Below are 71,206 nucleotides of genomic sequence, written 5' to 3'. Positions count from 1 at the left end.
CCTCAGCCTTCCAAAGTGCTGGGATTACAGGCATGAGCCACTGCACCTGGCCTTTTTATACTTTTATAGTTTACTCCATAGGCAGCAAAGAGTCATGTAAGAGTAGTGAGCTGGGGAGGGGTGTGATCAAATATGGATTTTAGAAAAATTACTTTGGGCATAATATAGATAATAGGGGAGGGAGATGGGGAATGCAAGATAGGATATAGGGGAACAACTTGGGGGCTTTGTCATAGAACTAGTGAAAGATTATGACAACTTCAGCCTCGTCCTTCAATTGCGATAACTTGGCTTCCAGTAATAAGAAGGTCATTCCAAACAGTTTCTTTCCCTTGGCTCATGGCCAAGTTAAGGTTTCTTGGGGGTTCCAGTTCATTCAACAAGTATTTATTGCACTAGGCAGGAATGGAGCTAGACACTGAGAATAGAACTGTGAACAAAACAACACTGCCTGTCTTCATAGAACTTCCATTCTAATAGTCATCTCTATGGCTACAGGTGGCTCCCAGGGAGAAAGGAAAGCAACGAAGTTGCCTTTCAGGATGGCACAACTGGGAGATAGTCTTAGCAGTCAGTCCACACATCCCCCCACCTACAGCGCCCATGGCTAATAAGCCATGTGTTTCTTCCATTTTATCCCATTTAATCCCGATCCCCAGCAGAGATTAATGAGGTAGGTGTTGGTGCCCATTATGCAATGATAATGAGTGGGCAAGGACTCCCTGGGATACCACTGACAATACTTCCCTTAGAGGGCACTGAGGCAGCTGTCGGAAGATGCTTTTGAGGATCAGGTGGGGAGTGTGCAGGCAGGCCCAGTCTCAGGCAGAAGGGGCACTTCCTCAGTGCCTGCGTTGGTCCTTTGGACTGCTGGGGAGGGCTGCACCACTCACCAAAGCAACACTGAGAGCCACAGAATGCCAATCAGACTCAGACATCAGGATCTCAGACAATAACTGCGACGCCGAAAATACACAGAATAACCAGGCCGCCTTTGTAATTAACTTCCGCTCCCTTCCAGCAGTCATTTGAAGTTAATGGTTTCTTTTTTTTTTTTTTTTTTTTTTTTTTTTTTTTTGAGACGGAGTCTTGCTCTGCCACCCAGGCTGGAGTGCAGTGGCCGCTCTCAGCTCACTGCAAGCTCCGCCTCCCGGGTTCACACCATTCTCCTGTCTCAGCCTCCCGAGTAGCTGGGACTACAGGCGCCCGCCTCGTCGCCCGGCTAGTTTTTGTATTTTTTTTTTAGTAGAGACGGGGTTTCACCGTATTAGCCAGGATGGTCTCGATCTCCTGACCTCGTGATCCGCCCGTCTCGGCCTCCCAAAGTGCTGGGATTACAGGCTTGAGCCACCGCGCCCGGCCAGTTAATGGTTTCTTAATTCGGTGCTTATTTGGTGACTTTAATTTCCAATTAATTTTGCCAATTTTCCTCCGAGGTGCTCATGGTGTGATAGAAAATTCCTGTATGGTGAAGTCCCCACCACAGGGACCTGGAGTGGGTGGGGAAGGAAGGAACTGGGGTCAGGGTGCCACCAGAAAACCAGACTCCTGCCTGAGTGTCAGGAATCAGCATCTCTTGGGTTCAGGAGGTCCTTGGGGAGTTGAGACGTCCATGAGAGACTCTTCCCCTAAGAGGGGGCTGGCAAGAGCTGATAAGGTGGTGCAGGGGTTGAAGGTACCCTGAGTTTTTCTAGCTCTTGAGAGTTTTGAGTCACAGTGGATGGGGCAGGAGAGGAAGCCCAGCTCTAATGGAAGAATCAGGGAAGGGGTCAGGACCAAGGACAGTGCCCTCCCTTTCATCAAGCAGAGGCATTTAAGAGGTCTTGGTCCAGATCCCCTTTGCTGGGCCAATGCCCGCATTGCCCAGCTGCTGCAGGTGTCAGCTGCTATCAGCTCACAGCCTACCCCTTCTCTAGAGTTGCCTTTGGCAAATGTGATTCACCTCTTCTGGGAAGTTACATTACCCATGGCTTGGGACATTCTGTGCACAAGCACCGAATTGTATAGATAGAAGGCTGCATCCCTTCTCCTCAATCACCCTCCCTTTTGCCTCAAGGTGAGTCTGCCACTGTGGTGTAGCTGGTATTCCAGAGTGGTGCAGCCAGATCCAGCTGAGGCCAAATTTTTCTTAAGTCCTTCCTTCCCTTTCTCCTGCCAGGACTCCCTCAGTAAATCCCATGCACCTGAATCTCTGTCTTGGGCTCAGCTTCTGGGGAACCCAAATGACGACAATAGTTTATATATTAAACTCTTGTCCTCCTCTTACAGTGTACCAGATGCTGTTCTGAGTCCTTTACTCAAAGAAATCCATGTCATCCTCATAGCAACCCTACAAGGTAAGTATTGTTAGTGTCCCTGTTTTGAAATAAGAAAATAGACAATAGGAGATTAAAGGACTTTCCCAGGGGCAGCATAGACTGTAAGTGCAGAACAGGAACTTGAACCCGAGGACTCAAGTTCCAGACTCTGTGCCCTTAACCATTATGCTGCCCAAGATGGAACCACTGACCTCCAGCAACTTCCCTAAAGGCATGGCTGATGTAATTCAAGAGGCTGAGCCACTAAAGTGTGAGGGAGAGCTTTTCTCCAGGTCCTTTTTCAGAAGGATTGAGGAACAGGGGGGTCTGGAACCCTGGAGCTCTGGCCCCATGATGACAGAGCACTCTCTTTTTGAGACACAGTCTCACTCTGTCACCCAGGCTGGAATGAAGTGGTGCGATCTCAGCTCACTGCAACCTCCACCTCCAGGGTTCAAGAGATTCTCCTGCCTCAGCCTTCTGAGTAGTTGGGATTATAGGCACCTGCCACCATGGCCAGCTAATTTTTGTGGGTTTTTTTAGTAGAGATGGGGTTTTGCCATGTTGGCCAGGCTGGTCTCAAACTCCTGACTTCAGGTGATCCACCTGCCTCAGCCTCCCACAGTGCTGGGATTACAGGCGTGAGCCACTGCACCCGGCCTAGAACACTCTTTTAGGCAAACTTTCCCCTCTGGGCATGGGCCTGAAGATCAATAGCATCGTGCAACAGGACAAGTGCCGGGGAGTGAAAGTCAGACATCCAAATTCTAGTGTTCACTGTGTCTCTGACTCTTTGTGACTTGGGATGAGTCATTTTCCACCAGTGGGCCCTTGCTTCTCCAGCTCTACTATGTGAATGAGTCAGTGACAAAGTCTTGAAGAGCCCCAACTATAATGTTTTGGCTTTATGAAGTGGAGACACTTTATGAAGTGGTCCTTCCCAGGGGATCCCCCATTAGAGGATGAGAACAGATGTCCATGGAAGGCAAAGGAGCTACTTTCCATGACCTGTGGGCATCAATGGCTCTGTCCCCAAGGGATTGAGGAGGGGATCCACAGGGCCACAGAAGAATGTAGGTCACAGTGACTGCTCAATGACCATATATGGAACATTTATTCATCAACAAGCACTTATAGGGTGCCTACCTCATGCCAGGGACTCTGCACGTGTAATTCATGTCTCCCCAAGCTAGGGCACAATGAGGCACTATCACAGCAATTGTCATCAATTCATTGACCCTTTCCCTACTTACCATTGAAGGACCAATCCCATGTAAAGACACCCCACTTCCATACATTCCATTTTTGGACTTTCCATGGGTATCTCCATTGTCCTCAGGGATACATGTTTTCTGTCATTAAATAGGGGGTGTGCTGTGTCCTTGCTCTCCCTTTCTGAGACCCTCACAGTAATGCTCACTGTCTGCGGAGTCATAGGAGGGGACCCTGCTGCTGAAGCCTTTTATGAGAAAGCCACATTCCCTCTGCTTCCAAAGCTGCCAGTCCACAAGTGCCATGAAGTGTGATGGTTTCTTTGACCTTCATTGCTCCTCAAAGGAAGAGGAGAACCCCTCAGTCCCCGGAAGCAGGGCTAGGCCAAGGGGAAGGCAGTGAGGGAGGGTGAACAGGAGTGGTGTAAATATTGCTTCTTTTCTTCTCCCCTATCCTGACTTCCTCTTTCTTCAAACTTTAGGGAGACCATGTCCAGGGGCAGCTTCCTCCCACAAACCAGGGAGGCAGGGAAGTGCAGGGCAGCATTCCATCTGCCTTCATCCCCTCTGTGAGTCTCACCCACCTCACCTGCCCCCAAATCCCAATCCTCAGAAGTGTCCACAGCACAGCTGCTATCAGATCAAAACCTCTGCTGGACAGCTCTGCTGAGGCCCTTGTTGGGGAACTGGAGGTGTTGTGGCTGTGGCTGTCACAGGTCCCAATCCACAGCTGGTAGGAGCTGTAAAGTCCAGCCAGCCAGGACTGGTTTTTTATTTTTCTAATGAAAAATAAAAACAGACACCTTTGCAGGGAAGGAGACCAATTTTACTCTTAGAGCCAGGGCATTGTGTCACAAAGTGGCCTTGTGCAACCCCAGGGCCTGCCTGTGTGACTGGAAGAGTCAGCCCTGATGGAAGCTTCCTTGCTGTGCTTTCAGCTTACCTCCACTCTTCATCTTACCCAAGCACAGCTATGACTATGCCCCTCTCCTGGTCAAAAGCCTTTAGAGGCCTTCAAACATCTGCTGGGTGAAATCTGAATGGGCCTCTTGGCATCAAAGGGCTGCCATACTCTGGCTGTAAGCCATCTTCACTCCTATCACAGATTACAGCCACACCTAGAAACCCACTCTTTCCCATACTTGCCCCTTGCTGCCGGTTCTCAGGACCTTTGCACAACATTTGTTCTGTGTGGAGCACTCCACACTTCCCCATCTCCACCTGTAGAAACTCACTCTTTCCCTGGGGGACCTGGGATTCAAGGAGGACCATGGCCATGGGGGATCTGACACCACATCTGCCAATGCTCTCCTCTACTTTTCTCTCTCCTCTCTCCCTGTGCCCTCATTCCCTCTGCAACTCCTTTGGCTTCATCTTCCTGGATCCCATGAACACAATCGAATTATAGTTGTCAGGCTGGAAGGGACATGAGAGCTCCATGTTCTCTCACCCCCACCTAGATCAGTGATTCTCTCTCAAACTTTGGGAGAAATCGAATCAGCTGGATAGTTTGTTAAAACATAAATTGCTGGACCCCACACTCAGAATTTCTGATTCAAGAAGCCTAGAGTGGAGTCTAAGAATGTGTATTTCTAACAAGCTATCAGGTAATGTCAATGCTGCTGGTCCAAGGACCACATTCTAGGAACTGCTGACCTGGATTTGGGCTCAGAAATTAACCTTGTATCTCTGTTTCCGCTGAAACAAAGGGTCCAACGCCGGCACACTTACTCTCTTGGTTTGGTACCCACTGATGGTTGTTGTGGCTCTTTTTTTTTTTTGACAGAGTCTTGCTTTGTCGCCCAGCCTGGAGTGCAGTGGTGCAATCTTGGCTCATTGCAACGCCTGCCTCCTGGGCTCAAGCTATCCTCTCATCTCAGTCCACCATGTGGCTGGAACCACAGACTGTGTGCCACCATGCCCACCTAATTTTTATATTTTTAGTAGAGACAGGGTTCTCCATGTTGGCCAGTCTGGTCTCAAACTCCTGACCTCAAGTGATCTGCCTGCCTTGGCCTCCCAAAGTGCTTGGATTACAGGCATGAACCACCGCACCTGGGTGGATGTGGTTCTTGATAGGAAGGTAGGGCTTCCAGGCACCTGCCACCCAGAGCCCTGGGGAAGGTCTTGGGTTTCATTATTACAATAAATTCACTGACAAGAACACAAAATTCCCTGCAGGGAAAATAATCATATTGATTAATAAAGAAACATACTGTAACAACATCAGTATTGGTAATAATAGTAATAACATGATTATAATATAATGTCATCTGCCCTAGTGTGCTAAAGCCAGATTGGTCTGAGCCATATAAAAGAATTACTGACATACACAAATGTTCAGAAAGTCTAGCTTAGACGTATTTGGGGCTATTTAGGTGATGGCAATGATGATGATGACTGTAATAACAAACCACATTTGTACACAGCTTTAGCGTTTCTAAAGCACTTTTTACCAGTTTTATTTTAGCAGCAACTCTGGAAAGTAAGCAAGGTGGGAAAGCTTCTTCGGTTAATAGATAAGCCTCCCATTTGCTCCTCCTTTCAGGCCTCATTCAACAAACATGTGTTGTGTGCAGGTTAGGTACAGGACAGGGGCTGGGATAGGGTTGTAGATAAAATGCAAATTAAATATAAATTCAAGGCTGGGTGCAGTCACTCACACCTATAATCCCAGCATTTTGGGAGGCCGAGGTTGGAGGAGGGTTTGAGTTCAAGATCAGCCTGGGCAACATAGCAAGACCCCCATCTCTATGAAGATAAATTTTATTTTCATTTATTTTTATTTTTTTCTGGCACTTAGTTCTGCTTCACACAAAGAAATTTAAAAAAATAAATAAACTTAATGCTGATTAAAATATAAACTAAAATGAAATCTGAATTTCAGAGAAACAACAAGTCGGTTTGTGGTATAACTATGTCACAAATATTGCGTGGGATGTACTTAAACTAAAATTATTTGTTGTTCACATGAAACTCACACTTAAGTGGATGTGCTATGTTTTTATTTGCCAAGTGTGTGGTACCCTACTGGGGAAGGTGGGAGGGATAAAAAGAACATGAAATGTTTCTTGCCCTCAGAACAATCTCACAGACTGGTTGGACATCACAGAGTTCAGATGATTCCAATCCACATAGTCAGTGGTCTGGTGGCAGCGTTTCTCAATGTGATGTGCATAGGGGGCACCTGGGGATCTTGTGGAACCGCACACTCTGATTCTGCAGGTCTGGGGTGGGGCCTGAGAGTCTGCATTTCCTAGAAGCACCCAGGTGGGGTTGACGATGCTAGTCCCTGACCACACTCTGAATAGGGAGGGTGTAGGGAGGAGCAAAGAGGCTGAGGGGTCTTAGATGAAGTACTCAGCCCACCTTTGGGGGTCAGGGAAAAGCTTCTTGGAGAAGGTGGTAGGTAACTGGTGGGTCTTGGCTGGTAAGCACTTGGGGAGGGAGATGGAGAAGGTGTCCCAAGAGGAGGGAGCATGATTTTTGGAGTCTCAGAAGTGTGAGAAACTACTGCAAATCTGGGAAGGGTGGGGGTGAGTGTGGATGGAGGCTAGATTTGGGGTTGCAAGCAGTGCTGGAGTCTGGGCATCAGAAATTCATCAGACAGATGGGGTCCTTGTCATCACAAACCACATCAAGCCCATCAAATGGCAGAGCCAGGGTCATGGACAGACCAGCACCATCCAGTGTGGCCAGGGATGAATTGGAACCAATCACTGGAGTGGGGGATCCCAGGGAGGAAGCCATGTACTCTGCCTGGGAGTTGGAGAAGGTGTCCTCCTGCACAACAGGGTATTTGGAGACAGGGTCTTGGAGGTGAAAGGGACTTTTTTTTCCTCAAGGGCAGAGAGGGAGAGAGGTGAATGTCTCACAAGAGGGGCCAAAATGGAGATGCAAAAAGCTTGCTGTGTTTGGGAAGAGTGGCTTCCTTGAGGACAGCAACCATGTCTGAGTCCTTCTCTGGATTCCCGGTACTCAGCATGGGGCCTCGTCAGTGTGGGGCAGAAGGCCAGACCAGCTGGCAAGGTAGCCCAGAGCCTCTACTCCAAGCCCTCGTTCATTTTGCTTTATCTCTCCACACCACGATCAGAACATCAGTGGCAGAGGAACTTGTCATACTGGCAGACTTGGATTCACGGCTGGGTTCTGGAATCTGTAGTAGTTAAGTGATCTTGGAGTACTTCAGAGTTAGCAGAGTTGGGGTAGTTGCTCTCACAAGGCTTGTTCTCATCTTCTTAGGGTTTATCACAGCACCCAGGACAGATTGCTAGTGTTCTTCTGTGTCCATTCTCTCCCTCTTCCTTGGCTAAATAGATCGCCTGGATTATAGCTGGGTACATGGCATCTCAGAACAAAATCTGCATTTCCTAGCTTCCCTTGGTGTGGTCATAGTACCAGGTTCTGGCCAGTGGGGTATGGTAGATGTCACTTGAGAATCAGTCTGGGTGTAGCACAGGAGGCAAATACTATTCTAGGTATTCCAAACAGAAAGGGATTTAATAGAGGGATCTGGTTGTTTACAAATTCCTGGGCAGGGCTGGAAGCATGAAGATTGTGGGATGTTGTTAGGGTTTCCAGTCATATCACAAGAGCTACAAACAAGAGGTCAGGAAGCTCCGGGAAATTGCTGCCAATGTCATAGCCATCCCCAGCTGCAATGAGGCCAGACAGTGGACTGGAGGATCCCAGGGATCAGAGGCTGCAGGCCAGGTGCTTCTGCCGCCTAAGGCAGAACAGCTTCAGCCTTCTTTCTCCCTTGCAAATAGCATGTGAGTAAAGCTCATTGACTGGAACTAGTGACATCCAGAATCCTGGTGGCAAGAGTCTGACAAACACAGTACTGAGGGTTCCAGGCTCTGTAATACAGTGAAAGCATAGCAGGCGGGGAGGGCGAGCAGGCTGAATGCTGCCTGGTGATATTCACTATTGCTCCTTCCTGCCAGCTGGGGTAGGATGCGGTGGCAAGGACAACTTCCTAGGATGGCAGAGGATCATGGTAGCAGTCACAGAAATGCCACCCAGGCTGGACCTTTGCACAGACAAAAAATAAACTTCTACCTAGTTGAAGTCACCAAGCAGCTGAGCCCGTGTCCTGACACACCGCTATTAAGAGTAAAATGAGGTCTGAGAAATGTCACTACTCCAGCATGCGTCATGTTGATATTACTGTAGTTTCAATTGAACCTGCCTGTCAGGAGTGCAGCAATAAAAACTCTTTGACAGACAAAGCAATATTCAGGGCTGTGTGTAGCTGTTGCCAAATGAGAGCCATTGAGTCTATGCTGAGGGAAGCTGGAGAGAGCTCAGAGGATATAGATGTGTTGGAAGCCTTCCTGGAGGAGACATCGCTGGAGATGGAGAAGAGAAAAGCTCTCCAGTGGAGGCCATTTTTCTCTTCCCTCTCCAGAGTCGTATCAGCCAGGGAGCTGCCCCACCCTGCCTCCAACCTTGGCCTCTGCTGGTCAAGGCTGTGAAAGGCCAGGAGGAAGGAGGCAGGGTGCCTGCAGTTAACCTGGGGAGCAAACTCATAAGCTAGGGCACAATAGAGACCAGAAGGATGGCCTGGGAGAGGAGGAAAGGAGGGGCTCAGCATTGCTCCAGAGGGAGAGGCCTGTGACTCTGAGACAGTTCTCAGCTGTATCTACAAGACTCTGAGGACAAAGATGGGGACAGACACATTCAAGGAATGGCCTCAAGGTCATGAAGTGGTGCCTGATTCTGCCTTGCTCCCTCTCTTCTCTGCCTTGTAGCTCCTCCCCGGGAAGAAACACTATTCGCCCTTCACACAGGGGGCCTCAAGTAGGCCTGTGACCTGGGGAACAAGGGCCGTCCTATGAACCCATGACAGGCACAGGGCTTGGGACGCACCCAACCAGCTATTCTCTCTTCACCCATTTCTGTGAGAAGTATGTGATTAGGATATGGGGATAGACCCAAACTGGCCAGGGTCAGGGCCGAGTTTCAGTTTATGACCAAGGTTTAGACTGTTCCAGATGAGAGCATGGTCCAGGGACGGATCAGAGATTAGACAGCCACAAGGACCAATGTGTGCCCAGCTTCATCTGTGCCAGAACCCTCGCTCAATCTAGTACTGGAGTCTGGGTTTTTTTTTTTTTTTTGTTTGTTTGTTTTTGAGACAGGGTTTCAATTTGTCACCCAGCCTGGAGTGCAGTAGCATGATCATGACTCACTGCAGCCTCCACTTCCCAAGGTCCAAGCAATCCTCCTTCCTCAGCCTCCTGAGTAGCTGGGATCACAGGCATGTGCCACCACACTCAGCTAATTTTAAAAAATTGTTTGTAGTGATGGATCTCACTGTGTGGCCCAGGCTGAAGGATTCACTTTTCATGGGGAAAGAGTGTTTAACTAACACAGTGGATGAGTTCAATTTCATTAGTTCCCCTAGTAATAAACTAAAATGAAAGGCTATAATAAGTGTGATTTATTCCCTTATATCATAGTTAACCTCCATTTCACTTCTGGGGGCCCTCTTTACTCTTCCCCAAAACTTATGGTTTAGACCTTCTGATGCTTTGGTAGAAGAGGATATACAGACACAGAGGAGGAAAACGAGCTGCCTGAATTCTCATGCAACTTCACAAAGGGCTAGAGCCAGGCGAGAAGCCAGTTGAGCAGGTGCCCAGCATAGAGCAGCCTGGTGGACTCACAGCTTCCTGCAGTGTTTTGGAGACAAGCCCCAGGTCACCCTGAAACCCATAGGCAGGCAGTGGGCAGGCGGGCTGACAGCCGGCTGGAGGAGTTGGCAGCAGGGATGTCCCGGATCAGAGCCTTGGGTCACAGCCAAGGATGTTTGGTTGGGACAGAGGATGGGGGTGGTGATTTATTCAGCCTGCTCTACAGACAGCCCCAGGGCAGGTGCCAGCAATTTTCCAGTCCTGAGTGATGGAGCTGGGAACTGCTGAGTGGCCTGGAAGGGCAGGGACCACCCCCCCAGGTCCTCGTGGGCATGCTCTGCTGCTGAAGGAAATATGAAGTGACGGTAAGTGACAAAATTGAAAATGTAATTAAGACAGATGGAACTAACTGGCGGGGATGATAAAAGCTATTCCCCAGGCTCTGAGATTTAAAGTGAGGTCACAGGATGACCCTGTCCTGGCCACACATCTGGCAAAGAGGAGGCGAGGGAATGAGCTTGAGGACAGGAGCCAAGCTCTGTGGAGGACAGTGAGCAAACTGGGATTTTGCCGCACGGAAAGAGTTAGGTCAGATACAGGATGAACTTCCTGAAGAGGAGGGTGGTTAAACACTGGCATAAGTGAGACAACTTCTCCTTTTCCCAAGGACATATGTATCCCTCCTGCGCAGACTTGGACACAGGAACCTGGGCAACCTGACCTTGCCAAGATCTGAGGGAATGTGAAATAGCTCCATTACCAAATGAGAAGTCTGTGCAGGTGGAGGTGGGTGGCATTTGGGAAGAGAACAAAGGGAAGTGGGCTGAATGTGTAGCAAGCCCCAGACAGCTTCCTGCTGGTCAGAGCTGGGAGAGTAGGAGTCAGCCAGGTGCCATGCAGGTTCCATGCAGAGGCAGCAGGACTGAAGGAGAAGAGAGGGTCCCTCGGAGATCTCCTCATGAAGAGTTGGATCAGGAGTGAGAGGGCATGGTGGTCACTCCCTGCACCCACAGAAGCAGCAGCCAGGCAGCCTGACCCCGGGTTCTGCAAGGCTCTGATGGAGGGAAACCAAAGGACCACAGAAGAGCCTGTGTAGACCCTCACAGCGGGTACGATGGCTGGGATCTGTGGCAAGATTCATGCAAGAATTAGGGAGCTCAGCACTGACATCCGGGGCAGCCTTGCTTTGCCAACTACAACGGAGAGAGCAGGTTTAGCTCCACCATGATGGATTGAACTGGCCAGCTTTGTCAGCCCCCATTCTTTTCATAACCTGTGCCAGTTTCCCATGAGAGGCAATGGGCAGGCCAAGAAAGTGGCTTCTTTTTTTTTTTTTTTTTTTTTTTTTTGAGACGGAGTCTCGCTCTGTCGCCCAGGCTGGAGTGCAGTGGCCGGATCTCAGCTCACTGCAAGCTCCGCCTCCCGGGTTTACGCCATTCTCCTACCTCAGCCTCCCGAGTAGCTGGGACTACAGGCGCCCGCCACCTCGCCCGGCTAGTTTTTTGTATTTTTTAGTAGAGACAAGGTTTCACTGTGTTCGCCAGGATGGTCTCGATCTCCTGACCTCGTGATCCGCCCGTCTCGGCCTCCCAAAGTGCTGGGATTACAGGCTTGAGCCACCGCGCCCGGCCCGAAAGTGGCTTCTTTATGTTCAGTGAACTCCTAGATTGGCAGGAAGGAAGAGACTCAGGCTCCCATTCAAGGTGGTCATTCACGTCACATTTGTTAAGCACCTGCTCCATGCTAGGCAATGGCAGGGCAGAGGCTCACTGTGATGCTTAAAGCAATATTTTAAGTTTACAGTTTTGGTGTGAATTAAAATATATGAAGCAGTCAGATATTAAGGAAATACTTAGGTATTCATTCAAGGTGACATGTGGTTCACATGGTAAGGGCATAGGAGTTGGGAGAAGGAAGAATTTGGTGCAGGATTCTTAGAGGAGGCAGGCCTTTGCAGGATGAAGAAGAGTAGCTTAAAAGATTAAAGAGGAGCATATATCTTGGGTGGGTTTAATACATAAGTAAATATGTAGAGGTGAGAAAGAGTATTCAATAAGAATTTTCTGAACCTTAGGGTAGAACTAAGGTCGGGGTCGAAAATAGATCCTTGGGTGATCCCAGCAGATCCAAGGCCACTCTGGGACCAAACGTTTCTCTGTGAGAAGAGCTTGTGCCCAGGGATGGCTTACTGTCCCCAAGTGGACAGAACCATCAGCAAGAGGTCAGTCCCAGGTCTGAATGGCCAAGGGCTCAGGCTTCCCCCGACTCTTGGGTCTGTGGAACAGCTGTCCCAAGCCCCAGCTCCCCAGGCCACAGAAAATGAAACCAGATTGGAATAAAGGATGCCCCTCTGCTATGCTGATGGTGAGGGATCAATGTCATACTGCACCCTTCCCCCACCACGGCCAAGAAGTGGCAAGATGAGTGCAATGGGAAAGGAGACCTGTGCCCCATGTACTGTCCTTCCAGCAGGAGCTGGGCCATGGGCTCCTACGGTTCCGAGGCTGATCATGCAGTCCTTCCTTGCCAGGGAAAATGTAATAGAGACAGGTTGGTCTTGCCGCCTCCATCTTTCATTACAGGACATGTCCTTGTTATGGATCCTGAGCACAGAACAGGCCAGCATTATCTGAGAGATTGGAGAGATGCTCCATCACTTCAAGCACGCTATCCATCCGTCCGTCATGGGCCCAGCATTTATGCCTGCAGCCAGGACACTGGAAAAGCACATCAGAATTTATGGGGGGCATTAAGTCATAATTTATGCCATTTTATTTCCCTTTTCAAGACAGTCTTTCTGAAACATCTCTGTCTTCCTGGCTCACCATTCCTAATAACCCAAGTGTGTGTTTCTGCCTGCCCACCTGCAGCCTGCTTTTGGAGGTGCTTTCTCTGTTATCTCCCCCAATCCCATGGGTCAGCCTCTTGCCCTGAGGAAGCCCTTGCCCCTAACCTGGGAAAAAGGATCTCCAGAAGTAGAAACTATGTGATGCAGAGGAGACAGGCCCCTATCCTGATTTGCTGCTGGATCCCCTGAGGATATGGGAGTTCGAGAGGCGCCCCAAGTCCCTCACCCATGATGGCTGTAGGGGAGTAAACAGCTATTCCAAGTCCCAGCTGTGTAGCCATGGAGAAGTCACTTTCTTCATTTGGGTCTTTCACCTTCTCCTCCATAAACAAAGGGGCTCACAGATGACCTCTACAACTTCTCTCCACTCTAAAATGGAGGAACCACATGTCCTAGATGCCTTCACTCCTTCAGAGCGAAGCCTGGCAAAGGGCAGGCATTCTACTGTTCCAGAGAGAAGTCAGAGCCAACTACGGAGGCTGGGCTGTGAAGTGAACGCTCCTAGTCACCCTCACGCTGGAGGGATCCCAGTGGGAGCTGTTCCTTTGCAGGGGGTGCTGGGGTGCCACTGCTGGCTTTACCCCCAACCTGTTCCTCGGTTCTCTTATTTCATTCCTTTCCCTTCCTTCCTCTCTTTCCTCTCTCTTCTTTCTCATCTGGCTTATGTCTGCCTGGAACTTTACCGCCTTGCTTTACCAACTGCTTACTTCAAACCACATCTTGCCAGACCAGAAATAGTGCCAGCGTTGACCCCAACCTGAGCCAAGATTTGAATCAAAAGCCCCAGTCTTTGAACTCTGACCGTTGTGGGCTAATTTGTGTCCCCTCAAATTTACATGTGAAGCCCTAACCCTGGGTACCTTGAACATGACTGTATTTGGAGACAGGATCTTTGAAGAGGTCATTAAGGTGGACTGAGGCTATTAGGGTCAGCCTTAATCCAGTCTGACTGGTGTCCTTGTGAGAGGAAATTTGTACTCTCAGAGATACAACAGGGCTGAGCACTCACAGAGAAAAGGCCCTGAAAAGAGCAGCAAGAGGGCGGCCATCTGTGAGCCGAGGAGAGAGGCCTCAGAGGAAACCACTCCTGCCGACACTTCCATCTCAGGTTCCAGCCTCCACTTCTGTTGTCTGAGGCCCCAGTCTGTGGTACTTTGTTATGGCAGCCCAGGCAAACTCATCCATTGACACCGAATGACCCTGGAATCTGTCTCAGTAAGATAACCCTTTGGGCAGACAGCAATGATGGAGAAACATTCTTGATCCGGAGCATTGAACACTGAATGTTTTCAGAAACTGAGACACGTTCACTCCGATTTCCTCAGTCAGTCTGCTTGGCACTATTCTGAGGTTGTAGTTGGTTCTGTCCAAAGCCATGAGCTGCAGGGGCCTTTCACAGGCAGTGGTCCTGTGATAAAATTGTATGAGGTGTGGCTCGACATAGGAAAAAATTGTGTGGCTCCAAACACTGGTGTTAATAAAACAGTTTTGCATGGTTGTGACCAAGTAGAGACTCTTTTGATCAGATATATATGCCTAGTGTATATATATCATGTATTATATATACACACACATATTAGAATTTTTTAAAAATCTGAAATATATTCACATGGTTCAAAAGTAAAAAATATAAAAGGTATATAATGAAAAGTTTTCTTTCACTCCTGGTTGAGATTCTCCCAGTTCCCACCACCCCCTGACAGAAACTGCTATTAATTTCTTGTGAAGCCTTCTAGATATTTTTTTTTTAATTTATTATTGAGATAGGGACTCATTCCATTGTCCAGGCTGGAGTGCAGTGACACCATCATGGCTCACTGCAGCCTCAACCTCCCTGGGCTCAAGTGATCCTCCCAACTCAGCCTCCTGAGTAGCTGGGACTACGTGTGTGCCACCATGCCTGGCTAATTTTTACTTTTTTAAAAAGATGGGGTTGGGAGCAGTGGCTCATGCCTATAATCCCAGTACTTTGGGAGGCCGAGGCAGGTGAATCACCTGAGGTCAGGAGTTTGAGACCAGCCTGACCAACATGGTGAAACCCCATCTCGACTAAAAATACAAACTTAGCTGGGCGTGGTGGCGCATGCCCATAATCCCAGCTACTCGGAAGGCTGAGGCAGGAGAATCGCTTGAACCCGGGAGGGAGGGGTTCCAGTGAGCTGAGATTGCACCATTGCACTCCAGCCTGGGCAATAAGAGTGAGACTCCGTCTCAAAAAATAAAAAATAAAAATAAAAAAAGAGAGAGAGAGAGATGTGGTCTCGCTATAATGCCCAGGCTGGTCTCGAGCTCCTAGGCTCAGGCAATCCTACTGCCTCGACCTCTCAATGTGCTGGGATTACAGGTATGAGCCACCATGCCCGGCCTAGAGTTTCTGTATAACTGTATAAGCAAAACCAAGTATTTCTTCGTACCTCCCCCTATTTTTCACAAAAGTTAGTATCCTATACACACTATTTTGCTCCTTTCTTTTTTCACCTAATGAAATATCCTGAAGACTTGTTTATTTCTTAATAAGCTCTCTCATTCATTGTTCACAGGTGCATAGTATTCCATTGCAGGATTAACGTACAATTCAAAATCCTCCTACCTCCTGTTGCAGAAGTGCATAGCATAGGAAGTTAGACTCACTCAAGTACCATTGTCCAGAGGAAGCCACTGGTAACAAGGTGATGCATTTTTATCTGACTTTTTAAGAATAGTCATTATGGTTTATTACAAAAAATTTAAAGTAACAATTTTTAACTCTTTGTAAGTTTTTAATGATGGGGTTTAAAATTTTTTCTTATTTAAGGCTCAGGATGTATTTTAAATTTATAATTTATTTCTACATTTAATCCTATCATCAATCATTTATTCTTATAATGGTTTTCAAGTACTATGTGTAGAGGTTTACTTTATCTCTTCTATATTCATTTTAACACATATAATTAAACATATAATTAAATGTATATTATATGTAAAAAAAATTTTCCTGCATCCAAATACATTTTGAGGTTAAGGAGAGCATATCCTCACTAGAGGATGTCTAAGATTAAAGATCAGTATGACTCATTGCAGGGGATCTCAGACTTCGGCTTGCATAAGAATTGACTAGGGATGCATAAGACACCCCCCAGCCCCACCACAGGATTCTGAGCTCAGTCGGTCTGATATCAGACCAGTCAGCTGCATTGGAGCAAGTTGATTCTGTTCCAGGCATCTACAGTCCTCTGTTTGAGGAGCCCTGGTCAATGGGAAAGGAAGCTAAAACTACATCCTGCACTGAAAATATTAAGGTTGTTGCAATTAATCATTAAACTTAGCTCTGAGGTTTCTGGCAGCTCAGACCAAAGTAGAACCAAAAGGATATAGTGTTCTTCTGCCTGCCAGAACAAAAGGCCAGTTCTTCAGGAGACATAAATGTTTTCCTGGCATTAAATTCTAAGCAGCATTTATCATGGGGGTCATTATTTGAGATACCCTGAGCTACACAATGGGCAGCATCTTCCTCGACAGCCCCACGGAAAACATAGACACAGTCGCCACTGTTTCTCTGCAGAAGCCATTGCCCGTCCCCAAACCCAGCTCAGGACAAAATTCTGCAGGAAGCTCAGCCGATGTGAGCTAGAGGCATGAGAAGACTCGGGCTACCTCAGAGTGAAAGTACAGGCCTCTTGTGACACCATCAGAAAATCTGCATGGGGATGCTCAATGTGCCTGAGAGAACACGAAGGCACACCCCATACCTATGGCTTCTGAACTCAAGGGAAGACAGGGTCCCTGTCCCTGATTATGCCCAGTGTGAAGGAGGCCTCTCACCTTACCTTAAGAAGCTCCTCTGGAACAATGTGGCAGGAAGGAAAGGAGGATAGATAGCTGTTTCCCCATTTTCCCACCTAAAGCTTTGAGTATTTTCTGAACCTTCAGCAATTGGGACCACCTTCTCATTAAGCATACAGCTCAGGGATTGGAACACGGTAAACTCTCATGAAAGGAGGGGGCAGTAAACAACATGTTCCCCATCCTGCTGTTCCTAGGATATCTTGAAAACCTCTAGAGTTCTATGGATTCCAAGGAACAAGTGGAAGTACATATGCCTAATATCCTAAACAAGGTACTCAACCCCAGTCACTGTGTGCTTAAACTTAGGCAAGCCAAGACATTGTAAAGCCCATCCCTCCTCTCTCTCTTTGGCCCTCCCTCATTCCAAACTGGAGAATGACCTTGGACTCCTGATTGTCATCAGGATGTTCAGGAAACTATGTCACTGAGACTAGAGCTAAGTTGGGATAGATGAGTGCATGCCTCTGGAGTGCATTCAGCTGATCAAATGAGGCCTGTGAACCAGGACAGATGCAAGAAATTATTGTTCCTCTAAGATGGATGAGACCTTGGAAATGATGGTGGAGATTGCTGGTTATACACCAAAATCCATCCTCCCCTTCTTCCATAATGATAGAGTTGTAGCTAGTCATGTGGCTGCTCAGCTAGGGACTATGCTTCCCAGCCCGCCTTGCAACTAAGCATGGTCATGGGACCAGGTTCTCAACAATAGAGTGAACACATTATATGCCATTTCCAGGCCTGGCTCACAAAACCTTGGAAATGTGTGCCACTGTGCTCACTTCCCATAGGTCCAAACTCAGATAGGCTTGGGCCCCAGCTGCAATCAAGCAGATAAGGGCAATGCCCTAGAGTAGTGGTTCTTAACCTTTAATGTGCATCAGAATCACCTGGAGAAATTGTTAGCTCATAGATGGCTGGACCCCAGCCCAAGAATCTCTGATTCAGTATCTCTGTGGGTGAGGGCTAAGAATTTTCATTTCTAGTGTGCTCCAAGGTGATGCTGATGCTGTTGGTCCAGGGACCACACTTTGAGTAGCAAGTCCCTGATTTACAACAGAAGGATGAAATGAAAATCACCTCCATCCCTGAATGACCACATGGAGCACAGCCTCTGTACACCCAGAATACCCAGAATGTGCATCTTGTATTGATATATCAGACTGTCTTTTTTAAAGCAACTGAATTCTTGCTGGGTCTCTATGGTTCAGAGCGCAACTTGACACTAACGAATACAGCAGTCATCTAGCCCATTCGTTTAAATACAGAGGGGATGCTGGGGCCCAAGAGGAAAAGGACCAGCCCAAGGGTGCAAATGAGAATGGGAACACCAAGCCCCAGCTCCCAAATGGGAGCCTGAGCCCCATGTGTAGATGTGGGAGCACTACAGTCTCTTTCACTTGGTGTGACAGGTAGAGTGATAACCCCCATTCCCTCGTCAAATGTCCGTATTCTAATCCCTGGATCCTGTGAGTAGGTTAAATAATGTGGCACAGGGAAAACGAGATTGCAGACTAAATTTAGGTTGCCAGTCAGCCGGCCTTTTAAAATAGAGAGGTTATAAAGGTTGGCCCAATGTAATCACAAGGGTCCTTAAAGGTGGGAGAAGGAGGCACTATCATGCTGTTCTCATGATAGTGAGTGAGTTCTCACGAGATCTAATGGTTTTATAAGGGGCTTTTCCCCACTTTATTCTTGTCCATGTCAGTGTGACACAATGTTAGAAAGACTCAGTTGGCCACTGGAGGCTTTGCCAAGGAATGCAGCAGCCTCTAGAAGCCAGAGGTGTCAAGGAAACAGATTCTTCCCTGGAGCCTCCTGCAGGGAACACAGCTCCACCAGCACCTTGATTTCAGCTCTGTGAGCCCTCACCAGACTCCTGATGTCAGAACTATAAGAATATTAATTTGTGTTGTCTTAAACCACCAAATTTATGGTAATTTGTTAGGACAGCTATAGAAAACTCCTGTGTGAGGAAACTGTCCCCTGTGTGAGGCAGGTCTGACTCTTAGGCTGGGAGCCTTTCCCTCCTCCACCTCCCCCACAGCACCTGGCTCAGGGCTGGGTCCCGAGGGATGGGAGAGAGAGGACACACAATGTGAATAGGGACATAGGTCCTTTTCCCCAAAACCAAAGAGAAGGAATGTGCTTGTATCACTCTTTGGGATGCACCCTGATATGATCCGGCTCTGTGTCCCCACCCAAATCTCATCTTGAATTGCAATCCAAATTGTAATCCCCATGTGTTGGGAGAGGGACCTCGTGGGAAGTGATTAGATCGTGGGGGCAGTCTCCCTATGCTGTTCTCGTGATAGTGAGTGAGTTCTCACGAGATCTGATGGTTTTATAAGGAGCTTTTCCCCGCTTTGTTCTGCACTTCTCTCTCCTGCGGCCATGTGAAAAAAGACATGTTTGTAATCACCTTCTGCCATGATTGTAAGTTTCCTGAGGCCTCCCCAGCCCTGCAGAACTGTGAGTTGATTAAACCTCTTTCTTTTATAAATTATCCAGTCTCAGATATGTCCTTACAGCAGTATCAGAATGGACCAATACACACCTTAACTCTTATAACTAAACCCTCACTCTGTCCAAGATTGAACCTAATTTAGGGCCCAGCCTGAGCCTTCACTCCACTAAACATTTTAGAAAAATATGTTGACCCCTCAGGGGGAAGCTTAGGGTGTGGGTGGCACAAACTAGCCCTGCTCCCATAGTCCAGCTTATCAGGTCTTATCAAGGCCACTGGGGCCTTGCAGAGAGACAGAGGCTGCTGGTGACAGGACAGGCTCCCAGGCAAGGGGGAAAGTGGGGAAGGAGGGTCCTGGGGGAAGGAGGGGAAAGGGTGAGGATGGGATCCAGGCTCCCACTGGAGGCCTCAGTTTTTGGAAATCTTCAGAAATGGCAGGCTGTGGGGGCAGCTTGCAGGCCCAGAAAGGGCATTTGGCCTCTGGGATGGAAGCCTTATTTGTGACCAGGAACTCTGTAGGTCTGGAGGACCTAAGAGGTGGTCTGAGGACACTGCTGAGTGAGGGGTTGTGCAGTCGAAGAAGCAAATGTCTACCAGTGTGAGGGACTGATTTGAAATCTTCCCTGGGCCTCCCAGTTCCCCCATCTCCCAAAAGGAGCCCATCGCCTCATTGACACTCCTCTCACAGAACTGCCCTGATCCCACAGTGAGCTGCAAGCCCTCCCCAGGTGCTTTTACCCAGGAAGGCCTCCCTGACTTCCAGCCTGCCTTGATCTGCATGCTCTGACCCCTTCAGCCCTGCCTTGCTGCATCTTCCTGCTTCCTGGGCCATGCTCTTCTCTGTCCACCCTAACAGGAGCATCCTGAGAACAAAGCCCTGTTTCTTCCTGAAAATAGGCACTTACGTTGAAGATGGAAGACCTGGAGGTAAAGAACAGTGGCTGAGGATGCTGCTGCAGGTGGCATTTGCTGGTAAACCATAAAAGCAAGTTAGGGGCTCAGGAACCCAGAGTCAAGTGCAGGAGCAGAAATTAGGAGCCCTGGGATGTAGACTCAGCCTTGACTCTGTCTCCCTGTGTGACCTTAGGCGAGTATTTTTACCTCACCTGCAGATCTTTACTTTCCTCATCTATAAAATAAGAATATTCATCCATACAAGTTCAACCATGGGGGATGATTTTTGGGGTAGGGCCTTAAAAATATTAGGAATTCTGATTCAGCTTTCAAATTAGGAATACACAGAGGGAGCCAAGCCTGCACACCTGGTTGAATTTCCCATCCATTCTGGGCTAGAATAAGGGAAATTATGCCAAATAAGGGAAATGTGAATTAAACCAAATAATCCTACACTAAAGTTCTGAGGCTTGAAGAGGCTGGAATGTTGTGGTCAAAAGGAGAGAACATTAGAAATGTGTGATCTATCCAACTGGCCAAACAGCTCTGGAGGGAAGAACTGCATGGAATGGCCCCTGAGAGCAGGCCAGGCATTGTTCAGACAGGAAAGAACCTAGCCTGTCAATCATTTACAATTTGGTGTGAATTCTGTGGCTGGTTTGTCCCTCCCCAAGGACTTACCTACTAGCTGGAACCCTCCAGGCAAATGCAAAATTCCGTCTCCTAGTAAAAGACTCTTGAAACTACCACCTTAACTGTGAAACTACCACCTTAATTGCTCTTTCAGCTTGACTCAAGCACCTCTGGATTCCAGGATGCTGGAATGGTCCATCATGGCCTTCCAACCAGGGTAAGCAGAGAATGCCCCCATGCCGGTGAGGTAGTGAGTTCCCCACCCCTGGGAAGTTCCCTAGGAATAGCCTTCTGGAGCTTGCATTGACAACATGCAGGCTCCCTTATATTTCTGAAAGGCTCAGATTCTAAGATTCTGTGTGAGGGACAAACAGGCAGGGACTGTAAAGCCCTATTCCCCTTTCCCCAAAAGTGGGTGTCCCACAGGCCCCCCTGGACTCTCTGACCCCTTTGTATGAGGTGACATTGTTGGAGAACACCAGGCTGCAGGCCCAGCCCCTGGAATTTACTCTCCAGGCCCTCTGGAAAAGGAACCCATGAGCAGCCCCCACCCAGGTTGCTGGTCTACACAGCCTTCCCCAGCCCTTCCCAACCACAGCCTGAGAATGAGTTCAGGTGCAGAAGAAGCCTCAGCCTGGGCATGCCTCTGCCCCATGCCAAAACTCTCAAACTGCAGGTGGCACATTTTTCTTCCTTTGGAACCAGAAGGAACTGGCAGCTTCTCTACCATTCTGGCACTGTTTGGATGAGGATTCATGCCAGAAAGGGCTGGGGTAGATGGAAGAAGATGAGAAGGGCAGGAAACTAGGAAGGAATTAACATTTAGAGAGCTCCTCCTCTGTGCTCAGAACTGTGGGGGCACTTTGCAAGCATTTGTTCATTCTTTCAATTACGAATTCATTCACAGATTACTTCTATAGATACATAGTGAACATCCACCACATGTTAGGCCTGGTCCTTTGAGGACCTGCCTTTGAGGAATCCACAGGATAACAAATGCTATGAAGTTTACTTCATTTATTTTTTTTTTCAAAATCTCTGGGAGCAGTGTATTATTTCTCCCACATTACAGATGAAGAAAGGGAAGACCAGAGAGGTAAAGCAACTGACCTAAAATTATACCATTTTATGTGGCAAAGGTGAGAAGCAGAACTTGGTTTTCAATTCTGTTACTACCATCCCTTCCTACTGTGTGTCTGTCTTCATCTGTAAAATGGGAGTGCAGTTCCTTCTCTGCAAGGTGTTGAGGAAGATTAGATGCAGTGCATGTTAACCACTGCATGACATGGGTACTCAATAAGTGGTTCATGATGCAGAGTCTCTTGTGGCTCCAAGCCCTCTAGTCTCTCCTTCCTCACGTGGTTTTTGGAGACAGGCTGCTATAGAGCTGGACTTAGGAGTTGGGAAAGGAAGGAAGCAATTAAGAGTTTGGGAAAGCCTGGGTCCTGTGGGAGGCAGAATGTTTATCAGTCTGCCACCAAGTAATAATTGAGCATCAGCCGTGTATCCTCGGATCTGAGAAGGAGATGAAAGACCCAGAAGATACAACCCCTACCTTGTGGGAATTCTCAGTATGGTAGAGGAGGCAAGATTGACAAATAAAAACAACATAGGAGAGAAGCCTGGCTGTGTGCTCACAGTATAAGTGCTATAGGGACCCGAAGTGGGCATGGACTATCAGGAAGCTTCCTGGAAAAGGGCAAATTTGAGCTGGGCCTCCACATGTTCTGAAGGCGTGAAGAGCAGGCTACTGATAAGAGGCTCATAAGCAGGCCACTGGGTTCCCTGTTTTTATTTTTTATTTTAGTTTTGAAATAACTGCAGAGTTCAAGAAGTTGCATAAATAGTACAAAGAGTCCCCAAGTACCCATTACCAATCTTTCCCTAGTGAAATGTGGGAATGTGGGGATAGCTGCAGCACAATATTAAAACCAGGAGATTGACTGTGCATAATATGATTAACTAATTTATAGATCTTACTTTGCTTTTACCAGTTTTTTGCAGGCACTCTTTTTCGTATGTGTCTATGTATAGTTCTAGAAGTTTATCACATGTATAAATCCGTATTGCCACCACTACAGTCAAGGCATAGAATGACCAATCACCACATAGGAGTTCCCTCAAGGGCACGCTTTTTGTGTGTTTGTTTGTTTTTTGGAACAGGGTCTTGCTCTGCTGCCCAGGCGGGAGTGCAGTAGCACAGTCAAAACTTGCTGCAGCCTCAACCTTCTGGGCTCAAGCGATCCTCCCACCTCAGCCTCCCAAGCAGCTGGGACTAGAGACTACCACCATGCCCAGTTAATGTTAGTATTTTTTGTAGAGACAGAGTTTTGCCATATTTCCCAAACTGGTCTCGAACTCCTGGGCTCAAGCAATCCACCTGCCTTGGCCTCTCAAAGTGCTGGAATTACAGGTGTAAGCCACCACCCCACATTAAATTTAAATTGCCTACATTATGCCCTGCACAGGCACTAAGGATGTGTGCCTGCTCATCACTCTAGGAAAGCCTACCTACCGTTGCTCCGCACAAAGAGGCCTTTCCAGGGAAAGCAAGTTGGGGACTGAATGTCCACAGAGAGATCTTCTGGGGTTGCCTGAAGCCCCCTGCACAAACCCCGTGTGAAGAGGCTCACCTTATCACGTTACTAAGGAAGGAGAAACTGAAACCCTGAAAACCTGGTCCTCCCGAGGTGAGTCTTGAACAAGCTCCCTGAGGTTCAGCACCACGGACAGATCCAGGGCACTGGGGAAGACAGAGTTCATAAAGACAAGAGAGGGCTGGGTGCTTCTCTGGGTCACCTCGTAGTCTGGAGATAGAGAAACTCTGAGTACGTGACCCACTGCACCCCTCCCCCAACAAACAAGGGCGCAGGACAAGGAAGAGGGGTGCATTTCAGGAGAGAGATCCCTGCTTGCCTGACTTTTCCCCGTTATTCAAAGCTTATCCTCGATCTCTTCTGTTCTGGGGATCTCTCCTTGACTTTCCCACCTTGCTGACTCCCTTCTCTGAATTAATTTACCCCAAAAGCTGGCAGCACCATCCAAGACAGCCGAGAGCACACCATGTGCTTTTCTCTGCCTGCTCCCACATATGAAGCCGCACCCCCAGCCAGAATGTGAATGCCTGGAGGAGAGACCAACTTGTACTTCACTTGTCTCTTCCATTTTCTCCCTTTTTTCCTCCCACCCAATGTAGCTCCACAAAGGGTTAGGAAATCAGGGTCTTTCTTGGTGACATGTTAGCCAAGGGATGGCTCTGTCCTTATTTGATTCTCTTTCCAGAATCCCACCTTGGGCATCCTTTCTCTCTGGCACTATTGGGACAAGGAGCAGACGGAGCATATTCAAACCTCAGTTTGCCTTCCAGAACTTCTCAGCCAAGCTTCCTTCCCCTTTTCCCATAAACTGTAAGACCCTTGCCCCTTGGGAGTCTTCATTCATGGTACTTTCCCTGGAATTATCTGTGCATCCTGGAGTTAGCCTCACCAAGCCTGAAGAACACCATCCCCAGCCACCTCCCCACCAGCAGCATTGTCATGGGTGCTGTGCTGCACCACCCATATGCCCCCTGAAGAACTAAAGGGCTTACTCTCCCAGCTGTCAGGAAGATGATTTTTTGACACTTCTCATCTCTTAGCCCCTCTGGGAGTTGTCTCAGCTGAAGAAAGCATCCGTGCCTAAGATAACACCCTCTTCCCAGGGCAGCCCACATCCAAAGACAGGGTATTAGGGCCCAGCTCCCTCACTCCAATACTGGATGACTCTGAAGGTCCTCCCAAACTCAGAGCTCCTATGGAATCAGTGGAGGCTCTCATGGGAATTGCATTGCTGCCCAACTTTTCCCTCTGCTCAATCCTGCTTCCTCCCCTCCCCTACAGGCATTGGTCCTGAGACCACTTCCTAATGCTTTCTGCATACTAGTTTTCTCAGAGTATGCTTCCAGGGAACCCCAACCTGTGACATCTCTAAAGTCTTAGCCCTGTGGGATCAGGGTTCTAATGGCCACCAGGCTGGCTACTCAGATGGGGCCCAACAAGGTGGAGTGGAGCTGCCCTATAATTTCCCACAACTCTTCAGAAAGACTCTGTTCATGCCACATTCTATGACAGTCTTCAGCCTTGCTCTTAGAAGTAGCCCCGCCACCCAGAGGTCCTCTGGGTCTTCTGGCATAGTGAAGCAAACTCTGAAGGCAGGTAGATCCTGCCTCCAGTGCCTCCAGGTACTAGGTAGGTGCCCTTGGGCAAGTTCCCCAATCTCCCCAAGCCACTGTTCCCAGATCTGGAAGAGAAATGGTAATGAAGACATCATAGGCCCATTATGAAGATGAAGTCATACAACACAAGTAAAAATGTTTACAAAGCACAGTTCCTGACATATAAATATGTGCTCAACAAATATAAATTCCCTTCCCTTCTTTTGAGTCTGAGGGCATTTTGTAACAAATTGCCAATTAATATTTTTAATATTGAAATATGACATTTTAATAGTATTGGTCATCACAAGTACAAGTGTAGTATAAATCTATAGAAAACGTTGCAAATTTTTCATGTGATGGATCAGGGAGGTGGGAAGGTGGTCGTTCAACTGAACTCTCCCTGTATGCTAGTCTTCTTCTTCACATCATTGGAAAATTCTTGGCATCTAAAGAGGATTCTTCATAGTGCAAAGACTATCAGGTGTTTTCTTTGCATCCTAAAGGAAAATGGAACCTAGCCAGGCCACCTCTATACCTGGCTGGAGCAGAGAATGTGTTCCCATAAGACAGCAGAATCAGCCCTTCTTCCTAAGCAATAGGTAAATGGATTGGAGAGGAGGTGGTACCTTAAATTATGGCTGCTTTGGCCACACAACTGGGTGCTAGCATCTGGAAGAGAGGATGTGAGAAGACAATCAGCCTGTTAAGAGAGTTTTATGAAAGTATAAGTTGTCCCTAAAATAACAACGCTAAGTATCCAACTCTCTGACAATGATCTCTTCCCCAAATGCAATGATCATCCACTCCCTCAAGCATCTTCCTGCTCTCTCAGACTTACTTCCCCCAAATCCTTCTTCCGCTCTCCCCAGGCAAGCTGGAGAAGACCTGACCTCCCCAGAACAGGTGCTCCTTCCTCACTGTGGCATCTGTGGCCTGGCTGTGTAGGGTGGGAGCTGGAGGGGGCTTGGGGAGCCCAGGGAGGGAAGCCACACCCTGGGCACACATTTTACTCCAGCTGGGCCTTTTCTGACAACCTTGGACCAGCACACAGCTACACCCACACACAAGCACTGGGCTCAGAGAGTGCTGAATTCAGCCCCAATTAAAGGGCCATCTCAGGGCAGGCTGCCGGCACCAGCAGCTGCTATTTTGGGACTTGGTGAAGGCACTATTTTCTCTCTTGCTCTCTCCTCCATCTCGGTTTTATTTTTCTCCTCTCTCCCTTCTCCATTTCCATTATCTCTCTAGGATTTTCTACCTGAGTATGCATTTATTTTCGCCTCTCAGCTCCTCTGTCTCTCCAGCTGCCCCCGTCTCTGTGGCTAGATCTCACTCTAGATATCTCTTATCAAATCAACTTGACAAATACTTATTCCCCACTCCACTGTACCAGGCCCTGGCTGGGCTCTGGAAAAGAAGCGATCTGCAGGTCCCTGATGTTGAAGAGCCCTGAAGTGTGGTCTGCCTTTCTCTGCTTCTCTCTGCCCATTTCTGCATCTTGACCTGGCCTGCTCACCCTGCCCAGGAACCCAAGGATTGCTTCTAAAGGCCAAAGAGAGGATTCACATTCCAGTTGTCCTATCGCCTGGTCCACTTGCAGTTTCTGTACCTCCAGTTTCTGTGCCCCAGGTTCCCAGTCCTGGCTTTAGAGGCTGGGGACTTCTGTCCTCCTCCAGGCTTCCAGTTACAGCAGAAAAAGAAGGGCTGGCATTTCCAGGGTGAATCTGTGGCAGCAAAGGCTCTAAAATGTCCAAGAGGCCTACGGCCAGTCCTCCCCACCATCCTGGCCCCAAGGAGACCTGGCCCCATGCCTGCAGCGTAGAACCATTTGGTCTCCCTCGTGTGGTGATTTTCACTGTAATTTGGTCTCCAGGTCTGTCTCTTGAGATTGGCCATAAGCAAGATAGCTACTCTCTAGGAGAGCGGTGAAGGGGGAAAGTTAGGTTTGCGTGTGTGAGACACAATGAGGAAGTGAAATTAAAATGCAGAAGGACAAGAAATTTATTACTGTCAGGTCCCAGATAGGTTAGGGGTGTCAACGGTGTCCAAAGGAAGTCCAAAGGTGACAGGGAGTTCAGCTTGGGGGTGGGGTAAGGGAGAGAAAGAGGGGACCTGTGGGACTTTGCCTTTATTAAAGCCTATAGTGTTATCATTTGGGCTTTCCCACAGGGGTTGTGGATTGGCTGGTTTAGAGAAAAGACACATGAAGGGGGGACTCATTTACATGACTCTGGTGTTGACCATTAGGTTTCATCATGGTCAGAAGCTGTGGGACCAGTGGTATTGGGTCAGTGGGATGAGGAACAAGCAGGCTATATTGCAAACAACTACATGGGGAAGGGAAGTTTTTTGGGTTTTAAATAATTTATATTAAGCCTTAGAATGGATGCTGAGACAGCAACTACCTTAAAACAAATTTATGACACTGGGTCAGACCAGCAGGCCGTGCTCCTTGTCAATCAAGAGATTCAGGATTCATAGACCAAAGCCTCTTATCTGTCTTCTCCTCATTCCAGAGGAGCCCCCTCCACTGTCTCCTGCCCCAGCCTCTGCAGCCCTGGTAAGCTATCGTGTACTCATGGCACCGAGCTCTCCCATCATGGTACCTGCTGGCTGGATTTAACCTGACTGTGCTCTTTGACACTGAGTGTGGAGTAGGGACAATAATAGGACCTGCCTGCAAACTCTCCGGAGGTCCTTCCCCTCAGTGGATTCCCTTCTTGGGCTTCCCCATGTACTGGAAATAAGGGGTACACGGTAACTTCTTATGTGTATTATTAAATTAATAAATTTAAAAACTTAGCCAGACACGTGAGTATTTTCAGATGTATTATCTTATTCAATTCATAGACCAGTCTTATTAATCTCATTTTAGAGTTGCAAGAACAGAAGCCCAAAGAGGTTACCCAAAGTCAAATCACCAGGGCTAGGGTAGGAAGCCAGATCCCCTGATTCCCTAGTCAGGGCTTGCTCCGAAACACAGCTCTTGCCTGTAAATAAAAGAAGGGGAAAAAAACACTTCTACACAGCACAGTTCTTCCTCAGAGAGTTCTTCATCTGAGATCCCAGGGCTTCAATGCCCTTAGCAGCTGCTTGAGAGATAGAACCAACTCTTCAGGAGAGACAGTGCAAGGCACCCGCACACTGAGCCAGACTCAACCTGGCTGGGACCTCGGCAGAGCAGAGAAGCCCTGGCTCTGGGCCAGGTGGGCACAGCTGGTGACAAGTTCTCAGTCAATGGGAGCCCAGGGGCGAAAGGAAACCTTAGGGAGGAAGGAATGCTCTTTGAGCTGGTGTCAGCCAGAGGCTCAGAGGTGAAAACATCAAAAACTGCCAGGTGGCTGGCAGGACTGAGACCCCATCTCCAGGTGGGAAACAGGAGGCTGACTTGGCAGGGCCACCTCTGAAGCTCCTCAGGGGATGGACATGCCACTCAGGGCCTGCCTGGTGAACAATCGTGCCCCTCAGGCCTGTGGCACAAGCAGCATCGGAAGCTGGCTTTGGGGCTGGGGAGAGTGCAGTTGGGAAGGTGCTTTGATTCTGCCTGTCTCTAGTGGCTTTTTCAAGCCCACCCTGCTCTTTGTCAGCAGTACCACATCAGGGTGTGCCAGATTAAGAGGAAGCAGGTGGTGGAGCCTGGGTGTGCTAGGCTGCCCTGGCCCAGAGCTGTTATGTGGAGTCAAGGACCCCAAGCCTGTTGGTACCCTGACCTCTAGAGACCCCTGGCTCTGGGCTGGCCTGCCCCATGTCTCCATGGCTTCTAACCAGCAGACTCCCAGAGCCAGCCCTTAGACTCCAGGGGACCCCCAAACCCTCAGCCCCGGGCCTTCAGCACCACATCCTGCAGGTCACCAAGGCCTGAAGAGTCGGAATCCCTTCTCTAATCCACTCTCTCTTCTCTGGTTCCAGCACCTCTGCTGGGTTCTGGTCTTCCTCATCTCCCCCGGGACTGTTGTTGCCCACGATCTTCTGGCTTCTGTTCTGCCTTAGCCACCCAGAGCCGGCTTTCTGATATGCAGGTCAGGCCCTGCAGTCTCACATTCTTGCTTCCACTCATCCTTCACCCGACATCCAGGGCTCAATGACTTGGCTCCTGTCGACCTCTCCAACTTCCTCTCCACCTCTGCGTCCAAGGTGCCCTCCTGAACTCAGCTGCAGGCAACCACGGCTGCTCCTCAGACGTGTCCACCTGTTCTCGCCATTGTACCTGTGCCATGCTATCCCCAGCTACGACAGAATCCTCCCACTCTTGCCTACAGGCACTGGTCTATCCCAACCTTCTACTCAACTTCTAGACTCCATTCCAGCTTTGCTTTCCAGCAAGCCTTTCCTGGAGGCTGGGCTGGGCCTGTGCCTCCCTTGGGCTGTCTCTGTGCCCCATGTGCCTGATCTCACTACTTGCCATGCTGGGCTGTCACTGCTGGCAGGTGTGTCTTCTACAGGAAACTGGGCTTCACGGAGGGCAGGGGTCATTTCCAAGTCACCCATGTGGCTCCACAGCCCAGCATGTAGTGTGATAAATAGGCAGCCCTGCACCAGTTCCCACCGTCTGGTTGAGGCAGACATACACGCACATGCACACACACACACACACACGCACAAAACGACTGAGCTGTCACAGGACCGGGTAGTGTAAGCTAAATTGAGGGCAGAGTCAGCAAGGAGGGTTCCCTTGAGAAGGCAGGATGTGAACTGGGTTCCAGAAGCATGCTCTGCACCTTCTGCGGATGTGAGTGTAGACACACGAGCCAAGGCTGGGTGGCCAATGACTGGTGCACTGCTTTGCACTGATAGCCTAGTGCTTGCTGCTCCCTCTGTCTTTGCCCTCTGCGTCGTGCCTTTGTATTACTCTCCCACTATGGACAGTGGTTACGTCACTACCTCACCTCTTGATTTGACCCAGCCATGTGACCTGCTTTGGCCAATGGGATACTAGCAGACATGCTGCAAACTGAAGTTTGAAATGGGCTTTCACATTGGAGCCTGCCTTCTTGTGTCTCTGCTTGTGGCTAGCTTAGGTCAGCCAATAGCCAGCTGACCTCCAGAGGGAGTGACCCCATCTGAGAACTGAAGAATCACCCAGCAGAACCCAGGCTAAATTTCTGCCCCACAGGATGATAAGTTAAATATCTACTATGTTAAGCCACTGAATTTTGGGGACTTTGTTATACAACAACAGTGACTGAGGCCAAGGTGATCAGTCTCTTGAAGGGCAGGCTCATCCACAATGGTGCCCACGATGGGCTGGCCATCTGAACAGGACCATCACTCCTTCAGCATTGCCACTGTCCCCTCTGCCTCAGCCACCTTGGGCTCTATGAGACCTCACACATGTCCTGTGTCTTTGCACAACCTGTTCTTTCCTCCTGGAAGACCCATCCTCATCTTGTCCTCTGAATCCTATTCACCCTTTAAGACCAGCTCATACCCCGAAAACTTTGTAGGTTCACAGCCTCTCTGCCACCATCAATCTTTTGGGAATGAAGTAAGGTATAAGTGAATAAAATCTCCCCTTCTGTCTCCTATCTTCCTGTATCCCCCTGTGTTCTGCCGGTAGCTTTATTGCAGCACATCCCCTTTCATAGTTACCAATCCATGCCATGGCTCCTGACCACTAAGTAGGGAGGGAGGCCCCACTAAGTGAGTGGCTCTCATGTAATCCTGGGTCTCCCCAAGCTTCAGCACTAGCCCAGGTACCCAAAAGTATCCTTGGAGAAGGCAATGAATAAAGATGAACAAGCTTTCCATCTACTGATTTCAGAACAATGAGACATGGTACTATGTAAAAAGCCCACACTGAAATTCAAAGACCTGTTTTCAATGCCTACCTTGCCCTGCAACATTTGCCAGGGGCTTGCCTCTTTCTGAGCCTCAGTTTCCCATCTGTATAATGAGGGGCCATGCTGACTAATTTCCCCAGACCCTGTCAGGGCTGAGCATCTATGGAGTGTGCTCAGGGATCTGGTCCTCTGGCTGCCAGCTCTGGCCTGGTTCCTCACTGGCCTGAGTTGTGTGACAAAGCTTCCCACCTCCCAGCAGCCTGGCCAGTCCTTTGGATAGTAGTGGCTAATGAGCTGGCCTGGGTTCTTTTGACTGCCAGCATCTTCCACTTTCTGAACCTGCCAGTGGGATAAGGAGGCCTTGGTGTTGGGAGACATCTCTTCTGAAAGCTCTACTGGTCAAGGCTGGGTCCCTGCCTGTCTGATTGGAGAGGCCTGGCCAGTCTTCGGGAAATTCACACACACACACACACACACACACACACACACCATCCAAGGCTCTCTCCTGGAAGCTTCTGTTTGGCCCCTAGGAAGGAATGCTGACTGGCTGTGCCTTCCTCCCTTGGCATCCCCTAGAGTCAAGTAAGGAGAAGAGAGAGAAAGGGAAAATGGGCCAGTGCAAACTTAACCACACAGAAGAAGACTTTTCCACTCCAGCTCACTGAAAACCAGGATGAAAGATCTCAGAAGCCAGAATCCAGCCAGGTTCACGTCTAGGGAACAAAGTTTCCTGGGATACAGTGCAGGAAGGGAGGCTAGATCTGAACTAGAGCTTCTCCTCTAGCCAGTATTACCGCTGCTCACTCCAGCCTCACTCAAGGAGGTGGGAAAGCTCCAAAGATGCTCACCTCATGCATCTCCCTGGCATACCAGGAAGAAGTTTGGGGCAGAAGTTCATGGGGTCTCTGTGGCCCTAGGGTAGGGCTCTATTGCAGCCCTAGGATAGAGGGCTAGGCCACCGGGGCTTCCAGATTGCACCCATCACAGACAGTGAGGGGCTGACGCAATGTAGCCTCTCGGGCTCTGCCTCCTCCCTCGTCTGACCCTCTTTCCAGCAGATAAGCTTGAAGGAAGCAGGGAGAGGCTGTTTGTGGATGCAGAGGAGCTGCTCACTCACTGCTCTGTTCTCACGCCATCTCCTCGCACCCCACCCCTGTGAATGCTAGAGGCAAAGGCTAAGGCTGAAAGTCTGGAGCCTCGGGTTCTAGTCTGGGTGTTTTCCCTTGATATCTTTGTGACCTTGGAAGTTCCAATTCTTCTGTTGGACCCTGGATATTTCTTCTGCAGCTAAGAGGTCATAACTCCCACTGTCAAGTGGCTGCAGCATGGAAAAGACCTTTTGAAACCATCAAGCTCTTTACACAGATGTTTTCATTATTGAGTCCAGAAAGGTGGTCCCCAGTGTGCTTGAGGCCTCACTGTCCCCTCTTTGCTAGCCTCTTTGCAGCCCAGGCTTTGGGAAACACAGCCAGGACCTGGCCTCTTCTCCCCGCCTCATGTTTCCCAGCCAGCACCCCCAGCGGTCCCTGCACAGGTTCAACACCTGTTCTGAGCCCATCCTGGGGCAGGGCTGTCAGGGACAAAGAGAGGGACCTTTCCTCCAGCTCTCTCCCTGGGTACAGAATCACCCAGAGAAGAGTGAGAGGCTGGAGTGGGACAGAGTGTGAGCAGAAGCTGGTGTGTGGAGTGTAGACGCTCAGAGAAGGGAGAGGGTGGCGTGGGCTGGAGGAAGGGAGGGGCTTGAGCTGGGCCATAAAGGACGCTATCGCTGTGCGGTGAGCGTGGGCTTGGCACATTAAGGTCACACAGCTCTAGAGGCAGGAGAACCTTGTTCCAAGGCATGTTCTTGCCTGCTCACCCCGGTTCTAAGGAGCAGACCCCATGCATAGAAGTCCACAGTCTGGAAGCCAGCAGTAGCTGGGGGCCGGAGGACTTTGAGGCAGACATGGGGATGGTACTAATGGCCCAGGTGTCCCCTTCTGCTTCTGTCATAGCAGCTTTTGCTCTGAAAGAAGAAATGCCAGATTGATGAATGGGTGGTTAAGAACACAAGCCCGTGAGCTGCTGTCTGTTTCTGCCAGAATGGAGGCCAATTATTCGGACAAGGCATCCAACTTCCTGTCAGGAAAGAGGACACCAGAGAATCTGGCTCTGTCCACACATCTTATGGGTTTGTCAGTTACTTGCTGTCATCTCCTGGGTCTGTCAGTTACTCTCCACACATCTCCTGGGTCTGTCAGTGACTACTTACTTCCCCTTAGAACTAAGCCCTCCACATCCACACGTTGTCTGAGCCATGTGAGGCTTGGAGGGGCAGAATGGGAATTGTCACATCAACCTAGGGAGGAGGAAACTGAGTCCCAGGAAAGAGAAGGAGCTTGACCTCAGTTCAAGGCCTAGGACTAGAAGCTGGGCCTCCTGCTCTTCAGTTGAGTCAGTGTAGCCTCACTACCTGAATAACCTAGGTCAGTGCAGACAAGTTAACTAGGTAAAATGGGGACAAGGGACCCATTTTGGAATAAAATTGTGGAGATGCAAGATGACCACTGTGTATACAAGCCCACCGTGTGCTAGGCATGGTGCTGGAGACTTTGCACAGTGTCTCATTCAGTACTCAAATCCAGCCCCAGAATGAGGTATCTTCAAGCTACAGAGGCTTGGAGAGCCTGGACAACTTTTCTAAACCACCCAAAAAGAAGTGGCAGAACTGGGGTCTGAACACCAGTCTCTCCGAGGCCTGAGTTCTGCATCTTTCAGCCACCACCTGCCCACACCAGAGAACTGTCTACATTGTCAAGCATGGTTGGGCCAGGGAGGAAGGAGCCATGCAGGCAGGATAAGAGTGAGGGTCCCACTGTGGGCCCTCGCTTCAGCTTGGCTTTCTCACAGCCTCCTCCAGGGTGAGGACTAGGGCCTGGCACCTCTGGGAATTGGCTCAGAGAACAGCACCACAAGCAACAGCAATAATTTCTTTTTTTTTATTTTTGAGACAGGGTCTCGCTCTGTCACCCAGGCTGGGGTGCAGTGGCTCAATCACGGCTCACTGCATTCTTGACCTCCCAGGCTCAAGCAGTCCTTCTCACTTCAGCCTCCCCAGTAGCTGAGACTACAGGCATGTGCCTCCACATCTGGCTAATTTTTTTTAGTTTTTGTAGAGACAGGGTTTCGCCATGTTCCCCAGCCTGGTCTCAAACTCTTGGGCTCAAGTTATCGACCTGCGTCATAATAACTTCTTCTCTTACTGGTGCCTACTTCTTTTTTTTTTTTTTTAGATGAAGTCTTGTTCTTGTCACCCAGACTGGAGTACAGTGGCACGATCTCAGCTCACTGCAACCTCTGCCTCCCAGGTCAAGCGATTCTCCTGCCTCAGCCTCTGGAGTAGCTGGGATTACAGGTGCCAGCTACAACGCCTGGCTAATTTTTGTATTTTTAGTAGAGGTGGGGTTTCACCATGTTGGCCAGGCCGGTCTTGAACTCCTGACCTCGTGATCCACGCGCCTCGGCCTCCCAAAGTGCTGGGATTACAGGCTTGAGCCACCACGCCCAGCCTAACTGGTGCCTACTTCTACAGCTTTCTCTGTTAAGCCCTTTACATACACGTACACTGCATGCAAACTCCCTCACTTAATCTTCAAAACAAATCTTCGAAACAGGTCCTTTATTTGCATTTTATACATAAGGAAACTGAGGCACAGAGGAGTAAAGTTCCTCTTCAGTCTGTCTCCAAATGCTTGTGTTTTCTACAGTCTACACTACCCATGGATTTCAGGTGGAGAGAAAATCATCTCTCTGACAGTGAGAGTTGCCTGAGAGGGCTGGAAGGAAGCGCCCTGTAGATGAGGCTTTTTTGGTGAGTGTGTGGGGGCTTGTGCACACAGAAATACTATTTATAGCTACCTTTTAAAATTTAATATGCAATTGATTAAGGATAACGCATATAAAAACATAGCTTTTTAGAAGGAAGGATTAAGCTCCACTTACCCATCTTATTGTTCTATGTATAAATGCAATAAAATAAGAACAAGACCTTCACTTTTTCTTCAAGTAAAGTTTTATTAACTCAGATTGAAAAAACTACTCCCTTAAACAATCAGTGCCATTTACAACTTAATTAAATTTGCTTAAACAATTTCAGCTACATTTAAACATTTAATATATTTGATTTTCCTACGTAACTTAAATATCTAATAGAACAAGCAAAATCTTCTTATCATGTACTTGAAAATCCACTGTAAATAGAATAAATTAAATTTATAAAAATACTGCCTGGGTGTGGTGACTCATGCCTGTAATCCCAGCATTTTGGGAGGCCAAGGTGGGCGGATCACTTAAGGTCAGGAGTTCGAGAACAATCTGGCCAACATGGGGAAACCCCATCTCTACTAAAAATACAAAAATTAGCCAGGCGTGGTGGCATGTGCCTGTAATCCCAGCTACTCGGGAGGCTGAGGCAGGAGAATCACTTGAACCCGGGAGGCAGAGGCTGCAGTGAGCTGAGAACATGCCACTGCACTCCCGCCTGGGCAACAGAGTGAGACTCCATCTCAAAAAATAAATAAATAAATTAATTAATTAAATTTATACATAGAATGACTTTTTACATTCTCTTAAATATTGCAATACTGTTTGCAAAATTTGTTACATTCTCCCATACCTTTCAACTTAAAATTACATGTCTACAGGCCTCTGATTACAGCTAAGATGGAGTAGGCAAACTTCATCCTCTCTCTTCCACTGCTTACAAATAAAATCCCTGGAATGGATGCATACAACACTGTTTAAGAACTCTGAAAAAAATCTGTTTAAGAGCAGGCAGATTTGTGGGGAATAAATGCTCAAAGAATGATCAATATGACTGTGAGTTTTCTGGTATTTTCCCTCCAATATCTCCTAGCTTGGATGCTAGAGGGCCAAAATACCACTGCACCGTTGACAAACAAAAAAAGCTCCAAGAGAAACTTTTCCTTCTAGCCAGAGGACTGGGAACAGGGACTCTGCAGGTCAGAGAGTGGCCCCAATTGTTCTCTCTTTTACTGTCCTAGGTATGTCCCAAGGAAAGCCCCAATCATGAAACTATACTCCTGTAATGTTGGTAGTGCAAGACCTAAAACCATGAGGAAAATCCCCTCTGGCCAGAATTGGGGAAGGGAGCCCCTGTGGAGGTGCGGGAAAAACTGTTGATTTTTCTTTCTTTCGTCTTTTTGCTTCACCCAGGAGGTGAACCCCAGGCAGGGGAAATATGCAACAATTTGGGGAGCGTAAAACTCCAGCGTTGCAGCACAAAGACCAGGAAAAGGGCCTCTGGGCGCCAGAGAGTGCAAGGGAAATCATGGAGTGCTAAAGAAAAGACTTCCTTAAATCTGTGGGTGAAGTCCTGGACTCATCCTTGAGCAGGGCATGTGTAGAACGGATCCAAAGCAGAAAGCAGGTCAGGACTTGTGGTCTGAACCAGATAGGATGGATCGTATAATATTCAAAATGCCCCAAATTACTCCATACACAAAGAACCAGGAAAATCTCAATTATTTTCAAAGAAAAGATAATGAACTGATGCTGGCCCTGAAATAATCCAGATGATGGAATTATCACACAAAAACTTTAAAGCAGATATTATCACCATAGTTCACAAAGTAAGAAAAAATGATCTTGAAATGAATGGAAGGATAGAAGCTGTCAAAAAAAGAACCTGAAAATCATTTTAAAAAGAACAAAATAGACATTTTCTTGCTAGAAAATACAATAACTGAAATTTTAAAAATCACCCCATGGTCTCAACTGCAAAACAAAGATGATAGAGAAAAGAATCAATAAACTTGAAAATAAATCAATAGAAATTATCTAATCTGAACAATAGAGAAAAAAAGATTGAAAAGAAAAAATAGAGTTTCAGGGACTTGTGAGATAATATCAAAATGTCTAATATTCTTGTCATTAGGGTTCCATAGAAAGAGAAGAAAAGGCTTGCTTGGTGAAGAAAAAAAACTTGAAGAAATCATGGCTGAAAACATCCCAAATTTGGTAAAAAGACATAAATGTATTGATTCAGCGATCTCATTATATTCAGAAACCCCCAAAACAATAAATTCAAAGAAAATCTCACCCAAAGACGTCTTAAACAGCTGAAAACCAAGGATAAAGAAAAAAATTAAAAGCAGCCAGAGGAAAGCAATACAATATATATAGAGGAAGAACAATTAAATTGACTACAGATTTGTCATCAGAAACCATCAAAGCCAGAAGACAATGGAAAAAATTCTCTAAAATGCTGGAAGAAAAGAGCTGTCAACCCAGAATTCCATACCAACTTAAAAAACAAAATAAAACAAACAAACAAATAATAATAAAAAAAACCCAAAACCTTTTTTAAAGGCAAAGTAAATATATTTTTATATGAAGAAAAACTAAGAAAATTTATTGCTGACATGCCAGCTGCAAAAGAAATGCTACAGAAAATTCTTCAGGAGAAAGAGAAATGATTCCAGTATTTGGGAGATTTTTCCAGATGTCTTTCTCTTATTCATTTTGAGTTGCTCCTGTAGCCCACTGCTGCTGCTACTCTCTTAGAGAAGGTCATACTCCCACTCAAAACTTAGAACTTTAGGAGTAAAGGAAGATGACAAAATTATAAAGCTAGGTAAACATAATGAATTATTTTCTCCTTAAGTACTTTGAAATATGTATGACGCTGAAAGCAAGAGTTATAACATGGTATAACGAGGTTTTTAATGTCTATAGATGTATATAACGACTACAGCATGGAGGAGGGAAAAGGACCTATATGGCTGCAAGGTTTCTCTATTTCACTTGAAGCAGTAAAATATTAACTCTAGATAGACCATGAAGAATTAGGTGTTTGTATTATAATCCCTAGAAATGTTTAAAAAGTACAAAAGATACTTTAAAAATACACTTAAAAATACAAAAAGATATAGTAAAAAAGGCAACAGAGAAAGAAAAATGGAATACTAAAACAATATTCAAATAATCCAAAAGAAGACAGAAAAGGGGAAACAAAGAAATAAAAGATAGATGGGACAAACAAAAACCAAACAATAAAATGGTAGACCTAAATCCAACCATATCAAAGAATGTATTAAGTGTAAATGATTTAAACATACCAATTAAAAGACAGAGATTGTCAGATTAGATTTTTTAAAATAAGATCATCTCTATGCTATATATAAGAAACTCACATTAAATATTATATAGATAGGTTAAAATTAAATGATTTTTTTGAAATACTATGAAACTTTTTTTAGAAAGCTTGAATGGCTATTTTTATTTAAAGCAAAGTAGACTTCTGAAGAAGGAAATTTATCAGAGATTAAGAGGAATATTACACAATGAAAAAAGGATTAATTCATCTAGAAGTTGTCACAATCCTCAATGTATATGTATCCAACAATAGAGCTTCAAAATACATGAAGCAAAAAATTGAGAGAAGTAAAAGGAGAAATAAACAAACCCAGTTATACTTGGAGACTTTAACAAAACTCATCTTTCACTGACTGATGGAAAAGTAGACAGAAAATCAGTGAGGACATAGAAGACCTGAACGACACTACCAATGAACTTGATCTAATTGATATTTGTAGAACACTTCACCACCAACAGCAGAATGCACATTCTTTTCAAGTTGCCCCAATATAGACCATATTCTAGGTCATAAAACAAACCTTAACAAACTTAATAGAATAGAAATCATACAAAGTATGTTCTCTGACTGTAATGAAGTCAAACGAAATGAATAGAAGAGAGATATCTGGACAATCTCTCAAATACTGGAAATTAAGCAACACATAAAAAATTCATGGGTTGAAGAATGGTGAGGTTGAGGAGCTGGGATGCTGGCTGGGGAAGTTTGCCCATGCTCTTAACCAGTAGGCCACATGGCCTCTCAAGGTTTTCCAGAGCCTTGAATGCCTGGCTAAGGACTTTGAAATTTGCATTTATTCAATGGATGAGTGCTTAAGGATTTTCACATATAAGACAAAGCACTATTTGCAAATAGCTGGAGTTGGGTATAGTTTGTGAAGGGGCAGGAGAAGGGGCAAGACAAATCTATTCTGCCCCACCAGTGAGGCAAAGTGAAATTAAAGATTTGGATTTTTCAAGATTTTTTAAATTAAGACATTTTTGAAACAGAGCCCATCCCTCCTTTTTCACAGAAGTTATTCCCATAGTCTTTGGGGGTTGTACATATGTTACATGAGCTGGTAGCTCTAGAGGGAGGAGCCTGTCTTTACCATCAGAGGGGCTTTCAGACAAAGGCCATATAACCCTGCAAGAATGGGGGTTTCCCAAGAGATAATTAGCTTATGGCTCTAGAGAAGTTACTTAACCTCTCTATGCCTCAGTTTCTTATCTGTACGATGGGAATGATATTAGTTCCCACTGACTGGGCCCTGGCCTTGGGCTAAGCCGCCTGGAAAAAAGGCTAGAAGGGAATTTGAACTCCTGGCTTCCGGTAGCTGCAGTGGGACCCTAGCTGGGAGGTAGGTGGGAAGGTGTCTCAATAGTTTGCAGTAAGGCTTGGAGGAAGGTCTTAGCATGACAAGAAGTGGGACTCCTACCTCCAGGGACCCAGAGTGGAAGCAGGGTAGGGCATATTAAATATCCTCTGCAGTGACTTTGATCAACTGCCATGACAGAGAGGGTTTCTGTTCTCTTTGAAGCAGAAAAAAGATCAATCCTTCTTCTTATCTCAGCCTCTTTGCACAGTGGCATCACATGCTCCTGCAGCCACTGAGGTTGCTACTGTCTCGGAGAAGACCAGAACAGAGGAGGCAAAGCCCGACCCAGCCCTGTCTCCTCCCCGCCTCCCGCCCCCGCCCCCCCGCCCCGTCTCCCCGTCTCCCCGCCTCCCTGTACCCCTCCATCCCAGGGATGAACAGAATCTGCCACTTTCTGGCCTTCATTTGGCCCAGCTTCGGAAGGAAAACGGAGGAAAACAAAATACCAGCCGGGCGCGGTGGCTCACGCCTGTAATCCCAGCATTTTGGGAGGCCAAGGTGGGCGGATCACGAGGTCAGGAGATGGAGACCATCCTGGCTAACGCAGTGGAACCCCATCTCTACTAGAAATACAAAAAATTTAGCCGGGCATGGTGGTGGACACCTGTAGTCCCAGCTACTCGGGAGGCTGAGGCAGGAGAATGGCGTGAACCCGCGAGGCGGAGCTTGCAGTGAGCCGAGATCGCGCCACTGCATTCCAGCCTGGACTCCGTCTCAAAAAATAAAATAAAATAAAATAAAATAAAAAGGATACCTATGCACCAGGAAGTAAGACCTTCCAGGGCTCCTTCATCAAACTTTAGCTAACCTGGGTACTCCTCTTTTCCTCAAAGTCTGGCTTTTAAAACATTGCCTTCTGCTGCGATCTAAAGATAACTGGGATAGGAGGCAGGAGACTGGATTCTAGTTACCGGTATGCCTTTGATTTGCTATGTGACCTTGAGTAAGTTGCTGCCCCTCTCTGGAGCTTAATTTCTCATCTACCAAGCACAGTTGCTGCAAATGTTTTTCAGGACTCAATTTAAAACTCTGTAGTCAAGACCAGACTGTGACCAGGGCCAGACTTCATTGTGCCTTCAGGTTGTAGAATTGTCTTTCTCCGATCCTCTCACAAAGGAATTGCCCTATAACCTTGACCTCACTGACTCCTTCCTATCTTGGCCAAATGTTTTTCTGCACAATCTATTAGTGGAAAGAGCTGCTTGGCTAGTGGAGCAGCATCCTGAGTCTGCAGGCTCTGCCCATGAAGGGCAGGAGCAATTCCCATCAGTGCTTTCTCCAGCTTGTTCGAGGACTGAAGACAGCAGAGGAGAGGGCTTGCAGGGTCACTCTGCCTTTGAAAGGCTGGGAGAAGAAGAGAATAGGACATGGGGCAGGATAGAGAGGAGTCGAGGTGGGAATAAGGGATCGTGGGAGGAATGTCCTGGACCTCCTGCCTCTGGGTGTTGTGTCTTTATGACCATATCAGGCTGGTGAGTTTGGGTAAGGGTCAGGGGTTTACCCCATGCAGGTGTAGCCCCTCCCCATTTCATTGGGTGAATGAAAGAGTTTCAGACACAGAGGAAGTAAGATCCTCCACCTGGCCCCCTGCCCCTATAGGAGGTCCCAAAGACAAAGGGCAAAGGCCACAGGAGTTGTGCTCCTCCAAGTCAACCCAGTGAGCTGATGCTGCTTCCAGGGATCAGACTTTGGAGAGCTCAGTAATAAGCTTCCTGTATCTGGTCTCCAGGATACTGACAGGTCTACCGTCAGGCCAGATCCAGGGCCCACTCAGAGTCTCCCAGGGTATAGAGGATGGAATAGTTCCAGAAAAGGGAAAAAATGAGAAATGAAGTGAGAAAGAAGTAATTCCAGTCTCCCTGCTTCTGCCGGACACTGGAGCACACCAGGTCAGATCTGAGCCTTTCTCTGCCTCCAGGACTGAGGGTGTCAGTGTCCTCCTCCTTTTCCTCCCCCAGCCCCAGTTTCGTGTGTCCCTTCCATCACTCCAGGCTCCTGGGGTCTCCTGCTCTGCCCTCATGAACCCTGACCGCTAATAAGTCCCCAGGGTCAGCCCTTTGCCCACTGCCCAGGCCCTTCAGTGGCCCCCAGCTTGGGATCTCTCTAGGAAAGTGAATCATCTGTGAATTGCTGCCATGACTGGTAAGGCTGAGGGACGCCATTCCTGGCATTCTGCCCAGGTATTTGGACCTACAGGGTGGGTGTATTTGTGTGTGTGTACAAACGTTCACACTTCAGAGTGCAAGTTTTGCGTAGAAGTGAGGTGCCCAGATTGATTTCATGCTGTTTGGGGGGAAACATGTAGGTGTAGGCATGTTGCAGTATGATATATATGTGTTTGTACACACATTACGTGGGGCTATTCATATTTCTGTGGATCTGAATATGTTGGAAAGTGAATACTGAAGCATGTGGTCCTGCATTTTATGGGGGTTTGTGTACTCCTGAATTTCAGGAGTTTCGTGTATAGCTTGCAGAGTGATATGTGTGCCCATGGGCAATGCGTGCTGGGTACCTGTGAGCTCTTGAGTAACTTTGCCACTTTCCCTTTGCCTGGAGGAACTTCTTGCTGGCTCCTTCCTCCCTGCCTCTTCTACATTGGAGGAAGAATTGAACCTTGGCCAAATAGTCCATCCGAGGTCAAGGGTCAGCAGCAAATTTAGTGCCCCATGGTCCTTGCTGTCTGACCCATGTAGCAACAGCAGGCAAGTGGGGGTGGGGGATGCTGATGCAGCTGGAGAATCCCAGGAGCAAGCATCTTGAGGAGTTCAAGGTTAGCCTTATTGTGCTCTGAAACAAGTGATAACACAAACAACCGCTGTTTACTGTATGAGTGAATATACTAGATACGGTGCAAAGCACTTTGCAGACATTATTTAAACCACACGATAATTTTAGGAAGCACCTCCTTTTACAGATAAGGATATTGAGTCTGAGAAATTAAATGACTTAAGTTGGGTCAAATAACAAGTAAGTTATAAGACTAGAATCTGAACCCAAGTCTGTTTGACTCTAAAACTCATGATTCTCTCTCCCTATTCTGGTCTACAGATTATGCTAGAAAGAGGGGAGAGTGGAGGAGCTCCTTTTCTCCAAAACCCACACTTACCAAACAGATCTGTTTGGCTTGTTAGAGGTGAGCCTTCATTTCGCAGAAGGACCTCAACTTTATACCCATAGATTTAAGATCTGGAACTCCCTGATGGAGAGAATGGAAAGAGAGGTGGGCGGAGGAAAATAACCAGAGAAGGCCTCCTGGAGCTGATGGAGAGAAACATCGCGAGCTTTGATGGGGGAGGGAATTGGATTTACAGACCTTGGTCTACGCCTGGTGTCCTGGAGCCCAGATGCTTGGTGTGTGAGGTGCCCTTGGCTCGCTCCTGTGGCTTCCCTGGGAAGACTGCTGTGTGGTCACCCTCAGGATGAGGATGCTGGTAAAGCAACTCATCAAGGTGAGATGGTCAGAGGCACCCCTGCACATGCACAGCTACTCTAGTGCCCACTGGGAGACTCTGCTCATTCCCTTCACTCCCAGATTTAAGTTGCAGGGAAAATGCATTATTTTTTCATTAAAAATTTGTTTTGGAATGGATAGTCTTCAGAGACGTAATTAGCTACATTATTTCTCTCCATCAGTAGTCCCTGGCATTTGCTGGAGTTTCTTGTCCTTTTTCCTCTCCATTTCACTCTTTCCATCCTCTTTATAATCTAGGTTGCAATACTTCCCCACCCCCACCTCCAACCAGCACCACTTAGTCTGTTTTTAGACTGAATAACTATTTTAAAATCTGGAGAGGGAGTTATAGCAAACTCCCCCCCCCCCCCCGCCACTGGGCTGTAGGATTACAGTCCCCTGAGCCAGCTAGGAGCTCCACGATGCCCACCACTGCCAACAGGATGGGGGAGGCAGCTCCACGTGACACTGTGACAGCCTGGCTAGTGGCAAAGCTAGGCAGAGCTAGGAAGGTTGTTGGCTCCCCACGTTCTAGCTGGATAATCCCAGGTAAGTTACTTAACCTTTCTGAGCTTCTGTTGGCCTCACAGTGTTCAAGGCTGGCACTCACGTAGGTAAAGCACTTCACTGGAGGTATACAGCAAGTGCCCAATAAAAGGCAGCTGTGGTTGGGAGGTCCATAGGCAAGAGGGAGACTTGGGGACAGAATGAACAGGAGACATGGGTAGCAGGAAAGGCATAGCCTGGGCTTGGTGAATCAGAGCTACCTGCTTTTGTGGTGACCCAGGAGCCTGGGCTGGGGGACAGGGGACAGGTACAATCATGAGGAAGACCCCTTACGGAGCAAGCCCCACTGAGTGGAGAGAGCACTCAGGAGCTCCGCCTCAGCTGCCCATGGCCGAGTGTCCCTCTTTTGTCCAGAGTTATTCCTATGGGTTATTTCTGGAATGCAAGAGAGCTACCTAGGAGGTGGGCTCCCCAAGACCTTAGAGATGGCCCAAAGTGCAGTAAATCCTTAGCCCTCCAACTAGGTCAGGGGACTTCTAGGGTGGCTGGGCTGGCTATTGCTCTGGGGAATCCAACTACCTTGGTGCTCAGAAAGGAGCAGTCTCCACCACTCCCTGTCCCTGCTATCCTCACGCTAGTGACACATGACATGCAGCCATCTCCAGCATTGTCAGAAATGCCATGCTCCATGGAGTTGAGGGCAGAAAGCCTGATGCCAAAAATCTAAACTTACCCTGGTCCCCCACAAAGAGGGGTAAAGAGAAAAGTACAGCTTCAGCGTGGAAGATCTTTGGCATTTTGCAATGAAATAAAATCAGAATGCACGTGATTTATATCAAGATCTAAAGTGCCGCAGACTTAGACAGTCATGGGTAGGTATCCTTTGAAGGGGTTGATACTTGTTAACGGAGACAGAGTTGCATGGCGTTTTACAGAGTTGTGTCTTGTTGCACTGATGTGAAGGGGACTGGAGTGAACCTGGTTTTTAATACTGGCCTTACCTGCTTTTATAGTAATTCTTGTCCCCTAGGTTCCCAGAGACATGCAGAGAAGTGGAAATTGGCTCAGAGGGTCTTTGAACTTGTACATGGATGTCACTACAAGCCTCATGGAAGCAGGCAGCATCTTGATGTGAGTCTAGTTCACAGAAGGAAATTTTCCTAGTGATTTTTGTGGACAAGTCCTAGGCATTAGTAATAATACTGGTGATGTTGAGGATAATAATAACTACCATGCATTGGGTGCCTCCTGCACTCCAGGGCCATGCTGGGCTCTTTACGTACACTGCTTCAGTTAGCCTTCAGTTCTGTAAAGCATTACCATCCTCATGGCACATGTGAAGATGTCGAGACTCAGGCAGGGTAGAGAAGTCACAATGTGTGGAGGATGGCAAACAGCACAACAATGCCCGCCAACAGGAGCAGCAGAACCAGGATGCCAGCCCACTCCATGGTTTAGAGGTGTCGCCATGAAAGACACGACTCACGCAGGCACTAGATGGAACAACACTTTACTCACACAGAGGAGACAGAGCAAGATCAGCTGCAATCACAGGTTCAGTCCCGCATGGCCAAGGGTCTCTTCCTACAGCAGACATAAGGTGATGGTCTGCATGCACCCCTCTTGCGCAGCAGGGGGTGGACCCTGTTTCCTCCCTACCTGGAACAGATATAACAGTGGGGTTGGCCAGGTGCCTGCCACATGACGCACAAGCTTAAGCAGAACAGAAGAGTACACACTGAGTCTGGAACAGGAAAAACATATCCCCACACAAGGCGACAAGCCCAACACAAGCTATGAGAGCTCTTTATCTCTTGGTAAGCAAGTGTTTTTGGCTCAAGGCCATTTGTATGGGGCTGAGCAGAGGTTAAAAGACCACATGCATGAGACTGCCTTTCTCAGCCAAGGTCATATCATTGGTGTGCAGCAGAGCCAGGATTTGAACCAGGTCTTTCTGGCACCAAAGCCTATAAGCTTTCTCAGGGATGAGAGGTCTTCCCCAGGCCCCTCCAAGTCTCCTCTTCCTCCTCACACCACAGCCACATCAGCTACTGGACAGTCAGATTCCGCAGAGAAAAATGGACTAAGTGGTTTTCTCCCTCCCTGGACTTCTTTAATGCAAACACCTAAAATGATATTTTCCCTGAAGAATCCCCATGTACAGAAGTTTAAAGCAGAGAGCTGAATTCCCATCAGAGATGAGAAAATGCACAACAGAAAAGCAGTATATGGGAATCTAAGGCACTTGGGCAATTATGTAAATAAATGGACATGGTAAGGATCATTCAGCCCTGGAAAAAAATGGACACATGTAATCGCTTTCAGAATCTGAAAAAAGAAGAAAGAGGGATGGAATAAAACCCCTTTTTGCTTCAGTCACACAGTCCTCCAATTCTGTTTAAATATTAAGCTTCCATGTGGTTGCTATGGGGCTTTTGTAATATGACTAAACTGTATTTGCTCATTTGGGGAAGGGTTATCACCTGCAATTCACAGATAGGATGCCAGAGGTTAAAAGAAGTTCAGTAGTTGATCTATGTTCACCATGTTCATTTTAGAAGCCAGGTTGAATTTAGCCCTCAGATATTTCCAATTCCCAACCTGATCCTCATCTTCTCAAGGAAAAATTGCAGTGAATTCTCAGTTGCCTATGTGGTAAATGTGGAAGAACAGAGACATATATAATTCTAAATGATGTCTATGTCCCTTGCTCTAAACATTTGCTTTGGAAACTTCTTACAGATCTTAGAATGAAGCCACCCTAATGTGCAAGGGGCCCCATCCTTACTCCACACCTTCCCTACTCAACATTGCCCACCTCCCACTCCATGAAGACCTAGGGGCAGTAGATAAAATGGAAGAGGCTCTTAACTCTCTCCTAGGTTGGGCTAGGGTAGTGGGTAGTGGAGAGAGGCTGATAATTGATTTAAAAGGACTTCTGCAGTGCCGCAGGCAAGCAGAACAGAAACAGTAAATGAGACAATGAATTGTGTCCGCGGAAGACTTCCATATGGATGGTGATTCATTATGTTAATAAGGAGGTGAAAGCCAGAGGTTCACTGTATTCTGATTTCATGTCTGGGGAATCTGTAGCTCAGAAGCAGGGAGCATCCAAATTTGAGGTCAGAGTCCAAATTCCAACTCCCAGTTCCTGATTCCAATTTGGTTGGTCTAATTACTGTCGTCTTCTAATGACTAAGGATGCTTTAGAGCCAGATGGGACCTGAGTAGAAGAGCAAGCAATGCTTAAGGTGGAGAACAGTGATGCTGGAGACAAGCAGAGCCAACTCCTTGGATCCATGCAACAAATATTGAGCACATACCAGGTGCCAACTGATGGCAGAACTGGCATCGGGAGAGGGAACCGCAGAAGAATCTGATATTGACCCTCACCTAAAGGAACTCAGGGTAGGAGGTGATAAGGGATATGCACAAATCTCTGTCATACATACAGAGAGGGAAGTGAGATGAGGTCTAAAACAGCTTCATTTATTCTCCCATTCAATTAAATCATTAACTCAGCTACTCAGGCACGATCCTAAGTGCTCTGGATAAAAAGCTAAATAAAACTGATCTCCACCCCAGAAGCTACCATTCCAATGCTGAAGCTGAGTCACCCCAGGAGGCATATCAAAAACATTCCCCAGCCCCCCAGGCCCCAGCCCTAACATAATGATTCTGAATCTTTGTAATGGGTACCCAAGACATCTGAAGCCTGGTTTCTAGTTATTCTCCAACTTTGGGCACTGGTCTAGTGGAATAGGGAGGGAGTCCAGCTAAGAGAGTCCAGAGGAAGAGTCAGAGATAGACAGCACAGCTTCATGGCCCACCTCTCCCTGGAAGCCCTCCTTGACCAGCATAGCCCACACTGATCCCCATGTCCTCTGAATCCCACCTCCACTGCGTGTACTGCAGTTTTGCTTTTTTTTTTTTTTTTTGTAACTAGCAGCTTTAATCTCTCCTCTCCTGCTTGTGTCTCATCTCTAAAGGTGGGTGCTCCTGTCTTCCAGGTCATTGTGATGAGGGTTCCGGGGGCCTTGTGACACACCACTGGCCAGCTCTGTTCCAGTGTGGGAGGTCAGGAGCAGCCAATTCCTCCTGGGAATGCAACCCATCTCCGAAAAGGAAGATCACATTCCTCTGCTGATTAAGCATCACTAGGGCTCCAAGTGAGTTCTGATCAGTGGCTGTTTGGAAGACAGCAGAGGCCATGACCACTCTCTCTCCTGAAAACAGCCTCTCTGCCAGACAGTCAGCCTCCTTCATCCTGGTACGTGTTCTTCATCAGTTCTGAGTGCCTCCCTCCCCAGCCTCTGGTTGACACTGGGACCATTTTCCCCTGATGGGTGGGAAAAGCTAGAACCCTGAGCTAACATAGAAGGTGAAGTAAGGCCGGTTGTACCTTACTCTTACCATCAGCCCAAGAACAGGACTGAGACATCCAAGCACCCTTTCACCTTCTTTCTAAGCCAGGAAAACGTTCTCCCCATATGTACTATTCTACCTTTATTGAGTTGTGTAGGTTTGCAAGTGCGTCCCTGAAGATGCTGATAGATATTCATCAGCGCTTTTTGCCAACAATTTTGGCATACGGCCACCAGGTGGCAGTAATGCTTTTGTTAGTAGGTTCTAAACCCAGTTTACAAGATACAGCTATTTATTAGAAGTCGGCTTCAGTCATAAAAATTTTCCACACAGTATTTTTTCAAAATCATAACTAATTACAATAACTTTAACCAATCTCAAATCTCATTAATCATAGTGATTAAGAGAGTGATACATAAAAATGCAAAATGGACACCCCTGTCCCTGAATTTTAAATGTTATTGCTTTATTGCAAATTATCACCAGGCCTTGCTTTAAATTTTCTTTATATCCTTCTCATTTCTCTGAGCTTAGAGAAGGCTAATAAAGTAAACTGTCACATAGCATTTATTATATACGATGACTGTTCTAAATGCTTTATTTATAGTCATTCATTCTCATCACAACTCTATGAGGTGAATAATGCTGTTGTCTTCCTTTTATAAATGAGAAAATGGAGCCACAGAGACTTTGTCACTTGCCCACAGTCACACAGCTTGTAAGTGGCTTAACTTGTATTTAGACCCAGACAGGTGGGGTGCAAAAATCAGTATTCTCAAAGTGTGGCACCCAAACCTGCCGCATTAGCACCAACTGGGAAAGAATGCAGACTCTTGGGCCCCAGATCTTCTGAACAAGAAACTTGAGATGAAGCCCAGAGATCTGTGTTTTTTGTAACTCATCCCTCCAGGGGACTCTGATGCACAATTAGCTTTGTGAACCACTGTTTAAAACCATTTTCTTCATCACTGTGCTGTACTGATGATACACCCTCCACACCTGGTTTGGTAATAATTGCTGAAGTGGGGACTCCCTGTTACGGTTGGGAGTGTATCTTGTCCTCAGGTGAACTGGATAGAAAAGAGAACCTTGTCCGGGCGCAGTGGCTCACGCCTGTAATTCCAGCACTTTGGGAGGCCAAAGCGGGCGGATCACCTGAGGTCATGAGTGCAAGATCAGCCTGGCCAATATGGTGAAACCCTGTCTCTACTAAAAAACACAAAAAATTAGCCAGGCATGGTGGTGAGCCCTGTAATCCCAGTTACTTAAGAGACTGAGGCAGGAGAATCTCTTGAACCAAGGAGGTGGAGGTTGCGGTGAGCCGAGATTGTGCCACTGCACTCCAGCCTGGGTGACAGAGCGAGATGCCACCAAAAGAAAAAAAGACGAAAGAAAGAAGAATGAAGAAAGAAGAAAGAAGGAAGGAAGGAAGGAAGGAAGGAAGGAAGGAAGGAACCTTAAGCAAAGTCAATGACCTTCCCTGGGCTTTATTGGAGGCTCTGTGGCTATGAGTATTCAGAGAAACTTGGCATCAAAACCCTCATAAAAAGTTTTTCTTGTCCTCCAAAGGCTTTCTTATTTTACTGAAAATAAGGGAGAAAAGCCCTAACCCAATGATGCAGTGGGGAGAGATTTATGCCTGAAGCCAAGGCCTCTAGCAGCAGGAAACTTTTAGAGGGGCTGAGCCACTTAGGGCTCCCACTTCTGGTCCCCTTCCCCAGGGGAAGAATGGCCAAGGCTTCCTCAGATTTGCTGCTCTAGAGCTTTATTTAACCTGCCTAGACACACCCTGAAGGTGAGAGATTTCCACAGCTGCTCTATTTAGCACTATGCTTCCCAGGAGACTAGGAAAGGCACCACTGCAGAGCTGGAGGTAGCCAGCCCCTCGCAAACTGCATACTTCCCTCCTGGATTACCAGCTCATTATATCCAGTGTATGGGAAAGGGTGTTAATAGGTTGGTTGAGCAAAGAACAGAGGAATATGGGAAGATGAAGGTTGGTTTGAGAAGCCACTGTGTTGACAATCTCCATCACGTTAAAGTAGCCTAGATACACATTCTCTGATTTCTAGCATAGGCAGGTAAGTGGTGTGCATGTAGACAGGGGGCTTCTAAGTGACATCTCCCCCTTGGCCTTCTACGGGTCAACAGCCTTCTTGTTCTGGTCCTTGGCTTACTAGCAAGTGTCTTAGATAGTCTTTTGGGTGGCCTATAGTTTGCTGAGGTTTGGAGAGATACAGGGAACTGGTGGGTGTAGACAAATGAAGTTTCCTAGAAGGAAGAAGCAGTGACTTTTTATAAACAAATTCAACCATGGCAAAGTAGACAGATGGCCAATTGTTGCAGGTAGAGGTTTAGAAATGTAAAGTCTCTGAATACTCAACAGGTGTCTTCTTATGATGTTTCTAATTATTTCTGCCTTGTTGTGTTGATGCTGTATGTTTTGTTATGGTGCACTGTGCATATTACTTTAATTTCAATATTACCTCTCCATTGTGTTTGACATTTTTTCATACCTTTGTTCATCGTTTATTTTTTAATCATTGTAGGATATTTGATTTTAAGGTATTTCTTTTGTTCACAGCTTACGTAAGGTACATATTTTTTATTTGAGTGGAAAATCCTTGCCTTTTAATTCCTTTCCACTGCCCCTCCCACCCCCAGTATGGCATTAGGGTTAAGCCTCTGACTTTTGCATCAAACAGCTTTGGGTTCAAACTTCAGCTCTGATACGTTCTGTGTGATCTCAGATATGCTAATTAACCCTCATATGGCTTCAGTTCCCTGATCTGTAAAACAGTGCAAGAACTATACCACCTCATAGATACTTGTGAAGATTAAATGGGTTGATATATATAAAGTGCTTAGAACAGTGTCTGGCACATCATCAATTGCTTTTTAATGTTTACAGCTAATAAGAGAATGTAATGCATTTATTTTCATAATTACTTTGGATTTCTATCATTTTTATGCTTTATACTTTTATTAATCCCTTATTGTTTCCCGTATTGCTTGCTTTTATTTTTTAAAGTGAGTTAGAAGATGTCCTGTTCCCTTAAATTCCTAATGTTTAAAGTCAAAAATAAAGCAATTTCTTTTGACTCCATCCTAATATCTAATAAAGAAATGAAATCTGTAGTTAAAAACTTTCCCACAAAGAAAACTTTAGCCCAGATGACTTCGCTGGTTCTACCAAATATTTTAAATAGAAATGATACCAATTCTATACAAACACTTCCAGAAAACTAAAAAAAAAAAAAAAAAAAGAAACACATCCCTACTCATTCTATGAGGCCAACATTACCCTGATACCAAAATTAGAGATATTACAAGAAAGGAAACTCACAGGCAAATGATTCTTGTGAACATGGATGCAAAAATTCTAAATAAAATTTTAGCAAATAGAATCCAACAATGTATAAAAAGCATAGCACATCATCACCAAGTGGGGCTCATCCCAGGAATGCAAGGCTTATTTACCATTCAAAATTATTCAGTGTAATTTGCCATCCTAACAAACTCAAAAACGAAAAGCCGTATGACCATTTCAATAGACACAGAACACTATTTGACAAAATCCAACATCCATTGCTAATTAAAAACTCTCAGCATGCTAGAACGGGAAGGGACTGTCTTCAACCTGATAAAAGGCATCTGTAGGAAGCCTAGAGTTCACATTATACTGAATTGTGAAAACCTGAATGCCACTCCTCTAAGATTAGGAACAAAGCAAGAATGTCTTCTCTCACCACTTTTATTCAACGTTGCACTTGTATTCTAGCCAGTGCAGTAAAACAAGAAAAAATAAATAAAAGGCATCCATACTTGAAAGGAAGAAGTTAAACTGCCTTTATTCACAGATGAACATGCTCATCTATGTCAGAGCTGACAAATTTTTTCTGCTAAGGTCACAATAGAATTTTTGGCTTTGTGTCCATGCAATCTCTGTTGCAGCTACTCAACTCTGCCATCATAGCATGAATGCAGCCACAGACAAAAATGAATGAGTGGGTGTGGCTGTGTCCTAATAAAACTTTATTTAGAAAAACAGATTGGAGGCCACATTTGACCCATGGATCACAGTTTGCTGACCCCTGGTCTATGTCAAAAATCCCATGGAATCCACAAGAAAACCATTAGGACTAATAAGTGAGTTTTACTAGGTTGCAGGAATACAAGATCGATATATAAAAGTACATTGTAGTTCCATTAGAAATTTTAATTTTAAAATGATGCTTTTTATAGTAGCATCTGAAATATAAAATACTTACAGATAAATTTGACAAAATATATGAATGACGTAGACACTGAAAACTACAAGACACAGCCGAGAGAAATTTTAACAGTTCTACATAAACGGAGAAATATACTGTGTTCATGGGTCAGAGGACTCAATAGTGTCATCAGTTCTCCCAAACTGGCTTACAGATTCAATGCAGTCTCCACCAGAATCACAGCTGCCTTTATTATAGAAATGGACAAATTGACTAAAATCCTTATGGAAATGCATTTCTAAAGTTAAAGCATTTCCTTTTATAGTTAAGGATCCCGGGACACAGCCCAGCTTTGCCTGTTCCCTTCTGCTTCCTGCCACATTGCATGCTGAGTGTTGCAGTTTCTGAATGAGTGTAGGTTGGGAGAACATGATGACAGTCAGAGGGGCAGAAAGCTCGCTCTGATGAGTGGCAGTGTCTATGCAGGTGGGGAACACATCAGGGCAGACTTTGCTTCCCAGGGTTAGGCCCACACCGAGATTTGTAACTTCTTGGCCCATATGTCCTATTTTGGTCCAGATGGCAGGGCATGCACGAGTTATTAAAAAATGTGTTTCTCGGCCGGGCGCGGTGGCTCAAGCCTGTAATCCCAGCACTTTGGGAGGCCGAGACGGGCGGATCACGAGGTCAGGAGATCGAGACCATCCTGGCGAACACTGTGAAACCCCGTCTCTACTAAAAAATACAAAAAACTAGCCGGGCGAGGTGGCGGGCGCCTGTAGTCCCAGCTACTCGGGAGGCTGAGGCAGGAGAATGGCGTGAACCCGGGAGGCGGAGCTTGCAGTGAGCTGAGATCCGGCCACTGCACTCCAGCCCCGGCGACAGAGCAAGACTCCGTCTCAAAAAAAAAAAAAAAAAAAAAAAATGTGTTTCTCAATCTATTTCCATCAAACATACAGTTAGTGGAAATTATCCCAATTTGGGGCCTGTGGGCTCTTATTTTTAGTTAACAATGCTGCTTTGCCTTCATTTATTTATGTATTTATTTATTTGAGAAGGAGCCTTGCTCTGTCACCCAGGCTGGAGTACAGTGCCACGATCTTGGTTCACTGCAACCTCCGCCTCCCAGGTTCAAGTGATTCTTCTGCTTCAGCCTCCCGAGTAGCTGGGATTACAGGCACCCCACCACCACACCTGGCTAATTTTTGTATTTTTTTTAGTAGATACGGAGTTTTATCATGTTGGCCAGACAGGTCTCGAACTCCTGACCTCAAGTGATCTGCCTGCTTGGGCCTTCCAAAGTGCTGGGATTACAGGCTTGAGCCACCATGCCCGGCCTGTTTTACCTTCTAATACTTTACTACTCATGTGGTTTGTGGACCAGCAGCATCACCTGTTACTCAGGAGCTTGTTAGAAATGCATCATCTTGGGCCCCACCCCAAACCCTCTGAATCAGAACTTGAACCTGCAGAAGATCCTTAAGTGATTTGTATGCAAATTTAATTTGAGTCACATATTCAGATGTATACTAATGGGAAGTTGGCAGTGTGTATATTTACCTGTCTCCTCAGCTCTGTCCATCAGCACATCTTTACGTCTGTAATGTGGCATTTCAAGATATTCTTCTCTCCGGTAGAAGGGAATATCCCAGGAAGAAAGAAATCTTCTCTTATTCCAATAGAAACCCTCACTCCTAGTTGTTTTGTCATTGTTGTTATTATTATTATTATTATTAGAGACATTATTATTATTATGTGCTCTGTTGCCCAGTCTGGAGTACAGTGGTATGATCTCAGTTCACTGCAACCTCTGCCTATCGGGTTCACTTAATTCTCCTGCCTCAGCCTCCCGAGTAGCTAGGATTACAGGCATGCACCACCCTGCCTGGCTAGTTTTTGTATTTTTAGTAGAGGCAGGGTTTCACCATGTTGCCCAGGCTGGTCTTGAACTGACCTCAAGTGATCCATCTGCCTTGGCCTCCCAAAGTACTGGGATTATAAGCATGAGCCACTGCACCTGACCCTAGTTATTATTTTATAAGCATTTTGAATTACTTTGCATACAGTGCACTCACCTCTCTCCAACACATACACACACACGCACACACACGTCCACATACACATAGCACACAGATATATACAACACACACACACATACACACACACCCTCTTATCAAAAGCAGAAACTATCCCTCATAATGAACCGTTTTACATTTCCAGGAAAGGTAAAGTGGAGCTCATAACTGTGTCTAATTAATGCTTATTTTATATTTTCCTATGATCAAAACAGTATACATTATTATAGAAAATTTTAAAAATACAAGAAAGGCCGGGTGCGGCGGCTAATGCCTGTAATCCCAGCACTTCGGGAGGCTGAGGTAGGTGGATTACCTGAGGCCAAGAGATCAAGACCAGCCTGGCCAACATGGTGAAACACCCTCTCTACTAAAAATACAAAAATTAGTTGGGTGTGGTGGTGCATGTGTGTAATCCCAGCTACTCAGGAAGCTGAGGCAGGAGAATTGCTTGAACCCGGGAGGCGGAGGTTGCAGTGACCTGAGACCACACCGCTGCACTCCAGCCTGGCAACAGAGTGAGACTGTCTCAAAAAAAAAAAAGAAAAGAAAAAGGATAAAAAGTACTTATTTCCTGTCGCTCAAAGATAATCACTGCTGTTTTTAATTGTGGGGGGGACTTTTTTGTATTTGTTCAGTCTTTTTCTAAGAACTTTATAGTAGTCAATGCATTATATATTAGAGTGTATGCGGGGTGTTATTATAATACATAACAGACACAATACATAGAGAGGTATTACTATGAATGCCATAGTTGTACTACAGAGTATAGCACATAGAGAAAATGCTAGATACACAATTCTGTATTCTGCTTTTTTCTGTTAACATTTGTATTTTTTCAGATTATTATTCATTCCTTGTAAACAACATTTATATGCCTCAAAATATTCCATTGAGCACATAAACCACAGTTTACTTAACTACCCCCTTATTGCAGAACATTTGGAGTGCTTGCATTTTTCATGTTGGTAAGTAATGTGCAATGAAAATTATTGTGCATACAGGATTTTTTCTATATATTTTCAGTAATGTCCTCAAGATAGATTCCCAGAAGTAAGTCAGGCTATGCGCTTTGATTCATATCGCAAAGTCCAGAACATATTATTTAAAATCACACTTAAAAGCTGAAGGCTCCTAACATAAGGTGGAACTGGTTGCTGCTTTTGCCAGGTAAAGAGAAAACCACCTATTGACAAGACAGAATGGGACAGCTTCTTTGATGAGAACGGCCACTTGGCCAAGTCACGGGACTTCATTTGTGTTAACATCCTGGAAAGGGTGGGTCCCCAAGCTACCCTTGGCCTTGCCCTGGAACTGGGAGCATGGATGGGCAGGGGGCAGGTGTGGTGTTGGATGAAGCCCTTTCGGTAGGCATCGAAGAGCCCATGACCCCTACCTCCCACCCCCCACCCCAGGGTCTGCACCCCTTCGTGAGGACTGAAGCCTGGAAGTTCCTCACGGGCTACTTCTCATGGCAGAGTTCCCAGGATGAGCGGCTCACGGTGGACAGCATGAGGAGGTAGAACACTCCAGACCCTGTTGGGATGGGAGGGGGCCTGCAGGTGGCAGGTGCTGCCTCCCCAGCCTGCAGACTGTCTTCTGCCCCCATGCAACTTCTCATTCCGAGAGGAACCCCATGCCTCCTGACCCAGGCACAGCACACAGGAGGTGCGGCCAGTTCATGCCAATGCCTTCTCTCCCTGAGCTCCATTTACCAGCCTACTAACTGCCAGGCATGGGCTTGGTCCCAGCCACTCCTCCCACCCCTGGGCCCCCAAGCCCCATCCTTTCCTAGGGTCTATGCATTCTCCCTCTGAAGCAGCCTTTGAACACAGTCTGCCACCAGCTTCCCTGGGTGGTGGCCACCCCAACTCCACCTCCTCCCTGTCCCCTATGGCTGAGCTGCCTCCTGGGTCTAGTCTCCCCACTCCCCGCCTGTGTCCAGTGTTTCCTCCCAGTGCCCAGGGGGAAGGTACAAAACCCAGTATGGGCTGCCTGTGTCCTTAGATGAAACACTCCCAGTGGTATAATTGGTAACATTTCAAATAGCACATCTCTTCCAAAAACTTCTGGATCCTATCTCCACATGGCACACTATCCCAGAGCCTGACATTCCAACCACACTGACAGCCTCACTGACTCCTCATTTGCCCGCTCCTGCCCCACCCCTGCCCCAGCACAGACCACATTTGCACTCCCCTCTGTCCTTGGTTCACCCTTTCTCCTCCCTCCACAATGGATTTCTATCATCCGCCTATCAAAAGCCCACCCTTCCTTCAAGGCCCATATCCCACAGTGCACCTCCTCCAAGCAACCCTCCCAGATCTCCCAAGGGAGCCAGGGATGAGGCACTTTGGTTCAGTGGACAATACACTAGCTTTGAACTTGGACCGTCTTGGATTTGGAAGCTGGGTTCAAATTTCAGCACTCTGATTTACACGCTGGGTGAACTTGCCCAAGAACTTCAGTGCTGAAGTCTCAGTCTCCTCCTTCATAAAATTCGGGTTACAGTTTATTTCACAGAGTGGTTTTGGGGGCTGAATCAGATAATACAGGTAAGGCACCTTGCACAGGGGAGGAATGAGTAGCCTTTATGATTTTGACAGGAATGCTCCCTCCCTAAAGCCAGAGGCCCTTGACTTGCACTTCCATGACCCTGGGCACTTGGTTCCACAGTAGTGAGACTGGAGCCTGTGTTTTCCCTCCCAGGTTGAATACAAACAAGGGCAGAGGCTGCCGCCAGTTTGCCTTTGTCTTGGGCCCTCTCCTGACCTTGCCTGTCCATGGGAGGTCTCCGTACACACTGACTGAGTCAGACTGACGCCACTGCTGAATATCTTCCCGTCAGAGGAACGGACTCCTTTGGATTGTGGCTGCATCACGGTGTAGCCTGAAGTGGACTCACCGGTCTGGGAGCCTGAAGCAGGACCTAGGCCCAGCCCCAAGGGAGCATCCAGACAGGATGTGGAAAAGATTCACACGGGGGCCAGTCAGAGTGACCAAGGGTGGGACAGGGGTGTGAGGGCCGGGCTGGGGAGCTCAGAGAGGCTCGGGAGCTCTGACAAGAGCCCACCTGTGTTGATTTCCTGAGGCTGCCTTAGCAAGTACCACACACTGGGTGACTTCCGACAACAGAAACCTGTCCTCTCACAGTTCTGGAGCTGGAAGCCCAAAATCAAGGTGTTGGCTCCTTCCAAAGGCTCTAGGGTAGAACCCTTCCTTACCTCTCAGCTTCTGGTGGCTCCCAGTGTTCCTCGGGGGGTGTGCCTCACTCCATTCCCTGTCCCCGTGGTCGTGAGGCCTTCTCCTCTCTGTGTGTTATAAGAACACATGTCATTGGATTTGGGGTCCACCTGGAAAGTCTTAATTTAAGGATCTCATCTGGAGATTCTCAGCTTAATCACATCTACAAGGACTCTTTTCCCCATATGGTTACATTCACAGGTCCTAGGGGTCAGGACATGGATATGTTTTTTTGGAGGCCACCAAGCAGCCAGCGATACCAACTAATCATATTCTAATAATGAGGACAAAACACCACCTCACTCAGCACTTCCAATTCTTAGGCACAGGTGCCAGTATTATGCCCATTCTACAGATGGGGAAACTGAGGCTTAGAGATGGAAAACGATGTCCCCAAGGCTTGCCCCCAGTGGCAGACACCCAGTTATTAAGGTGTAGAGCCAGGATTCAGGTGCAGCATTTGGAGTACAGAGCCCAGGAGGTTAAACCGTCTCCATTCTGCACTCCAGGTGCACGTTGGAGGACAGTTAGGGTGGCACAGGTTGAGATGAGGGAGAGCATCACAGGTAGCTGCAGCTATTCGTTCTCCACTTATCAGAAGGGGAAAGCCACCTTGTTCAGCCTCAGTTCTGTTCTCACAGGAAGAACTACAAGGCCTTATGCCAAATGTATGAGAAGATTCAGCCCCTTCTGGAAAACCTGCACCGGAACTTCATAGAGACTCGCAATAACATTGGTGAGCAAAGTGGGGTGGAAAGGGCTGGGCAGAGGGAGGGCTTGAAGCCAACTCTGCCCCCTTCTCAGTCACTTCCAGGGAGGGATGGCTCCAGGATCCTGGGAGTTGCTTTGACTTGTGCCTGGAGTTTTGCCAGCTGAACCTTGGTTAATCCACCCCACCAGTCTCTCCTGTGTGGCCCTAGATGCCCCATACCATGTTTCCCTGGGCGCATGATGTTCCTGCTGCCTGGTCTTCCTCTCTCCTTTCTTTGGCTTTGAATGAGGTTGGATTTGAACTGGACAGAGAGGAAGGGTGGGGGAGGACATTCCTGGCCGAGGGTATGGCCTCATCAAAGGGTTAGAGGTGGGAAGAAACACAGACAGCTCAGGGTGTGGTGAAGAACTGAGCCTGGCAGGGGCTGATGTACCTTTCACAGCTCCCTCTCCCTCTAGAATGTCCTAGGGCCTGCCCATTGGGGTAGGGGAAGAAACTCACCCATAGACCTGCTGGATGTGATCTGGTGCCACCCACTTGCCCCTTGCTTCCAACCTAGCACGTGACATTCAGAAACTCTATGACAAAGACCCCCTGGGCAACGTCCTCATCGACAAGAAGAGGCTAGAGAAGATCCTGCTTCTGAGTTACGTCTGCAACACGCAGGCAGGTGAGACTCAGCCTCCCCTTGTCAATGCCCTCCTGGGACCTGGCCCAGCCTAAGCCAAGGGTGCGGGCCCTCCCACCCAGCCCCTCCTCCCCAACCCCCTCTTTGCCACAGAGTACCAGCAGGGCTTCCATGAGATGGTGATGCTCTTCCAGCTGATGGTGGAGCACGACCACGAAACCTTCTGGCTTTTCCAGTTCTTCCTGCAGAAAACGGTGAGGGCAAGGCCTGAGCTCAGGGACGCCCCTCTCCACCTGCCACTACTCCCCAAACAACTTCTTGAGGCTGGGCAGGCATTGGCAGCCCCAGCCATTCCCTCCAACCCCAACCATTCCCTCCAGTCTTCTGGGTCTCAGAGGAGCCTGGGAGGGTGATGCTAAACCCAGTGGTTCAAAGTAGTGGTGGTGGGGAGGCATTGAAGTGGAGAAGGGGAATGGAGCAAAGCTCTGGGTCCACCTCTCAACAAACCTTGAAAGAGCATGAATCCGCCAGGCCCAAGGATGGTGCCCTCTCCTGGCATTTTCTTCCCCAAGCATGGCTCTCCTCCCTCCTCACCTCTCCTACCTCAATGGCTCCCCGTGGCCTCCAGAATAAAATCCAATAACCTTAGCCAGTTATTCAGGGCTGTTCCCTTCACATAACCTGAATTCCAGGCACACCAGGAGACTCAGTAGTCCCCAGGAACTCCCTCACAGTCCAAGTTGAGGGGTTTTGAAGGTGCAGCTCCCTGGAACACCTCCCTGGAAAGCCTTTCCTCATGATCTGTGAGAGGCTGCCCAGAACCCTCCCTCATCCCTCCCTCCACCCCACCATCGCTGCAAATGTGCTTGCTGCCTTTCCCTTGTCCCAGTTGGCTCTGCCCCAACACTATTGTGTGAGGGAAGAACTGGGCAACTGGGCTCACTAGACTGTGAGCCACAGTTGAGAATCTCTACTACACACACACACACACACACACACACACACTCTACACAGCCACCCAGAGGTGCACAACATATACAGACAAACTTGCATACACAAATCACAGTCACAGACATAGATATGTGCACACACACACACAGACTCGTAGAGACATGGGGGCCCAGCGCACAGATAGACACACGGAGCCTCCAGAAGTGAAGCTGGGGGAAGCAGAGTTGACTCTTACAGTGCCCTAAGGCCGAGGAGGACTCGGTCTGTCTCCCACCGTTGTGTGCAGGAACACAGCTGTGTCATCAACATTGGCGTGGGCAAGAACCTAGACATGCTCAGCACCCTGATCACCTTCTTGGACCCCATGTTTGCTGAGCACCTAAGTGAGTGGTTTCCACCTCCTGCCACCTCACCCACCCCCCAGGGTAGGCATGGGAGAGGGGCTGAGACCCAACTGTCAGTCCCTAATCATGGGGGGCTGGAGAGCAGCAGAGTCATTTGATTGCCTCTCCAGGCCCTGGGAAGAGGGTTATCTGGATGGGGTTGGAGTCTGGACAGTTAAAAGTTGACTCTAAACCATCTCCCAGGGCAACTGGAAAAGGGGCAGCAAGCTTTTTGTATTTCCCAAGTGTTTTGCAGGCTCCACAGTTTGGCCTCATCTGCATGTGTTTGCTGCATCATGTGTGTTTTCCCTGACTACAGCCTCAGCTTCTGTCCCCACAGAAGGGAAGGGTGCAGGAGCTGTGCAGTCCCTCTTCCCCTGGTTCTGCTTCTGCTTCCAGCGTGCCTTCAAGTCCTTTGATGACGTCTGGAGGCTCTGGGAGGTGAGGTGCCCAACTGGGGATCATCAGGCTGGGCTCCACCCCTCGGGCAGAGTGGAAGCTGCAAATCTTCCTTGCATCCCCCTTTCCTTCTGGCTTGGATGGAGTTCAGTATTTTGGGGTTTTGTTGGGTCAGCAACCCTGATCCCATCTTGCTGGAGGAAGCTGGAGCATCACTTTGTCCATATGTTCATTTAACACAAAGGCCTAACTGGCTGTGCCTTCTGTGGGCAGTTGACACAGGAGGGCCCTCTGGCCTGTGTGGTGGGAGCCTGGGCCTGCAGCTCCACTTCCCTGCTTCCCTGCCCAGGTGGCCTCCCCACGCTTCCACTTCCACAGCTGTCCCCCCAGCCCCGGCCTTCCCCTTCCCCAGAGTGCTGCTCCTGTGAAACTCTCTCACAGAAGGTGGGTCCCCAAGGATACCTGTAGTCCTGTGACCACAATCCCCAGGGCCATCAGCAGATGAATCCCCTGAGGAATGCCACGCCCACCCATCACTGCCCTCTCATGGCTGCTGCTGCCTGCAGAGTCCAGCCCAATCATCCACCTGACATGTAGGGTCCCACAGATCTAGTCCCACCTGCCTGTCCCTCCCTCTTGGCTGGCTGGTCTCCATGCCCAAGTCCATGACCACACCCAGGCCTTTGGTGACACCCTTGGGTCATTTAATTCCCATTAACCCTTGCTTGCCAAAACCCCACTCAAATTCGACAGTTTCCTAGTGTCTCCCACCCCTCATTGCCTCCCTCCCCTTCCTCTATCTAATGAATTCCCTGAAGCCTCGATCTCTAAATCCCCCAGGAGACAGCACAATGCCTAGAGCCAGGGGTACCTGTGAGCACATGCCTGAGTGAATGGATGAGTGAGTGAATGAAGGAAGGAATGAATGAATGAGCAAGTCAGCAGCAAGACCCAGGAATGGCTGACCCGGGGCATGTGGTTGGTGGGTACCTCACCATCCTCAGGACATCTGCAGTCTCAGGCCACAGGGCCCAGACTGAGACGCCCTGACCCACAGGTTCTGCTCACGGGGAAGCCCTGCAGGAACTTCCAGGTGCTGGTGGCCTACAGCATGCTACAGATGGTGCGGGAGCAGGTGCTGCAGGAAAGCATGGGCGGGGACGACATCCTCCTGGTGAGAGCACCCTCGGGCAAGCCACCAGCCCAGCTCCTGGAGGTCCTGACTCCCCACCCCACCCCAGCTGCAAGACCGGGGCTCATGGGGTGCTGGGCACCAGTGCCACCTTTTTCCCCCAGGCAGGAAGGGCAATGAGAGCTAAGGTACGGATTACTGTGCTGAGGGCTTTTAATAGACTAGCTCATTTAAGCCTCACCACAAGCCTGACACAGAGAGACTATAACCATCATCATCACTCCTAGTTAACATATGAGGAAACGGAGGCCTTGAACACTCCCTAACCATTAAGCTCTACCATCTCGCAGTCAACCCCGTGGCCCTGGGATATTCCTGAAGCAGAAGGACCTAGAGTTTTCCACCATTTTAAAAAAGCTACTAAAGTCTTTGTTGGAAGAAACAAATCTTAGGTGGCACCCCAAATATAAACCAAGTCCTCCTTCGAAGCCCCTAAGACACTTGGTGGAATCCCAGGACTCCCTAGAGCCTAACATGAAGGCTAACATTTACCATTGCCCCCAAATATCAAATTTTAGGCATTGAGCCAAGCAGGCTGGGGAGAGGTCAGGTGGTCCCCAGCGACTGCTGTGAGCAGCATCCTTCTTCCCTGGGTGCTGCAGGCAGCTGCCTGTGCCCAAGAGTGCAGGGAGACATTTGCCCCAGCCCCACCCGCAACAGCTCCCACACTCCTGCGCAGGCCTGCAACAACCTCATTGACCTTGATGCTGATGAGCTGATTTCCGCTGCCTGCGTGGTTTATGCTGAGCTCATCCAGAAGGATGTAAGTTGCCCCAGTGATTTGTCTTCTTCCTCCTCCTTCTCCTCCTCCTCCTCCTCCTCCTCCTCCTCCTCCTCCTCCTCCTCCTCCAAGGAGCCTACCCTGATCTCCCAAACACAGCCCATGGCAGGCACATTCAACTTCAGAGACACAGACTGTGCCGCGTTCTGTACCACCAACCCACACATGTTGCTCCTCAAGGTCTTCTTTCTGTTTGCACATGTAGCTCCTTCCTCCCTGAGCAGGCTGTGCTACTTGATAGTATGGCCTTCATCCCCCCCATTCCCTGTGTCCATCCCAGTGGGTCTGGGCACCCAGGGGCTCAGGAGAATGTCGCTGCTTAGAAGAACTGAAGAATGAAAGTGACAGACCAATGTCTGTGCACCTCCCACCTGCCTCCTCCCTAGGTTCCTCAGACATTAAAGGATTTCTTCCTCTGAGGACACCAAAGCCCACAGTGGACCGATGCCCTCGATGGGCAGGATGAAGGTCAGGGGCACTGGAGTGAGGGAGTAGATAAAACAGCTGCAATATAAACAGTCCTCTGGAATAACGGTTTGTGGTGGGTGTTATGTCTTCTTTGACCTTAGGGGCTGGGACGCACGTGAGGGTTGAGACAGGGTCGTAGGATAGGAAGAGGCTAGCTGTCTAAGAGACACGTTCTGAGGTTAGGGAGGGTGCTTACTGGAACAGACTGGGTCAGTGGCTCCTCCCTAGTGGAGGGTTTTCCAAGGCTGCGGTGGATCCACATCTGGAAACAAATGGTTAGAGTAAAACCAACTCTGAGAGATTTCCAGACCCCCGTAGAAGATAAAATTGAGCACATTTAATAAAGATTAATTCATCTGGACTCAGGTCCTGAGAGGAAGGCTGGTCCTGGGACTCTGACCCCACCCCCACTGCTCCCCTGAGTCCCCCCATATCAGTCGCACAATGAAGTCATTTTTTCCAGAGATTCCCTGCTAGTCTGTGGAAGGGGCTGGCCTGGAAGGGAGAAATATCTGACCAGCAGGCAATTCCCTTCCTGGTTTCAAAGCCTCCCTCATAGTTGTGCCTTCATTTATCAGCCTGTCAATGTGTCCTCAAGCTACATTTTATTTTCCAGCCTTGATCAATCTTTTTTGAGAATGCACTCTGTCCTTGGCCAGGCAGTCAGTTGCTCCATGAGGAAAAGGTGCATCACACCTGCTCCCCCGGGCTCTGCCACAGCCCTGAGCCCCTGCCCAGCCTGCCCCATGCTCTGGCTGGCCCCTCTGAGGGAAGACACGTAGATGGGCCAGAGAGGCTGAAATTGCAGAAGGTTTGGGGCTGACTGTGTGCCCCCAGAACTGCTCAGCAACACACACACACACACACACACACACACACATAAACGCACACACATACACACTGCCCTGCCCAGTAACTATAAGTTTTCAGGAGGGCTGACATTACACACGGGTGGGAGGGATCCCTTGTTTTTGCTGTGAACTGGTCCTTAGAGGTAAGGCATGACCATCCCTCTCACTCTTCAGCCAACTGCCCCTCCCTCTGCTCCCATCCTGGCACTCTTAGTGACTATCACTCCAAAGCCATTATGTCCCCAGTGAGTGCTTGGTCTCCTTCCCCTCAGGCGACAGTCTCCCACCCAGGACTGGCTCTGAGTCTGTTAGCGGCTATATCTTTGCTGGAAGGTCAGGGAGGAATGCTGAAGAATGAGGGACTGTGCCCCCAGCAACATCTTCTCTGTATGGCTAAAGAGCTCGTGTTTGCTGGGCAGGAAGGCACATGGGTAAATTCATATACTACACTTTTCCTTTGCTTTTATGTTCCTAAGGCAGTTTATTTAAATAAGGGTTCCTGCATGAAAGACAGTTCTCCAAGGATGAAGCTGTGTTTGCATTTTGCCAGAGAGGCAGAGAACCAGAGTGAAAGACATCTTGCTGAGCTAGTTTTGGCCTTGGGAAGAGAAGAATCAATAGAAACATCAAATGAACATTTTCTAATGCTTCTTTTAGACTGGTGACTTTAGATGGCCGATTATTTTTTGTTGGGACCTACACGCAATGCCAAACATCTATTTTAAAACAAAAATTTAAGAACTCACCTTCTAGACCACTTGCTGCCAAACCTGTTTTTAAAATCACTTGAGCGCTATTATTACATAGTCCTTCCCAGAAGCCCAGTGGATGAAGTTTGGGTGCAGATCCCAGATCCATCTCCCCGCACAACCCCTCTGAAGCCCCCCTTCCTTGAACCTCACATCATTTCCTGTGTTATCTGCAAGGAGCCTCTTGTCTACTAGAGCACATATTTGAAAACCTGTTAGGTCTTAAGGACGAGGTGGATTCAGTCTTGACACCTAAGTGATCCGGATTCAGATAAATTCCAGGTGATAGAGTGATGAAAGTAACAATCTTGGAAGAGTGGAGCTTCTCTCAACTCATCTGCAACACTCCCAGCCTAGTGGATTGTAGATTAGGATCTTCCCACCGTGCTGCTATGCAGGTCCTAAAAAATAATACTGGGCTGTATAGTTCATTCATTTATTCCCCTTCTCTGGCTCACTTAGTGAACTTACTTAGTTTATAATTTATACAGCCCAGTGTTGTTTTTCTCTAGAAGGGTCCATTCCAGAGACAGAAGCATAGGAAGCATTGAAATCCCAGAGCCTAAGTTTGTGTTATGATAGCCTAGTTTATTTCAGCATGCATTTATTGAGTACTGTCTTAGACCATTTGGACTGCTCTAATGATGGCAGTGGTGGCCCATCTGGAGTAGCCACTGCCATGATGCCAGCTGCAGTGGGGGAGGCGCAGTGAGGGCTGCACGCTCCCTGGAGCCAGTGGGGGCCGGAAACAGGCAGGAGCCCCGCCCCCTTCCTAGTTGGAGGGGTGGGAGCCCCACCTTCCCAGGCACAGCTGCAGCCACCCTGCCACGGCTGTGGACCCAGGCATTTCTGCACTCTTGGGGGTCCTGGAAACCCCCATACCCCCACAGACTTGGAACTGCCTGCTCCCACTGCCTGGCCTCTCCCCACTCCTGGTGCCCACTCTGATTTCGGAGCAAAGTTGTGGCCGAGCCCAGGTGCTGTCACAACCTGGCCAGGTATGTGCACACCTGGGCAGCACTGACATGCCAGCCCCATGCCTTCTTGGCATCCCCTCTGGACTTTGGGCACCAACAAGCATGGAAAAGAGGCTGAGAGGCTGAGGGGGTGCTAAGGATGGCTCAGCATGGGCCTGCAGGCACCCCTCACCATGAACAGCCTGGGCACCATGGATGGCAGGTTAATGACAGCAGGAGGCAGGCAGACCCTGGGTGGGAAGAGGGCAGATCCTGGTGAAACCCCACCTTCAGGCCAGGGACGGTCTGAGACCTGGGGGCCAGGCTGCCAGTTCCACAGACTGCAGTGACAACCTATGGGGCTTTTTCTGGGCCTGCCCATGGCCACCCATGGACCAGTCAGCATACCCTTCCTCCCCTCTGAAGCCCATAAAAACCCCCAGACTCAGCCAGCCTCAGGCAGACTACCAGATGACCTGCCTATGGAGAGGAGCTACTCACTGAGGGTCTCTTCTGAGCTGTTCTGTTGCTCAGTAAAGCAACTCTTTGCCTTGCTCATCCTCCACTTGTCAACATGCCTCATTCTTCCTGGATGTGGGACAAGAACTTGTGATCCATCGAATGATAGGGTTGAAAGAGCTATAACACAAACAGGGCTGAAACCCACTCCTTGCTTGCCATGTTGCAGGTGACAGGAAGGAGAGAAGAGAGAAGGAGAAAAGAGCTATAGCCCTTTGGGGAGCCCAGACCTAGGAGCTCCCTAAGCCAGGGCTGTGACACCCTCTTTGGGGTTCTGTGGTTCTTGGTGTCCCCAAGCTTCCATGCACGACTGCATTCCCTTGTGCCAGCCATGGATGCTGCTTGTGGTACTCCTGGTCCAGCCACCACCTTGCAGGGAGCCAGCGCCCATGCCAGCATTTGGAGCTGCCCCTCCCACCACAGCTGGCATGCCTGGCTGTATGCAGTGGCCAGATCCCACATTCACTTGTTTGCACACCCCTCAACACTCCATGTCTAGCTCTCCCTTGGCAGGTGTGGGCGCCAGGCCAATAGTGCAAGCCTAATGCAGCCTGCCAGGTCGAGTGGGCAAACAAGCCCAGTAGGCCCAAGCAAAACCCAGGCAAAGGTGTCACTGTCCAGAGAGGTTTCCAGCTGGAAAAGTAACACCTCAAGGATTCCGTGACAATAACACAATAGAGTAATGTCAGTGATGATGGTGGTGATGGTGATGGTGATGTCGGAGATGTCAGTGATGGTGGTGAAGCTAATTATATGGTGATGTTGGTGGCAGAGGTGTGATGTCATTTATGATGGTGGAGGTGCTAGTGATGGTGACATCAGTGGCAGAGGTGATATAGAATCTGTCAGTGGTAATGATGTCATCACTGGTGGTGGTGACGATAGTGTTGACTTTCATTCTGCCAACAAAAACTGACTGTCTCTAATGGTATTCCTTAAGTAGCACCAGAGGAAAAGATGTGAGATTCAAGGAAGGGACTGAAGGGGATTGCAGTGGGGAGGGCTCTGATATTGGTGATGGCAGTGGTGGTGAAGGCAATCATGGTGGAGATGAAAGCAGTGACTAATTCATTCTGAAAAAACTAGTGCCCAGCACACTTCCAATGAGCAAGGCCTAGACATAATATCTTTAAATGAATCACCATGGCCATGAGCATAGAGATAAAGAAAATAGAAGCAGCCAGGCCCTATCCAAGCTTTCCAAAACTTAGTCCTGAGCCAGATATGAAAGCTTGGATTGGATTGGCTGCATTCCTTCCATGCTCTCACTCTCACCTCTCTTTCTTTCACTCTTCTTCTAAGCCTCTTCCCTGGAGAATTCATTCATTTATTCCTTCTTCTCTGGCTACATTGAATGACCCCAAGGCCACTCTTTGTTCCTGAAGCTAGGATAATAGCTCTCTACCCACTAACAACTGCACAGAAGCATCATGGATAAAACTCCAAGTTCTCTGGACCCCAGGGTCTGTGTTTCCCTCCTCAGAGAGGAAGAAAGCAGGTGGGCTTCTGCACCCACCCTCAGGCTTGCCAGTAGAACCCAGTCCTGGCCTGAAGCCACCAGACCTTTGGTCAGTGAGGAGGAAGAACAGAGCTACCAGGAAGGGCCTCCACTGCCCAGGACCCAACTCCAAAGGACAGTTAGTGGGCTGGAGCTTCAGGAGGTCACGAATAAGGTCACGTGACCCCTGCCCTCACAATTATATAGAAGCTGTACTAATTGGGTAATTAATATGTTCCACGCCTTGTGCTAAGCACTCACATGCTTTATCTAACAGAATCAGAATTCTGATTCTGATTTCACCCTCACGACTGAATTCAAATTCAGAAACAGGTGCAGTCATTACCCTCTCATTACCAGCGAGGAACCTGAGGCACTGGGTTACACAGCTAGTGATTGGCAAAGTCAGGATTTGAATGCTAATGGGTGAACCCCAGGGCCCCACCATTATGCCACAGCATTGGCTCTTGGGCAGTTTCCGTTTTCACCTCTTTGCCGGCCCACAGCCTCACTTGGCGTCTGCCATCCTCCCGCAGCCCACACTGAGTCTCCTCTCCTGCAGAGCAGGCCCTCATCTCACAGGCCACCCCACCCTTGGCAACGGAAGCCCCACCGATGGGCCGAGATGGTCCAGGGCTGGATGATGGGGGTTATGTGTGCAGGAGGCTCTGCCCTACTTCCCTCATCCCTCTCCATGCTTTTGATGACCCCAGTAAGTGTGGGAGGGCCCAGAGGCAGCCATGTTTACTGCATCTTGTTTTGAAACAAAGCTCTGAACATTCCTTCTGCATTCCTTCTCCAGGATGGGGAGTGGGCTAGGGATCTGGGGTTGCAGGAAGTCAGTCTGCAGGGGTGACTGTGGGGACCCAAGATGGGGCTGGCAGTTCCCGCATAGAAGCAACAGCAGCAGCAGCAGCAAAGCCTGGGCAGCTGGGGTGAGCCAAGTGTGTGAGGGGAGAGCCACGCAGCTCTGGGAGACAGGGTGGAGGAGGGCCGTGCAGGAGTAGCCTCTCTTTCCTATCCCTGCCCAGCCAACCTTTCTCTGGACCAGCCCCGGGGCAGAGACCCCTTGGATGGAACAAGACCAAGGTGGAGAGGAGGGAATTTCCAGTTGGTGCCAAGTGCCATTAGCCATACTGCCCAAGAGGGAAAAGGACTTATTTCTGGGACCTCAAACAAAAGCACTAGCTCCAAAATGTCCTGCCAGACCCTGGGGCTCGCTGAGCTTGTAGTGCAGAAGAGATTCCAACCAGAAATGAGGGAGGCTGGTGGCAAGCGTAGGGGGGTAGAGTCACAAGCAATAGCATTTAGTCTGGGTGCACATTAGAATCACCAAGGGAGCTTTTTAAAAACAACGAATTCCCAGGGCCCACCAATTAAACCAGCATATCTGGGGGTGGGGCCAGGGCACTGGTCGTTTTCAAAAGCTCCCAGGTGGTTCTAAAATGCGGTCAGGAATGAGAACACCTGAGTTCAGAACAGGAGCTTAATGAAGGGGGATTAGTGATCAGCTGGTTTGACCCCTTCTTCCACTTAGAGGGAGTTCAAGGAAGTCCTCAGAGTGAGTGACTATGGCCCAGAGAGGACAGGAATGACTGTGCAGAGCACTGTCCAGGAGCAGAGCTTGTCTCCGCAGTGGACTCTCCTGCTACTCTCCTCCCTGGACCACACCAATGGCTGCCCTCTTTCCAGGAGCTCTGGAATAGACCTCCCTACACTCCCACCTTAGTGTCCTTCAGCTGACTGACTCTAGAATTAAGCATTCCAAGTTCTATTCTAAGCCAGCATATAAAAGAATTTATTTAGGGAGTTAATAAGAGCCAAAGTCTCAAAGGTCTGACCCTCACCTGCAGTAATATGCAAATGGTACCCGAACACTGGTAGTGCAGCATTCAGAGGCTGGGAGCAAATAGGATGCAAATGTATGCAATCATTATGCAAACAAGGGCAGCCCAGATTAATGGCCTCAATCGTTCAACTAGACAGCAGCTGTCTCTTTAGGTATGGGCATGGCTGACATGGAGGACTGCATTGTCTCCTGTCAGAAGCATCCTGAGGAAGGGTCAGCTCTCAGGTCAAGAGGAGGGATTGTTCGGACACCTGGCTTGCTGATGCTCTGCTCTGAGAAATCTGGGCAAGGATGTCTGTCAGCCAGGCAGGATATTCTTCTCCGCCTGGGCTCCTTACTCAAGTCCCAGGATCAATGCTAGGCACTGAACTTTGTGGGGAGAGTAGTGGTGATAGGGATGATGGAGGTGGTGGAGGTCATGGGAGAGGTAATAGTGGAAGTAATAGAGTTGAAAATAGTTGAGAAGATGGCAGAGGTGGAGGTGAGGGTGATGAAGTTCCTGGTAATGATAGTGACCTGAACAACAGAGATAATGGCGACAACAGAGGTGAAAATGGGCTTGGAGGAGATGACAGCCATGGCGGTAGTGTGGACAAATATAAAGGAGGTACTGGTAGTGGCAGCGGTGGTGACAGTAATAGTGGAGGTGATATTGGATGTGATTCTGCAGATGAAGTGCAGGTGACAGAGGTCATGTTAGTGACAGTCATAGTGGAGAGGATGGCAATGCAGAGGTGAGGGGTGGAAGTCATGGGGAGGAGGAAAATAGTGACGCTGCCATCACAAAGGATAGAAATGATGACAGTGGCAGGTCGTGGTGGCAATGGTGAAGATCATGGTGGAGGCTCAAGTTCTAGAGGCCATGGTAGAGTGGTGGGGACAGTGAAGGTCATTGTAGTGACCAATATAAGATGAAAGTAATGGAGCAGCAGCAGAGAAGATGAAGATGATGGTGGGGGTAGTTGGTGACAATGAGTTCTCAAAACTCCTAGCTCAATAGGAAAGGGGGCTAGAGAACCTGGCAGAACAAAGGGACAAGGTGGGCGGTAAGCTTGAATAAGAGATACAAGGTCTGTTGTGTTGGGGAGAGAAAGCGTGAGGCCCCCAACCACAGGCCTAAAGAAGGCTCAGAGGCAACACCCGACTTCTCTCTACTTGGGAGACTCAGTACGCACTCCAGTTTAACTCGGTCAGTGGGGTGAGCCTGAGGTCTGCCAGTGATCAGTGGGATGACCTGAGATTGGGGAAATCGCAGTCCCCATTAGTCCTCAGTTTCCCCCTCTGTGAAATGGAGGACAGCATGAAGTCCAAGTGCATGCCCCATGGCTGACTAGTGGTGCATGTGTAGTGGGATGGGGCTGCCACGTGTGTGTGGGGTGGGGATGGGGGCTGATGTCAAGAAATAGCCCATGATAACTGGGCTGGGGAGATGCTGACAAATGTCTTCTCAGGGAAACTCAAAGCAATGGCCTCTTGTCACTTCTGTCCCATGGCTTGGATCCTCTCCATTTCTCCATCATCCCTACCTCATCTTGGTCGCCGCACTGTTGGTCACCAGAGCTTGGTCACCAGAGCTGTTTCCCTGACTGTCCTCACACCTCTCTTTCCTTCCTAGAAGGCTGGACCCTAAGTGGGCTGCAGTGTGAATTAGTTAGTCCTTGGACTCTGGAATCGGGCTCCAGGTAATAGTTGTGTGACCCTGGACAATATACTTAACTTCTTTGAGCCTCTGTTTTCTCACCAAGAAATGAGAAATAATACATGCCTTACAGGTTGTAATATGGCTATGTCTATGATGCATTTAGCCCAGGAAACTTCGACTCAAAGAAATGGTAGCTGTTGGAAAGGCACAACAGGAGCCAGGCTCAGAATTATTTTGTAACCCAGGAAACTGTAGCCACAGGAGAGAGGACCTCTCCAGGATCTGTGGCTTCCCACAGCCATAAGGTGCAGCCTCCAAGAAGAGCCACCTTCTCCTTCCTGTGGAGCCTGCACTTGCGTGTGCCAGCCTACAGAGGGCGCTCCTCCTTCTCCACAAGCCCAGAACTCCATGGGGAGGCCCGGTTGCCCCAGGGACCAGGCACCCTGCCCAGGTTGCAAGAGTCCTGGGC

The 71,206-nt window shown here is 48.2% G+C and overlaps 1 protein-coding gene across 6 annotated transcripts; it reads left to right on the top strand.

Annotated features, from left to right (window-relative positions):
- The first annotated feature begins 47,297 nt into the window (after positions 1-47,297).
- Positions 47,298-62,737, top strand: TBC1D21 (TBC1 domain family member 21). 6 transcript variants are annotated; one of them, XM_033191698.1, is made up of 11 exons: positions 47,298-47,532; positions 55,087-55,194; positions 55,332-55,435; positions 57,801-57,895; positions 58,431-58,541; positions 58,653-58,753; positions 59,737-59,833; positions 60,174-60,274; positions 61,290-61,406; positions 62,104-62,187; positions 62,592-62,737. In XM_033191698.1, the coding sequence occupies exons 1-11, from the start codon at positions 47,473-47,475 to the stop codon at positions 62,622-62,624; spliced, it is 1,011 nt and encodes a 336-aa protein (XP_033047589.1). In that variant the 5' UTR covers positions 47,298-47,472; the 3' UTR covers positions 62,625-62,737. The 6 variants fall into 6 exon arrangements, with proteins under 6 accessions (XP_033047589.1, XP_033047587.1, XP_033047588.1 ...); XM_033191696.1 differs by having other exon boundaries at positions 61,290-61,448; positions 62,592-62,734; XM_033191697.1 differs by having other exon boundaries at positions 60,153-60,274; positions 62,592-62,734.
- The last annotated feature ends 8,469 nt before the right edge of the window (positions 62,738-71,206 follow it).

This window comes from Trachypithecus francoisi, unplaced genomic scaffold, assembly GCF_009764315.1.
Source record: "Trachypithecus francoisi isolate TF-2019V2 unplaced genomic scaffold, Tfra_2.0 Lachesis_group3, whole genome shotgun sequence".
Taxonomy (NCBI): Eukaryota; Metazoa; Chordata; class Mammalia; order Primates; family Cercopithecidae; genus Trachypithecus; species Trachypithecus francoisi.
The sequence above is the reverse complement of the archived record's forward strand: the minus strand, read 5'-3'. Positions and strand labels throughout refer to the sequence as shown.

Bases quoted from the DNA above. Each gene is read 5' to 3' on its own strand.
- TBC1D21 (XM_033191695.1), top strand. From the start codon at position 47,473: ATGACCACTCTCTCTCCTGAAAACAGCCTCTCTGCCAGACAGTCAGCC. The intron at 58,542-58,652 runs GTGAGACTCAGC...TCTTTGCCACAG, and splicing joins CGTCTGCAACACGCAGGCAG to AGTACCAGCAGGGCTTCCAT. The intron at 58,754-59,736 runs GTGAGGGCAAGG...CGTTGTGTGCAG, and splicing joins AGTTCTTCCTGCAGAAAACG to GAACACAGCTGTGTCATCAA.